We start from the raw sequence: 60,421 nt of genomic DNA, 5'->3' as shown, positions 1-60,421 counted from the left end.
AGGATGCGCATTTCATGTCCAGGAACTCCTGCGCAAAGAAGGGTTTCTCACATTCCAACATGGTGCAAACCTTGTCCCGGCCCCAAAGACCACTTCTCCCTGCTGTTGTTGGGTGAGGTCTGTGTTCTGCAGCTGGATGGTCATATTGCCTCAAACAACACCATCAGGATCATTGGTTATGTCTAGATTTTTAAAATTCTTTATAGGAATCTTGGTTCTGCTACCAGGCTCAGCTCATCGCACCTCTTTTCAAAGACAAAATACTTAGGATTAAATCAGGATTTAAACTGATTACATCAAAGTTACCTTTGCCTTACATCCAAAAGCCCTGCATGAAACTGGCTGTTAAATCTGGAAATAGACCCCACTGTTAGCCTTTAGCATTCTTAACAACAATTTCAAATTAATAAATGGCCCCTTTAAAAGATGAAACATCAAATTGCAGTTGAATCTGGCTATGGCAATGGAAATGCCAGATTCTGGATTATGGGTAAAAAGGGTTGCAGGATCAGGATGTTCAACAAAAGCTACATTACATGTCTCTTTATTTAATTTAAGCTCCAGAATTAAGAGATGCCTGAGATAGAGTGGAAATATAAATTCACCAGACACAATCATACAAAAAATGGTAAATTAAAGACAGATCCAGAGTCTGCAGGCAGGAAATCAGCAAGATTCTCTGAGATGTTTGATAGGAGTACAGGTTAATTTTTAAGTTTTCTTTCTTTTCCTTCTGTCCACAAACAATATCCACAAATCCATAAAAATGCAGGATTATTGTTTAAGATAAATGGTATGTCACATATTTAAATCTAGAGAAAAACAAATGTGCAATGACACAGTCTTCATTTTGTCATCATGCCTTTGTATCACACACCTCTGACAATCCATGCCACCTTGAACCATCTCCCAAAAGACTAGCCCCATTCTTACATATCATTTATTACTTTATTACTTCTTGCAACTTAAAGGAAACTAATAAATTAAAATTTTAGATGCATTCTTGAAATCCTACAGGAAGAAATCAGTTATTCAAAACAATCTGAGAAAAGAATATGAAGGCAATATCTCAATATTGCCTTGAAACAGAAACAAATATATATATATATATATATATATATTCTATTTTTTTCTAAACAATTTACCCAAAGCTGACACTTTTTGGTTTGGTTGGTTTGTTAGGAATGGTTTGCATTTCTAACAATAATTTAATATTTGATGTCAGTGTACCTGAATCCCACTAGTTCTGGTGTAATAGGGATACATGCATTACTGCAAGTCTGAAGTACATATTTATCTTTCCTCTGAGTGTTCATTGTATAAAAACTGGAGTGCTAAATACAGCCAAATGCTGCCCATGCAACTACAAATGAGCCACGTGTCCGCTTCATTGTGAATCCCTGAATTTTCACTGGAAATGAAAAAATAATTCTCAGAGAAAGTAAAAATAACTTTTAGCTGCTAATTTAAAACAAATTATTCTTTTTCATCTGATCATTATTGTCAAGAATGTTAGCCTTCCATTGTAGCAAGGTCAGGATACTTGGAAGAATATTAATAAGCTAGCATTGGGTGCTCACAAGGTTCCCTCATACGTTCCTTCAAGTCACATCATACTTGATTAAAAGAAAAAAGTTTGCCTCTAAGTGCAAAGTGAAAAGAAACCCAGTGCAGCTATTAATATGTACCAATTAGTACAGCTGAGTTCAGACCTATGTGTCTAATATGTCAGTCAGGCCCAGGTGACTTTTTTACCACAGGAAAACCTGGTAAACTTTTTTTCAGTAATTGTTTTTGCAGTTAAGAATTTCTAAGATGGAAGGAGCGGGGTAGGCTCTGTCCTCCATCACCGTCATGGTCTGTCTGTAACTAAAATTAATTAATTTAGAAATCATGGCTTAACTCAGTGCATTAACAACCCCTCCTGATGTACTGTGCTTTGAACCAGGCCCTTTCGGAGCAACAAATAGTCATATGGTCTAAGCAATGATAAGGGAGTACAAAAGCAGTTCTACAGCAGTTTATTAAAAGCAAAACAAACAAAGGTGATTTCAATACCAAAGCAGTTCCATTTTATTCAAACATCCCTATTGTCACAACAAGTTGGAGAGTAAAAAAATGAAGTGTTCCTGCCAGGTGCAACAGGACAGACGAATAAAAATGTAGATGTCAGACAGCTGAAATATATCTCATCCAAAATAGAGAAGTTTCATAGACAAAGGTTTAAGACAAGAGTTTCATTTTTTCTTTGTAGCATTTAAATCTACCACTGTGGATAATGGAGAGGCTATTTCACTCTTTTTCTGGGGGTGGGGGAGAAGCAGCAAAAATTTCCTTGCCATTTTCAGAGAATCCCAGCCTGCAAGTGAAAAACAAAGTGCTGATCTTTCTCATCATTGCTGTGAAAGCCACATATTAGTAAGAATCAGTCATTCAGTCATTAGTAAGAATCTGATCATTCAGTCTGTAAATTGAATGTTAGAGCAAAGGCTTTCAACAACCTCTGCTGACATAAGAGTAATGGACTTGGCATGAGTGATAATTTCCTAACCACTTCTTTTTCTTCTCAGTCCTAGTCTTAAAGGTCAGACAGAGCAGCCACCAACCTCTGCATACCAGAAGAAATTAGAGGATTAATCCAAACAAACAAATGTATTATCAGTACATATTCTCTGGAAAAAAATGCAGTAGTATAGAGAATGCATAAACCAAAAGGATAGGTCCCCAACTGAGAGAAACTGCTGAAGCTACAGTGACAAGGAGATGCTGAAGAAATTAACCTCAGATGTTTTATTACCTGCACAAAAACAGAATAGGTCCCACAGAGCGTTCGTTTCAACTCAGCAGTAACTTTGAGAATACAGATGATCAACTGCAATCCACTGAGGGCTATCAAAATCGAGAGTAAAATGATGTTCCACTCCACTATGTTAGCAGGTTCTGTGCACTTGGACCAGGCAGGGTAATCTGTGAGGTACCTATTAGAGAAACACCAGACTGAAGTAAGAAGAATGTTTCTGACTACTGATTTGATGAACAATTCCTCCCAGAAGAGTTACACCAATGTTTCTTACCCCCCAGCAGTGTCTTTGAAAATATAATTCCATCCACTTGATGAATTGCAGAAAGGGCCTTGAATCAAATGCAGGGTAAAAATGATGCAACTGTATCCCGAGAAAGCTATTCCAAGCAGGGCTAGCACAATAGAAATAAAACTCTAAAGTAAAGAGAGAGAGAGAAATATTACCTTGTGGGGATAGTGTCAACAGCAAATATGATCATTCAGTCTGTCTAGCTACTTCCTTGGGGCTGAATTTCACATTTGATTTACGCAGTCTTCAAAATTCAGAAAGAAAAATAGTAGGTAAAGAATAGTAAGAATACACATACAAAATAAAGATTAAGACAGAGTTTAAGGCAGCTCTACAATTATAATTTATATATTATTTGGGTAGGGCTTTTAAATTCGCATTTTTGTAAAGTTGTTTCAGAAAATACCAGAGGAACACAAGCATGTATTAAATATGTCTGCATCCCAGGTAGCATGTATTGAGTCATTTCTGAAAAGAAAAACACTTCCAAATAATACAAAGGTGAAGCTGTTTAGCTGGTGTGCTTCATTCTACGTTCTTATTTTATTTTGCAAGGATTTGGGGGAAGTGTGTGTCTAATTTTCTTTCATCATGCTTATGCTTCAGAAGAAAGAAGCTACACTTTCTGTGACCTTGCAACCCAATTTAGAATCCTCTGTGAAAGGAAGTGAAAACAGAGCAGTGGAGAGGGCAGCAGGATGTGCTGGAAACAGGAGCAGGAAGGCATTCAAAACAAATGCTAAGGAGATGCACAGAAATAAAATACAGACTCACCCTGTAGGTTTTGTTACAGCTCTCACTCTGGCAGCACTGATGGAACACACTACACTCCAGTATTATTAGAATTACTGCCAAAATAAGGATCTGTAAGAGGACATTGTAAGGTCAGTGAGATGACTGCAGATACTAAGTCAAAGTCTCCTTCACCCTTAGAAGGCAGGGACTGCATCTCTTCTGCTGTCTTGCTATTTTAAAGCTGATCCATAGGACAGCACAATTATTCAAGGCACACATGGGACTGGGGTGGTTTTAGTAGGCTGCTGCTGTACTCGTGTCTTATACTTGAAAGACAAGAGTACAGCATCTCCCACCACAGTGAAGTGCTACGAGCGTAGGCACAGCGACACCAGTGAAGCTGAAACAAATAAACCCAGTTCACAAGCAAAAGAATCAATACCAGTGAAAAGGAGAATATTTTACTGATACAAACACATCAGTTCAACACCTTCTTGCTGACACAGGTATACAAATCAGGGTGTTGCCTTCCTTACCAACACACTTAGGCTAGAAAATGTCAGTAATGCAAACTTTTGATTAAATTCATTTAGACTTTCATTTGTTTGTCAAGTATCTAAGTAATATTTTCAAATTATTGGATTATTTAAGCCTGACCCTAGAATAATTTTGATAAATAGGATCTGGGCTCCAGAATCACAAACTGCCATTCAGAGAGGCATAGGTTTGAAAAGAGATGTATGAGAAGAGAGTATTCCTGAATCACAACACTGTCTTGTCACATGCTGCTGGTTTGTAACAGAATGATACATGCATTTTTAATAAATTGGTAATAGCCTTAAGGCTAAAATGCTTCAAAATATCAGTATCACTGGTATTGCAGTTAACTTTTTCATACATTTGCCATTGTTTTTCTGTTTGAATCTTCTCTCTGGTAGATTTTTGTCTTCTGCTAGAACAGAGTTTTTCTTCTGCTTTAAAACAAATACACGATTTCTAAAGAATGTCTAATGTTTTAATAACAGTTCATCACCTTCATAAAAAAACCTCCCTTATGCAGATAAACCCTTTTTAAGCACTGATTGAGTGCAATGAACTTTGATCACATAACCCCTTTCTGTTCCTGAGGCTACAGCTCTTTATCAACATGGTGAATTGCATGAGCAGTTAGCAACTCTGTGGTAGTTCATTACTGCAGATGAGCATATTGCAAACGTAACAGGGAAAGTCCTACTATGCTCATCACAGTGAGACACTTCTCTGTATTTAGGCTGACAACAGTACTACCTGATGCATTGTGAACTCTATCCAGTCCTCTAAATAGTGGACTGCATACCGCTCTTCAAAACATTGGAACCATTATGAGAAGCTCTTTTTTTTTTCATTTGGGTAAAAGAGCTCTAATTCAACCTTCAGGTTATTAAATCAACATAACGTTTGCTTCCATAATACAAGGAAAAATTACATATAAACAAAAAGACAGCAGAAAAAACACCCCAGCACACCCTGCAAAATCATTTGCACTTAACATACATAACATGTCATTCAGTATACTAACTCTTTTTTCTGTTCTTTTCTGCCTGCAGTGGTTTTTGTTGAAGCATTACAATATGCTTTTTTTTTTAAAAGCAATTACAGAAGAGTTCCTGAAGAGTAATCCAATATTATTTGCAGTAGAATGCAATTCATCAAAAATCCATAGACTGAGCACTTACCATCACACCTGAGAAACAGATCCCTTCAAAATACCACTCATGGTTGGGGAGCTGGTAACTGGCAGCATGCAGAGCTTTCCCATTGGGAAAGTACAGGAGGATGTTCACAACAATACTCCAAAGCGCAAGAGGTACCAGCAGGCAACTCAAACAGTTTCCATATGTCTCCAAAGCCATCTCTCAAGAACTCTGGAAGTTTTTTTCTTCTAAGCTAACAAAAGTTTACAAGTCTTTCAATACAAGAAGTGTTTTGACCTCCTCAGCTTGATTCAGTCATTTCATATTCACAGGAACCAGTGACTGGGGTGTGATTCCAGGGACTGAAGTGCATAACAGTTAGCAGAACAACAGATGAGTATCACTGTGTAAACTCACTGTCCTGTGTTAAGCATGTCTTTAAGCAGCCATTTCCCTTCCAAAAGATCCTCCTTTGTGATCTTCCAAATGAAATATGTCTAGGAGTCAGACTCAGGAAGGAACTTCAAAGCTCTCATTTCCTAGTGACTGCTCAAAAACGTCCTCCTTCCCATGACAGGAACTGCAACACAGTTTGCAGAAGAAAGGTTTTTCAGCCTTACTGCACTGTGGGAAAGGGGGCTGTAAGAAGATAAATATACCCAGTCTCTGTACAGAAGGACACACTTTGCCTCATACTACAGAGATTTATTAAGACAACCTTAAGGGGCTACCAATGTGTTACTGACTTGCAACAGCAGGCTGACTCTGGGCAATCTTGCAGAGTACAGAAGCCCAAATAGCCCTGGTCAGAAACTGCAAGACAGACTTCTTTTCACACTTTTAATCAATTACTCTTTCCCACAGCATTATGTGGCTTTGCAAATGAAATACTGCCATTTCTCCAATTGTTTCATTCTGTGCTTACAGCTGAGCTTGCACAGCTACAGACCTGACCTATGTACATGTGACTTCTTGTGCAGGACAAAAGGTCTGGCTGTGGTTCTGAAATGCCTGCTCTTTGCACTGTGCAAAGTCAAAGTCAGACAGCTTTCCCATTGTTGAATGTCATCATTCCCCAAACCCTGAGCATCTAAACACTATCCCAGTAACACAGAGCCAGGGCAGATTGAACACTTGCAGCACAACCCAAGCCTTCAGTCAATCCATCTGTGAGTCATCAGAAAAGAACTCAAGAATGACCTTAAGCTTTATTCACTAGGAAAGCTGGGTCAGAGGAAAAAAAAAAAAAAAAAGGAAAAAAAAATGAGTCTATCAAAAGCAGGAAGGCTGATTTTAAAAGCAATGACATCACAAAATATTTTCCTTGTGTTTCCTCATGAGCTGTTTCAGGCCCTTCACACATGAGGCTTCTCTCATCCTCTCATAAAAGCTGTTCAGATTGCATGTTGTAACTAATTCCATACTATCACTTAACATGAGATCACACAAGGAAATGGGCATGGTGTTACAAAATTACACCATTTTTCTACCTGTGCTCTGCTGTGACTCTCCTCTTTTTCTAGGAGGTTTCATTTTGAAGTCCTCATTCTTCCCATATTTCCTGTTTTACACTCTCATCACTCTGGACCCTTTTTTTTCAGGTCTCCCTCTAATCAGAAGTAGTAGCAAGCCTATCTTTCCAGACTCATAGGCAGAGACAGAACTCATGTCATCTACACCGTGCCATAGAGAGTAAACAGCTGCATTAAAATCATGCACATCCAATCCCCATGACTGATTTTTTTAGTACAAAACTCAAAGATCATATAATTGGCCAAAATATTTTCTTAAAAGCAAAGGCCAAAATTAGTAGCAAGCATCTTATTTTATAATCAACTTTGATGCTATTTCCATTATAACCTGTTCTGATTAGAAGAAGCTAACTTGAGAAATTATGACTGAAGCAGCATTTGTTCTGCATTGCAGCAGTCTGCTTCATGACTTTGTTTTTAAACTGGGCTCTGCAAATACCAAATCTAAGTGTGGTTATTTTTTTGGCACACAATGCCACTACAACAGGAAACAACTATTTTATACTAAGAATTAAACAAACCTGTAAGCCAGTTTATCAAACATCTTGCCAAATGTTGCAAGCACTACTTTTCCATTGCTGTCATTATTCATGAGCTGATTCCAAGCCTGTTACCGAAAAGTCATGTTTACTCTGTGTGAGTGACTTCTCTGCCAGCTGAAATGAATAAAACTTAAACCAATCACTTCTTCACAATGTAACAGATAAATCTCTCAAAACACTGTCTTATGCACCAGGCAACAAAATAATCCAGCTGGGGATTTTTTACATGACAATACAAATAGTGCGCAGTAATGCTGTGCATTAGGGCTACAAGGATCTATTGGTGCTACATACATTTGTGCTGAAGTTTCAAGTCTAAACCCTAGCCTAATCATTCTGTGTATTGGAATTCATAAAATTGTTCCAGTTCTTTAATTGTGTGTACCAGAAAAACAAGTAATTTTATGCAAGAATAAAGGCAAAAATCTTTAAGTTGCATGGTAGTTATACATTATTCTATTGAGGACTCCCTTCTCCACTTTCTCTCCTGCACCCCATTTAACCTTACAGATATTTTTTTCAAACAGTGGATCTTCACACACAAAGGCACTGGACCACACAGCTGCAAGGAATTTTGTGTGTATACATATGTGCATGCACATATTCTCCTTCCTCCCTTCCATAGCAGGGCAGGACAAGGATAGACACTACCAAGAAATGGCATTAAAATCCTTCAATTACTTCTATGTATTTAGGTGTGAATAAATACTCTTGTGAAATTCAGATATCCTGAGATTCTAGACAAACTCTCATCTGAGAATTCTTTTGCTGATGTAGATATACGTGGACAATTTTGTTTTCACAGTTAACTTTTTTTTTCAGGCATGTATTTGTACAGGGCAGACTTAACTGTGCAGACAGTCTGAGATACACCTGAAATTTCTGGCTATCTTTAAAGACTACACTCCTAGTTACAAATAGCCTAAGGATGTACTGACACCCATGGGAGCTTCTTTTTCTCCCATGAATAGAAACCAACTTGCTTGTTTTCAAGGACAATATGAACAGCTAAATTCCAAAACTGAGCCTCCTTCCTTTGAAATAAAGAGCATGTCCCATTTTGCTTTTCACTTGAAAAATGCCATTGCCAGCAGCAATGTTGCCAAGCTGGCTTTGCCAGCAATGCTGTTGGCAGCACATTATTCAGATGTACTTGTGATGAAACTTTCAGTCTAATGGACAACAAGCTACACTTCAGAGATTCTTACCCAGGACCTTACAGTAATGCCTTCAGGCTGATAACTGGTGAAGTCAGATATTTCAGATTAATCTGTTGTTGCTGACCTGAATTTGGACTGTAATCCTTGAACACTGGGAGGCCTGAGGGTCTGCTGAGTGAGGTAAAAAACAGGAGTCATGCCCACATCTTGTTTTATCTCAGGCCTATAATGGAGCAATCAGGGGATGATCCCTCTTGGGAGGGCAGGAGGGGCTCAGCTGTGCAGGGACCCCCTCAGCTCCCTGGTTGGGAACTGCCAGCCCTGAGCCAGGACTAAGGCTCCACATGTGCTGTTGTATCTGTCCCAAAGCTATTGTTGAACCCTTATTGATGAACTAACACCCGTTTCAGTTAAATGAGCCCAACCAAGAGAGGAAGCAGTTCCCACTCTGGCAGAGCCTGCTGGAAAGGAAAAACAGGTTATAACCTGATTGCATTAAATCCACATTCTTATGACACCACTGCCTTTTACTCCAAGACCAGGCAAGCAGTGGTTCAGCATGGGCAGGGAAGGAGTCACTGACACCTCCTGGGTATTTTTAATACAAATCTTTATTTGTGAAATACAGGGGAAGTTCAGAAAAATCCTGAAAAGCCCTTAATCATCCACATTTTACTATTGCTTTAATTTTGGTCCAGCTGACCAAAACCTTTTATCCAGGCCAGGCTAGATTTGGTTTGTGTTCATTTCAAGATCGGAATGAAAGAGCAACTTTATTGGGAAAGCAGGACAAAGTACAGAGCTGTTATGTCAGTAGAAAGAGAAAAATAAATAACGCCATTTTAGTTACATGTGTTAAAGCAGTTGCCTGTACCAAGATGAAATGAACCAAAGACACTCAGGATACATTTTGCCTTCCGGTTCAGGCAGGTTAGTAGAAAACCTGCATATGACTCCAGCAACAAAGGCCCCAAGTCAGTTAAGTTCATGCCAACATCTCAGTTTGACAACAATGTGAATTTCAGTATGCACAGAATGTTAAAAAAAAAATCCACAGTATATTCATTACAGCACACACATGCATCGATGTCAATGCATTGTCAGGTTCTAGCAAACGTATGCCTGTGGGGGGGACAAAAAGGAAGAAACGTATTAATGGAAAGAATGCTACTATTGTATCCAACTAAAATGCAAAAATTAAGCTGATCACATTTAGAAAACTACAGCATAGCTCTTCTATACTGTAGTTAGAGCAAGGAAGACAGGAAGAAGAAAAGAGTAATAGCTTTGAAAGAGCCCCAACACTCAACTATGTCAATGAAAAATGTGAAACACATGCTTACCTATAGTGTGTGATATAAATTATATGTGGTTCATACTTGAAGCCATGGTGCTATCCAGCTATACGACACTAGCACTCTGAGAGTGATTTTGGAATATGCCCAAACTATTTGACAAAGCTTTAAAGAAAATTGGAGAAAATTTCTTTTCTTCACAAAAAAACAAAAACAAAACAAAAACAAAAAAACAAACAAAAAAATCCACCTTCAAAACCCTTCCAGATCTGTTTGAAGATTTTGTTAGCTAGGTGCAATTTAATTCTCTTATTTCCACTAAGCAAGGCCAGGATGCTGCAGTTTTCATTATATGCAGCATATTGTCAGTAGCTTGTGAGCTGCTGTGGACAAAACACAAGGCTAACACAAAACACTTAGAACAAGCACCACACTATTCAACAGTGGTTTAGGCAAAGACCACAACCGCCAGGAGATCTGTATCTCAGTTATATCAGCTATACAGTGCTGATGATCATGTGTCACTGGACAGATAAAAGCCCTCCAGCTCCTAGTTCTCATGCAGATTAATGTCACGGTGACAGTTAAGGGAGCAGCTGAAAACATGTGATCAAACACTACATGAAAATTTCAATCACAACAGGGCTATAGAAACAGCTGTAGAGGGAACTGTTGCTTAAGAATACTTATAAAGTAACTGCTGAGTAAAACTCCACAGTAGTATAAGTAACAATTTTCATGTTCATCTGAGAAGCATGGGTACATCTGCAAATTACTTACCTCCTCATGACTGCAGCACAACCCACACAGTCCTCCAAGAATGCCATTGATTATCTGTATGAAGCACAGAATGAATTCTATTCCTCCCAAAACAAGGAGGATGGAAAAGAGGGTGACGTTCCACTGCACAATGTTTTGAGGTTCCTGACATTCAGACCACTTGTTATACTCAAACAAGTACCTGTGCACAGCAATTAAAAGTATATTAACGTTGTGTTAGAGTTGAATATTTACCATATACTAGAACCAAATTATATCTAGTCTGTAACTGCACTGAGGATATTAAGACTCTATAGAGTCCTAATAGGCTAGGTTCCCTTAGGAATCTATTCCTAAGGGGATAGAAAAAGCAATTGTTTACTCCATGCAAGGTTTATTTGGTTTAGGGACATGTTGAAATATCAACCACATGTTTTTGCTAAGTCTTAATTTCTTTTTAAAAAATAATCTAAACTATAAAGACAGAATTTCCTGCTGCTGATTAAACTGAGGCACAAACTCAAAAAAGCTGAAAGAGCAAAGGTTTTTCTCAAAATAACCACAGAGCTTTGCAGGACTGGGCCTTTTTTCTAAAGACAGCAGTCACTGATCTGAGGCAAATGGGTTGCTTTCTCTCCTATGTTGCTGTCTTTGGGCCCTCACATGCTTACTTGGATAAGCCAAACACAGAACAAATTTGGTGAGGTACTCCAGTATTTCAGCTGTTACTGCTCACTCACGACTTAAGAACATCAGCACTTGCCTTCAGCAAGGACTCAACCTAGTTCTTCTACACTCAGTCATGGTCAGGGGAATGAAGAAGGAGGAATGATTCCTCTTGGGAGAGATACAAGTGAAATATAAAATTCAAACTCTACTGCAAAGAGCTTTATGTGGCTTCTTAGTACTCCAACTGCCTCTAGTCTGGCATCAGCCATAAGCTGTTGCTAGATACAGCCCTGAGGCTGCTAACCATACAGACACTTTAAAAGCACGCCATGATATCCACATCAGAATTTATGTGCATTAATGGGGAATAGCAGACTGAGGCTTTTTTTTGCAGGAGAACCTTAATTAGGGATAATTAGGGAGGAGCTTCTTGCCCTCTCTGCCTTGCAGTGTACAAAAATTCTTGTAAACCTTCTCAAGTTTCATTTATGAGATTCTATGCCATTGTCACTAATGTGTGCGTTGTGCCACTTTATGCTGGTGCAAAGCAGCTTCAGAAGCAAGCCTAACAAAACAGACTGTTACACAAATGATGAGACAAATATCTTAACAACCTAGTTATTCCTAGTTTGTAAATTCTTCAAAGTCCTAAAACTTTGTACTTTGTTTGAGATGTTCATGGACATGAACCATATATACGATGGATTCAGAAATATATATATTTCTATGCATTTGGGTTTACGCTGTAGCAGCGAGGGTAACTGATGCCATTTGTTAAGTTCTTACTAAGTGGGAAGGATAAAGCTATGAATAGATCTTGGTATATGGTTACTGGACATTGCTGAAAGCCCATGTGTACATTGGGAAGAGATAACATCCTCATGAACAGATAACTTACCCTCCAGAGGAGTCAGTGAAAGGGTAGATCCAGTTTCTCTCTAGGTGGGTAAAACAATACGGTCCTTGAGACAAGCCCAGTGCTGAAATGATTATACAGTATCCAGAGCCAAGGATCCCAACAAAGGCTGCCAGAACTGAGGACAGTATCTGCACAGCAGACATAAACGTGAACTTTCAGCACAGTCATCACCTTGTCTTTGGGATTTCCTGGGACTGGGATGTACAGGCTCACTTACCGCACAGCTCTTCCCACCTCCCTCATGGCCAAAGCATTCACAGCAGTCATCATTGTGAAGCCCAATGAACACTGCTGCTGGAATGAGTACCTGGGTATGGAGCAAATAAACCACACTGTTCCTTTTGGTTGCACAGAGAGGGCAGATAAAATACAGTCTTTAAATTGCATTCATTTATGTTGCTTCTTGGCAGTCAGACTGTACAGGCAATTCAGCTTTACTCTTATTTAACACAGTAGGAATCTAGCTATCATCTCACTGACATCGCCAGCCCTAGGACAGGTATATTTCTATTGCCACTTTGTGGCAATATTGCACTTAAGCACAAAGAGAGACTGTTGGGGTATTGCTACATTTAAAGTATTTCAGCTTTAAAAGTTTCTGTTCACATTACAGGCTGTAATTGTAAACAAAATTCTTGAGGGGGAGGGGAAAACATCAACTTTATTCCAATGAGGACTACAAATAAAGATTTTTGAAAAACAGCTACTGCCAATATACTTGCTACTTAAGAGCAATCATCATTGCCTGTGTGACAAACCAGTGTGACTAGAGTAGAAAGTCTACTGAAATTTTGCACAATTCAAACAAACATTTCATTACAGACATCTATTTTTTTCCAAGATTTCACAACCAGTTTCCAGTAACAGAAATGCAAATAACAAAGCAGAAGCTATCCATGAGAAACAAAGCATCCATACTCCAGGGTTTTTAGCATAAAATCAAGAATGAACAGAGCTGATTAAAAGAGGATCCTCCCACCAGCAAGACTAGCACTTAATGGTGTCCACTTATAAAGACTCTACACCCAAGAGTACTCTGAAAAACCATAAAGAAGGGTAGAGAGTTATTTGCAAATGCCCCAGATTTACTTAACATGAAACTAGAATAAGAATTATCCCGTTGAACAGACGTATGCTTGTCAGCCCTTACTCAAACCTGTTGCTGAGCCCCAGTGCTTCAAGTCCAGAAGAGGTTGCACAAGTGTGCTGCAGGAGAAGTCCCATTGATTTCACTTGTGTTACTCTGTGTGTAAAGACCAGTCTTTGCAAAGCCCACTCCAGGTCCCATTGGGACTGTAACACAGCTGTAAGCACCTCTCACAACACAAAGCACCTTAGCATGCAATTGTTTTCAACCTGTCATTTGCAGACACCTTGAGATCATAGAATCACAGAGTGGTAAGAATCAGAAGGGATCTGTAACCTATTTCTAAGAGAATTTCTAAAAGCAGATGAAAAAGGAAGCCTGGAATTAGGGGTCTTAAATATGCTCCAGTGTGGTCCACAAAACTGAAAAGGTAGAAAATAAGAGCTTCAAATTAATGACATCCTATAATGAACACACTCAGTCCTTGCATTCTGTTATTCAAAAGCAAAGGTTTGACAACTACCACTCAGTTCCTCTGAATAAACAGCTAAGGCAGAGAAATACCTCTCAGCATGTCATATAATAGAAATTAAAGAATTGTATCTAAATGCTCATTTAGGCATTAGGGGCATTTAAAAGGAGAGTGGTTCAATAATATAACAAAAATTTAAGATTTAACCCTTTATGCAAACTCTGACCTGCTGAGAGGCTTGGTTTCACTTTTGCATTTGGATTCTGTGCCTTAGACCCCATGATTTTTTCAGCTTTAAAGTGAGATAATGTTGTAGTTAAGATAATCAATAGTAAGCAATAATAGCTATGGGATAATATAACTCTTTTTTATACAACTCCAGAGACACCTGTTGACAAGATATTTGATGAATAAATTCAGGTAACCAGTAGAGAAAGAGCAGTACCAAGTACCTCCAAAACAAACTTGAAAGAATACACTAGGTTATTACTTACCAGAAAGCCTCCACCTAGAATGCCATGAAGGCACTCCACGTATTTGCTGAGGTGATGCTCTGAAGCATATCTTGTTTCGCCATTGGGAAAATAAAGTAAAGTGTTGGCCACAATGCAGAGGAGGGCAAGGATGAGCAACTTATAACCAACACATCTAACACACCTTCCAAAACACATGTTCTCAGCTTTAAAAATCCTCCTTCACCTTGTCCGATTCAACCTATCTTACACCTGTCTACACCTAAAAGAAGATCAGTGTTTATTCTCACCTCCTTAAATAGCAGGGGTTACCTAATCACCTGGATGACGTTTTCAACCCTTCATAACCATCATTCCCAATTGCAGAGTGAGAGAGCAGGGATGGCAGAATGCCGCCGCCCTTTTTAAATGCAATAATTGTAGATGAACCAAATGCAATGAAGGAAATATTGAATACTAGGTGATTTCACACTAACATATGATGCTTGGAATAATCACTGGTGAACATGATTAGATGTGAACAGGCTTAAACCACAACACAAGTCCTGTTAGGAACTGAAGGAAAAATGTTTTGTTTTCTTTGTTAGAAGCAGCTTTGAATTTTAGGTTTATAGACTGATTCAGAACAACCTGAAGCCAGGGAAAGACTTGGCTGACTTAACAGCACTGAGTCAGTTTTGAGTATAAACACAATAAGTTCTACAGCAATGGCAAGTATGTAGAGCAACCTCTCACTTTGCTGTCCTGTTGATGGAACAACAGAAAACCTCACCGGGAAGTTGGAAAACAAATAAAATTAGCAGGTAGGCTTCTTAGGAGTGTCCTTGTCCTTTTCATTATAAGATGAACTGAATTTAGATTAACAATCAATGTAAATGGTTTGGTAACAGCTAAACCAAGCAAACACTCCTGAAAAGTACTGCTTTAAAAAAAGCTCGATTATAAAAGAGATTCCTTGCACTAAAGTATCATGTGTAGAAACACATAAAAAAGAAAAATGCCAAGAAAGAAGCAGATTGTATCCAAGGTTTCTAAATGGTGTTTCATGTACCAGTAACATTAATTTCCATAGTAAATGGAGACACAGAGGGAGTGTAAAAATTAAGATCTAACCTTTTCTCATGCAAATTTTTCTAAAATAGCCCAGAGCCTTTTTCTTCACACACAGCTCAACACAGAGGTGTGAGCTGCCATGCCCACTGCCATCACATGACAGGAGGTAACTAAAATGCACAGGTCCAGACTAGATCCAGGTGCTGCTGCTGCCATCATCACAGCACAATGTAATTGTCATTGCAAAACCAGAAACTAGACAAATGGACTTTGGGAATGTACAGCATATAAGAAGACTGTAATGAAACTTTTTTAAAAAAATTTCAGATTTCTTTTTTTGAAGGTGGGGTGGGACGTGTTTAAAAGCTAAGTAACAGTAGACACAAGCCCAAGTCAAGACCATGGTATTCTTGCAAGAGATGTGAGCAACACTTATGCTGAGAAATAGTGTGCAAAAATAAAAGATGGGTGGTGAAGCAGAGGAAGAGAGCAGGCTGGTGCAGCTGTGGCTTTGTGATGTAATTTCTCCGGGTATTGTAGCTGCTGACCTTGGAGACTTCCTTCATTATGAGAAATATCCTCCAATTGTACAAACAGAGGCTGGCCATTATTGTGTGCTTCACCTCTAATGACTATAACAACCCTAAACATTATCCTGCAAGTTTCCTCTGTAGAACAAGATGGACACTCAACTGAAAACTTCCTTTATTTTGTTGGGCTAAAAAACCCAAACCACTCCTTCTCCAAAATCCACCACCCAATACCTTTCCCCCCACCTCAACAACCACACCAGCATATAGCCTGTGGGACACAGATTTAAAACCCTAGCCTTAACCATATATTTAGATTTAAAGCCCTAGCCTTAACCATATATTTGAAAACTGTTCCATTTACAACTTAAATAATGGTTTACTAAATACTTAATTGAAAAAAAAAAAACATAATCAAGAACTCCCTATATTTAAAATCAATTCTATATTTAAAATGTCTTCCAATGACCTTGAAAACAGTGTGAAAAAAGAAAGAAACAAAACATTGTATTTGATGCAAATACATTTTTTTTACATTAAAAGACCTGGTCAGGTGTGAATCAAGGGGGCTTCACTAATGCTACTGCCATCTGGAAACCCTAGAGTACAGCTTCTACCAGAATGTCTCAATATAACCTTCCTTTGCAGAATTTCTGGTGGTCCCACCCACCACCAAAAAATGGTTAATGGAGGAAAGTGCCTCCCACAAAAGCACTGGCAGGATGTGTACACCGTACAGCATCTGCAGGTGAGACACAGCATAGGAAACAATGGCATGGGCTTCACTGATTCATTTGCAACACAACGTATGTATTTACACAGGTTATTAAGTCCCAGTTGTTTTTTCTTGTAAGCTGTTCTCATTTGGTCTTTTACTATTGAATAGGTTGATGCTTATGGAGGCCGATGCTAGCCCTGACAATTGTTGGGAACACAGTGGGAATGTGTCATCACCTACTGGCTAAACCAAGGGCAGGCTCTTGGCGAGCTGTGCAGAGCTCCTGGGACCTTAGGACAACTTCCTTTGATCCATCCACACTGCCATCTATTTCTCAATGTCCAAATGATGCATTACCCATGTTTTCCAGTAACCATCCACAAAAACACTGTGAGGCAGCTGAAACTGTTCTCATCATTTCTCAAGTGTACATTGGTTGACAAACTCGACCTGGACAGTCACAAGAGGAAACTGCTCATCATGAAGTCCTTGGTGCCTATGGTTTCCTGGCCACAGACAGAAGAAAGTCTCCAGACTACTTTTATTAATTACATCACAACTCCACAGATGAGCAAATGAGCTACTTATGAGCACAAGCAACTACCTGTTGTCATGAAAGCAATTTCTCCTAACACAGCTGTAACACACATGCATGTGCTTGTTTGTTATCTCTGCCACCCCTTTGAGACAGAAAACTGATCTGAACCATAGAAGTCAGCTTGGAGTAAGCGCTCACACTTCTATGTAACAACACACACTGACACATATAGAGAACATTTCATTTATTAGTAATAATGCTGATCTAAGAAGGAGTCAGCAACAATGCAACAAAAGTAGTTTTGCCATTTAACCAACCAGTTCAGAGACTGAAAAGCTTACAATCAAGGCAGAGCTACCACTAAATGAGTGTATAGAAATTCCTTTCTTTAAAGAAGAACCCATAAACCTTACCTAAGAACAACTATTACTGGTCCTGGACTTGCAATACCACAATCAAATAAACCACTTCAAACACTGTTTTCGGGTGACATACAAAAACAATGCTGTAGCCTGCATTCATTAATTCTTCCAACAATGTTATTATAATAAAAGTAGGACATAGGACAAACAAATTCTATTTCTGAAACAGCCTATGGGTGAAACCTTGCCCCTGCAAAATGGCCAGCAAAAGTTCATTTCCTTTGGATTGTACTATCCACACACCCAGGTTTGCATTTTAGATTTCTAGTCTGTCCCTAAAAGTGTGACATTCTTGCAAAAGTGAAACAAGAGTGAGGCATTATCATCACTGTACTGTGAGCATCCTCTCTTCTACACTGTGTGTGTGTAATGGCTGTATGGATCAGAAAACTGGCATCATCTTAGCATACAACGTCTGCATAGCACAGCACAAGGAACAGATGGCCTCCCGGCTCACGGTGTGTCACTGATGTCTCCCCTCCCCTCCCCTGCAGCAACCACAAAAACCAGACGTTGAAAACATGGAACAAAAATTAGTGTTATGGCTTTGGTCTTGTGGTGCAAAAGTCAGTCAGTAATTAACTTTGTGTTTCTCATAAAGGGATCCTGTTGGTACTGAACTTCTAATCCAGAAAAAAAAAAAAAAGAAAAAAGAAAAAAAAGAGACTAGCTCTATCATACCATGTATTTTAGATCTGTAAGCTCAAAGAAAAAAAAAAAAGAAAGAAAACTGAAAAGCACCAAATTCTTTGCCTGTTTGCCTCCTTAGCATATGCTTCAAACATTACTCATGCTGTCTTGCCTCTGAAATTAGCCATTAGTAAGTTCATGTCAATTAAATATTTTAAATTATACTTGCTGAACAATCTCACAGCTGCTGTTTGGCTGGGAACAGTCTACATATTGATTCCATAGCAGTAGGATGGGAAATGAGTGTTTAAATTTAACACATCTTTCACATTGGCATGATTGATATTGCAGCATGCTGTCTTTACTTGTATGTATTTCAGCATCAGTAGCAGTTGAATCAGATATCACAATCAGAAAAGCAAATCAGACGTTACCACAAGATTCTTGAAAGATGATTTTCTAAACTGTAATCACACCCTTCCACCAATCTTTGTTATCATCATTTAAATTTGAATCCTGAAATCCTTTTTATCAATACACACTCAGTGCGAAGAATCTTTGCTACAAGATGTTCCTTAAAATGGCTGTCAATGATAATGCCAATTATTTCTCAGTGATGTTCCTCCAAGGGGTACATCAAGACCTGAAAAATGCTACACAAAGGTAGCACACATTTTAGTAGGACATAATCTTTAGGAAAACCTCCAAAATACTTTTTTAAAAAATATTTTAAAAAGCAATTTGAAAAAACCAATTAAAAACCATGATTAAAGAATAAATTAGTCTACAGAGGATCTTTTTCCATCTAAGCAACATTTAATGGAGAAAAGCAGAAGAAAATAACATTCAGTGCTGATGTGGTACAAGATACAGAGCTCTACTGAAGCTTCTTTTCACCAGGTTTTCAAACTCACAGATATGGTACCATTCTAATGAGCTGCAATTGACTTGGAGGATGGGGAACTACTGATTTCCTGAACTTGGTCTTGTCTATTCCTTTGTATTATAATTACAACTAAAAGTAGCTGTGCCATTTGTGTACCAAAACATGGAATTTAGTGCTGCAGAAATACAGATGGGTTCACTGCAGAACAGCATTCTGTCACACAGCTATCTCCTTGGACTCCCAGGGGTCAAATCCTGCCCATGGGACCTTCTGCCAGTGCTCAGAAGATGGAGTACCCGAAGAATTCCACCAACTCCCTCTAGTGATAATCAGGCTGCAAACAAACAGGTTCTGCTGGGCCCATTCATGGTCCTCTGTCTCCAGTGACCTCTAGCTTTCAAATCTTCCACAGTAGCTCCTGAAATACCACCTTGAGGTGAGAGGCATCTGCCTTTGGTAGAAAACAACAATGCTCAGTAACAGCTCCTGGTGGCACAGGAGATCACAAGGAGCTCTTACAGGAAGAGGAAATGAACTGAGGCACCATGCCCACCGTGTCAAACCTTGAGGCTTTGACAGGATAGGTGGGATTTGGTTCAGGTGTTAGTTCCAGAAGAGAGCTCTTCCAAGAAAAGACTTATAAATGGTAAGTAGAAAAAGAATATAAACCAACCTTCTTCTTTTAAAGAAAACTAGTCTTGCTCTCTGCTCTCCTTAAGCACGAAGGAAACAAAACAAACTGTAAGTTTCCTCTAAAAGTGAGGAGTAAAAACCCTCAAAGAAATCAAAATACCACAGTCCTTCCCCAGCATCTGCACTGAATCAGATGGAACTTCCCTTCAAAAAGGCAGGCACCGTCTTTGAGGAAACTGCAACCATGTCAACAATAGTACTTGTCTTTTAGGCAAAACATCCTGGGCTTTTACATGTTACACTCTATTGACTCCCAGGATTTTGATAAATTACACTCTAAGATGGAGATATAGGGCTTACTAAAAGAGCACTACTTAGAAACATACAAAGAGCTCAAGGAAAATTAGGATGTGTCCTGTGAAAGCATTGTAATTACAAAGCCATTAGAGTATTCTTCATATGCAGACTTTTAAAGTTAGTTGCTGATTAATCCAGACTATGATTAATGTGCAATGACTAAAAAGATTATCACAACAGAAATTAGTTTCCAGTCAATTTTCATTACAATGTATTATTATTATTTTAATTCTTAAACTCTTCTTATCTCAACCCACCAGTTTTCTCACTATTAACCCTCCAACTGCTTCCCCATCCCATCAAGGGCAGAGTCAGCAAGCAGCTCTGTGGGGCTGAGCTGGGTTAAGCCATGACAAGCGTCTAAACGGTACGTTGCTAAGAATCATTAATAACAAGGTTCTATTAAAGTTTATTGCTAGTAACTCAGTCCTGATAACAGTAGGTATGAATGAATGAACAAATGTTGTCAAGACAGAGTCTGGACTTTGTTTTTCATTATTTAAGATTATAAAACAATAATATGAAAAACATAAGACATTTCTACTTTTCTGTCAAAATAAAGTGAAGATCTAAAATTTACAAACTCATCTTGCAAAGAACTCGGAGATCATCCTTAACATTGTAAATTATACTTACAAAGAGCAAAACCAAAAGTAAACACCATTGGTTAGAGGGTACAGAGTTGTCAGGGCTATATAACTTTGCACTGCAAATGGAGTCACTGCAAAATAAGTCACTTATCTTAATGATAAGGGGTCCCAGTACCTTAGAAGTCATGACAGACATTCCTATCTTTCCTTGCCTTAAAGAAAAAAGACAGCTACGGCCACAGCACTGCAAGAGTACCTTTACCAACACTGCATTTCCACAGTTCTGTGTGGAACTATGGCACAAGGCTGAACTTAGTCTGTGAACTATAGAAAAAAGGCTGACCTGCTGAGGCTAGTGAAGGTGTCTAACACCCTCACCTCCTGGACTTGGCTAACACACATGCAGCAGTCTGTCCTCTCCTGGAATCTCACATCTGCTCTGCAGAATGAGAAAACAGGCAGAAAGGCTGCAACTCCACTCCTGTTCTCCTTTTGCATTAAAAAGGCTTTATGTGAAACAAAAACTAGTTCCTTTAGTCAAGCAGAGCTTAACATGAACAGAAAATACGTATTTTTAAAATTTTGAAAATTAACTATCCTGTCCCATAAAAGTAGTATAGTTTGGACTCTCTGATCATCTTCTCAAATAGTCTTCAGAGACACTAGACCATGTTTTATTTTTAAGTACTTTCTCACTTGTGGTCTAAGTTCTCAGCTATCTGGAACCAGTCGTGTTCCAAAGCCCATGCAGTTGCATTTGAGTAGAGAGCAGGCCTCAGGCCATTACCTCAAGGATCCACCACAGTAAAGTAATTAATCTCAGTTCTAATGGCAATACATTTTCAGAGCTAGATTTCCCACTGCTTGAAATGCAGAAAATAAAACTTAGCACCCATAAAAGTTCTGTCTCAGTTAAAAATGAACTACTATGTACCTATAAGACAAATCTCACCCCCATATTGTGAAGTGTGGGACTGTGTTAGGCTAGATGCCTCACACTAGTACAGCACTGGAGAAATTTAAGGAGAGCAATTCCAAATTGGTAGTATAAGCCATAAGGAAGTGACCTCAAGTTGTGTCAAGGAAGGTTTAGATGAGATACTTAGAAAAAGGTTTGTCCAGCCCTATGGTGGAGTCCCCATTGCCAGAGGGATTTAAAAGCTGTGTAGATGTGGCACTTGGGTACAAGGGTTACAGTGGCCTTGGCAGTGCTGGGGGAATCGTTTGACTCAATGGTCTCAGGGAGCTTTAATACTTATACTTCTATGATAATCTGAAGCAATTGAGACACACCAAGGTTTAGATAAAACTTGGAAATTATAGATGTTATCATATGAAAGACAAAATACTACATGGAACAGAGGTCCTCTAATAGCTATATGGAGCCAAAGTCCTCTAATAGCTATATAATGCCTATATCCATATTTCAACTTTATAACTAATAATTGGTTAGGTTCAAACACAATCCTGTCAATAAATTAAAGTAAACACATATATCTAAAGTACACAAACCCAGACTAACACAGCCTGGTACTTACACACATGGGAATTTCTACTTCTGCATAAGTAATCACTGTGCTCATTGATTTTCTTACGTTCCTTTAATAAAGCTGTCATTATGCAAAGCATTAAGATGGTTTTTAGCTACAAGATCTTACTAAGCATGGACCTTACTGAATTCAACCTGACTGCAAACCCCATCAGCCTCCAATATTTCATTTCTGCCTTTCAAACACACTAATGAAACAAAACCCTTAAATAGAAAGATTGCTGCTGACAGCCAGCTCGTTGGGAAGCAGAATCATGTTGTGGGGGTTTGGAGAGCTTCACTGTAGGGTGCTTCTTCCATGCTCTGCTCCACACACACTGGTGCAGTTCCTGCCATGCTGAGCTCTCAGCTAGGAACAGAAATTCTGGGCCTGGACATTTGCCGTGGAAAGCAGAAGAGCTCTCAGGAGAGCTGCAGTCCTCTTTGTTTGAATACAGTCTTCCTCTTTTCCCCTCCACCCAAGGAAAATGGCTGGGATGCTGCTGGTATTGCACATGTTGCCCCATGTGATGGAGACCAGTTCTGAACAAAACAGCTGCCACAGATACAGAGACTTCATAGCTGCATGTCTGCCATAGCATCCATTTGCTTCTCTGATCATGCTGACTGAGATCTAAGGTTTAAAACAGCTCTCTCTCATTTTTACCATTCTCTGACTGTCCAAGCAAAAATTTTAATGTTACTGTTAGGCAAGAGGAAAATATCATGCAATCATTACACAGTAATTTTTTTAATTGAACACTTTCCAACTTTTTCTTAAAATTAGGTTAATACATCAGTGCACCTCTTCCCTTTCTTTACTTTTAAGCTGATTTAAAACCCACAGATAACTTGTTTCTAATAGGTCTTTACTGCTTTACTACTTTAACAATTGTTATTTTCTTTTTTCTAACTACTTGTAATTTTTTAAGTAGCACATGGACTAACGTTATAAAAACAAACAATTTTTTAGCTAAATTATTTAATGGAGACATACTTCAAATACTTGTGAGGGAAGTCCCACAACCATCAAATGTACAGAAGCAGATTAAAATCTCCAATGACAGAATTCCTTCTCATACTACAGAGTATGCAAGGGAAGAGAAAATACCTCTAAAAGTTAATCAGCTGAGAACACTCCTTGGTATCAGATCTGGGCAGGCTGTTTTTCTAGGTACCCAACCCTTGTCAGATCAGCACAGACTGAGATCACATCAGTGAAGCTGAGTTCCACAGCCTCAGCATCCGAACGCAGCAGCAGAAAATCTACAATTGCATTAGATTTACCACACATTGTAACGTGGTCCATGTTACTGCACAGTACAGAGCAGTAAAAAGCACTGTATATCCAGGCATTATTCACATAACTCATGGTACTAATTTCATCATATTACTCACAGCATTGTGCAGTAGTTAGCAGTGAGAAATTCTGAAAAAGTATAAAGTTGTTTATAAGTACCAGTTAAATCATACTGGAAATTTTCTTCAAAGTTTATTTTGTAGTTTGCAAAATAATGTGTTCAACACAAAATTCAAAATGGTCTCATACTTTCTCCAATAAAATCACACTTCAATTAGTAGCAGAAAAATATTAATTGTACAGTTTACTTGAACTGGAGCTTTGCCTTTCACCTGTATCAAGGAATACTTCTTTTGAACTGTAGGTGGCTGAAAATTTTTAGAGATTCGTTCTTCTGTGTCTGAATCATTCTTTCAGAGTTGATCAGACTTGAAAAACAAACACATGCCTCTCAAATTTCTTACTGGATATGAAAGACATACCTTTAAATTTAGAACTCTCCAAAATGTTTAGAGTCAAAGCTATGATTCTTTCTCTATATGGAGGCATTTCCCAAACATTCACACACACCAGGGAGGAAAAAAATCTTTTTCTTCCTGCTTGAAACAATAAAAAAACATTATTAAAAATTTATATTAAAACCAGCAGAGTGAATGTATTTCTTCATAATACAAACTCCCAAAAGCAAGGTAGTCTTTCCCCACTTCTCTAAAACAATCTTTTAGAATAAGATATAGGCATTATGAATTGGCACAGTGTTCTGCAGTAACAACCCAATTTGCCCAACCCAATGTAAGAGGGGAAATCTTGCTCCTTCACACAGAATAGATTTCACTTGCAGATGAGTTACAGAAGGGTGGTTTTCATAACACACTTGAAATTTGCTTACATGTAACAGTCAAAACAGCTTATGAGAAATATGTAAAATTATGAAGTTATGAAGTTATTTTTCACCTTCAGCACGTGATATCTAAACAACATGTAAAAGAAAAAAGCCTGGAGTGCCAGTCTGCTTGCTCACAAGAGGACATCAGTAGAAGCAAGGTGCCCTGTAAATCCTGCCAAATATACTCACACCTGAACTTTTATTTTGTGGGAAAACTGTTACTCTAGTCCTGAGCTCCAGGACACAGCTCCCTGGGCTGCTGCTCTGCTGTACTGGTGCCTCTCAAAACCTTTTGCTGCTTGAGATGGCACACAGGAAGGCAGCACAGCCCACATGACCTGCCTACTGATAAGGTGTTTGACAAAAAGAAGTGGTTTTGTAAGTTCTCAGCCTGAGGAAGGCCTATGACTTTCCTGATGTTGAGGAGGCGTTTTAATGATCTGTTGTCAGGAACTGGGCACCCCAACTTTCTCTACCTGTGTACTCCAAAAGTAGTGATGTTTGCTCCACTTTCAAAATGTGCCTCTGCACACACTGGCTTGCCCCAGCCTCCAAAACCTACCACTTTTCTTTGACAGGATCAAGGCATGACCCACTCCTCCTGGCCAACAACACACTCAAGCAGCCAGCTAAATCCATCCCAATGGAAGGAATTTCCTTCCCTGCTGCAAAGCTCAGGCACAGGTATCCCCACACCTGCTGGGAATTTGTGATAGTTACGAGGTGCCACTACAAACCATGGCAAGACAGATCAAGCACTTCCATTCCTCTTCCAGCATATATATCATCCTGACCTCAAGCTAACCCAAATTATCTTATTTATATCTTATTATTGTAGCTAAGTCTACAAATATCTTTCAAAGTTTTATGTCTACTTTCAGAGATGCTATGTACCTGCATGTTTTGGGTTTAGTACTGCTCAGCACATGAATGTTCCCTCATTGAAAATAGTCAATTCACTTGCCCAACAGGTAGCCCATTATGTTTAAGAGTCTGTCCTCTGTTGCTCAACTTGGACACAGCTCCCATGGCTGTAATTAAAAAATTTCCTCAAGTAAAGGCTACAAGCACAGGTGTGGATGTAGTCAGGTATTTCAAAATAGTCTCTGTGAGCCATGCTGAGGACTTCTGCTTCTTTCTAAAAATACCTCTTAATAGGCAATGGGTGTGCCGCTGAATGAATGACTAAGAACTTTTTCCTGCGAGCCCTGGATTAGATGGAATGCTTGCCCTTGGTGTTACAGGGTACTGCGTCTAAGAGGTGGGTGTGTAGAGTATGCTGACCTTTCTGAAAATGCAAAAATGTTGAGAAAATGCAACTCGTAACTTCTAATAAAAACCTTCCCTTTTCATACACATTTTGCAACCTATCATTATATAGCCTCACTATAAAACAGAACCACAGAAGTTTTCAGAAGTATGAGGAATATTAGGAAGTAGGCAAAACTGAAATATCTAATCAGAAATAAGTATCTAATAAAAAATTTAAAATGCAACTCTGTTTTCCTAAGTATAGAAATATATGCCTTCTTATGAGGCATACCTAGACATTCAATCTTATCTACATCTTTTGGGTAGATGCATTCCAACTAAAAAATAACTTGGGAACAAAACAAAACTCACTGTGTATCAGATGCCCTAGAATATTATGAAGAACTAAACATGTTGGTCTTAATTTTTTTTTTTAATTTTAAATTTTTTATAATATTCTCACTACATTGTAACACCTGCTACGCATTTAGCAGAAATGCCTGTTATGAGGGATAATGATTATGATAATGACAACAGTCAAGAAAGCAGAGACCACTTTTTAAAAAGCCTTTGTCTTAAAACTCCTGTATTTGTTACTTTTTAAAGACTAACAGAAGTTCTGGAAACATCTGTTTCCACATCATTACAGATACAACCTAAATGCACCACCACTAAGGAAGTATAATTTCTAAGGTCTACCAGCACTATTAAGAAGATCTCTTATTTTCAAGTGGACCAGAGGGAAAAGTAACCACACACCATCAAGTCCAGTGTTAGATTTCTCATAATTTAAATCTAAAAAGCACAGTGCATTCTCAGTGACTGCTTCCAGCATAACGTGGCTGAACAAGCATGGGAATTCGCTGGTGATTTCCGCAGGCTCCACAAGGGAGAAGGCAGAGCAGATGCATCTGCCGTCTGTCAAGTCAAAGCTTCAGATGGAAAGTCACCACCTTGGCTTGTCCCAAAGAGCATCAGGCAAAAAGGACATTGTTTTCAGAGAGGAAACAGAATGCTCCTGTGTGAGCAGCACAGCACAGGGAGTGCACAGAAACAGTGAAGGTACACAGAGCCAAGGCTAAGCACCAAGAAGTTACTAACACCACTAATTACAGAGGAAGATCTCTGCATGAGGGCTACATGTGTATCCTGGAAAAACATACAACTTGTACATTCATGCTGAATTGTTGTTTGTGCTGAAAGCTGGTTGCAGTTTACACACCAAATCCCAAGGGAATTTCAACTAGTGTATTGTGATTTTCAGCATCAAAAATTTAGGTCACTTACTGTGTTACCTAAATATAAATCAGAAGAATCCATGCCCCTCAGTGACTTTCATTTAAAGACAGACAAAAACTAAGAAAAGGATGTTATTAAAAGCCAGGATTTTTTGACAAAATCAAATTGCATATCTGCTGTGTCTGGGAGAAACTGGTTCTACCTGTGAGCATAAACATGGTTCTGAAACAGCTATTCAGCCAGAACTGCTTCTGCACTTCAATGCTAGAGAAATGGCAATTTTATCCCATGCAAAAGAACATATAAAAGGGTTCAGCACATTTCAAACCTGTTGTTAAATTCACAGGATGAGATCCACCTTGCAATTAAAGAGGCTAATAAGTCAGTAAAAGCAGAAAAAAACAAAGAAGCCAGGAATAAAGCCGTCATTGTATTAAGATGACAAGTCATGTAGCAAGACAGGTACTTTTGAGCTAGTATTGATATATATATTTCAAGAGTACACAATAACTTTACTCAAAAAACGCTAGGGTGTGACAACAGCTGAAGTCCTTCCACAAGATCATACTGTAACAACCATCAGAGGAGCCAAGGAGAATCCTGACAGGCCTCTTTAGTGCAGCCTGGAGTGGTACTGTGGCATATACTGGTGATGATCTAAAAGAACCTACTTTGCTACAACCAGGCTGTAAGGTTTATTAAGATTTTGAAACATTTTCAACAATTAAAAAAAGAAAATTTAGTCCCCACTCCAGAAAGTGTTATGTTATTATGCCCAGCTCCTCTAAATGGTGTGAGAATTGGCTACCAACAAATTTACAAACATATAGCAATATTTTACACACTGAACTTGAAAAGAAACACTATTAAAACAGACCCTTAGTACCACATGTGTAAGTTCATTCTGGAGTCCTAAAATCATCCCAGACTGCTAGAAGTCCAAGAGGGGAAACTGAAACAGAGACACACCTCAAAAAGAGTTTAATCGAACTATTTGCACTTAATCTAACCAGGGACTTCTCTTGTCAATAATAGCTGGATGCAATCCAGCTCACAAGAGTGAACTCCCTATGTTCTTCTGAGATCCTGTTCACACTCATTCCCTGATATTGGTCTTAGCATTCCTGTGGTCCTACTTGGACTGGATAAGAGAGCTAAAGAGGATAAAAACTAGCCTAGCGATGGAAACTACAAATCAGTGAACAAACCACTTGTGTTCAGCCAGATCAGTCCATCTGCAAAGGGTACAGCTGCCAAGGAGCCAGCGCCAGGCTCTTCTAGGCACTGCTGGAAGCTCAGGTGGCCACCGGCTGTGCTCCCACCACAGCTGGCCCAGCTCTGCTGCCTGTGCCACTGACAGGAGCCCTACAGGCTGGGGCAGCCAAAAGTGCCTTTTCTGTCCTCTCAGTGAAGTACCAAAAACACAACAAAGGGAGCAGAGGAAGAAATTGGAGAGGCTTAACTAAGTTCCAGAGAGGATGAGTCTGTATATTTTCATGGTATCTTTTCAGATCCCTGTTTCTGCAGCACAGAGGCACCTGCTTACCTGCAGTATTCCCTGCAGTATTCCCTGCATCAGTGTCTCGCTTGCAGAGGTGATGGTGCTGTGCATGGGGACATGGGCATGACCAGGAGATAGCTGAGGAGGCAGAGCCATGGCCACGGGGAAGTGGCAGCAGAAGGCAGTACATCTCAGGGCTGCAACTGATCTCTGGCATTTGTGACAGGGGGAGATGGCAGAAAAGACAGCTTAAGGGACAGACAGGAAAAACAGGAAATGTGAACTCTAAGGTCTGCCACAGTCCCTTGACCTTAGGCCAGCTTCAAAATGCTAAGCATTTTTTTCACAAAGAGATAGAGATAACTAACTAGAATGATCCCTATTTTTTTTTTTTAATCTAATTTATTTCCAATTTTTTGCTAATTTTTTGCTAAGACCTAATTTTAAATTTAAAATTGCTAATTTTTAACAATTTTTTGCTAAGACCAGAATTAGGCTCTTGGAATCTGAATGTTTGCACTGTTAGGATCCATGGCAGCCCTTACATAAAGATAAAGGCAGCAGAAGCTGCACCTCTGAGGTCATACAGCACACTTCATCCCAGATCCCTGGTATAAATGCAGGAGATGCATTATCTGTTGAAACAACATGGGAGTGTTCTAAAAGGAACAGGGTACAGCCTGGTACCGTACCATTAAATATTAACACAAGTGATAACTAATCTACTCAAGGTGAGTCAACTCTGACCACAGTTTTAACCATTTACCAAAAAAAAAGAGTTTAATAAATCAAGACTAAGCACATACATTGTTATAAAACATGCTACGTTATAGGTTTGTGAGAAAACATATGTGAAAAAGATACAAATTTTATTTTGCTGTTTGAAAAAGGAAAAGAAAAAAATTTTATAACCAACCCTGAGCTTGCAGTTCTAAGAGTTTCACAAAACCCAGTGTTTTGCATTCAAACTGGGTTACTTCCATGCCCTTAGGAAATGGAATAAACCACTAACCGGTATATGATGTGTCTCCAAAATAACTGCATTCTTGTAAGTGTTTCACTGGGTTTTCCAGCTGCATGGGGGAAGGGAAGGGAAGGGAAGGGAAGGGAAGGGAAGGGAAGGGAAGGGAAGGGAAGGGAAGGGAAGGGAAGGGAAGGGAAGGGAAGGGAAGGGAAGGGAAGGGAAGGGAAGGGAAGGGAAGGGAAGGGAAGGGAAGGGAAGGGAAGGGAAGGGAAGGGAAGGGAAGGGAAGGGAAGGGAAGGGAAGGGAAGGGAAGGGAAGGGAAGGGAAGGGAAGGGAAGGGAAGGGAAGGGAAGGGAAGGGAAGGGAAGGGAAGGGAAGGGAAGGGAAGGGAAAGGAGGAAGGAAGGAAGGGAGGGGAGGGGAGGGGGAGGGAAGGGGAGGGAGGGGAAGGGAAGGGAAGGGAAGGGAAGGGAAGGGAAGGGAAGGGAAGGGAAGGGAAGGGAAGGTGCGGGAAGGGAAGGGAAGGTGCGGGAAGGGAAGGTGCGGGAAGGGAAGGGAAGGGAAGGGAAGGGAAGGGAAGGGAAGGTGCGGGAAGGGAAGGTGCGGGAAGGGAAGGGAAGGGAAGGTGCGGGAAGGGAAGGTGCGGGAAGGGAAGGTGCGGGAAGGGAAGGGAAGGTGCGGGAAGGGAAGGTGCGGGAAGGTGCGGGAAGGTGCGGGAAGGTGCGGGAAGGTGCGGGAAGGTGCGGGAAGGTGCGGGAAGGTGCGGGAAGGGAAGGTGCGGGAAGGGAAGGTGCGGGAAGGTGAGGGAAGGGAAGGGAAGGGAAGGGAAGGGAAGGGAAGGGAAGGGAAGGGAAGGGAAGGGAAGGGAAGGGAAGGGAAGGGAAGGGAAGGGAAGGGAAGGGAAGGGAAGGGAAGGGAAGGGAAGGGAAGGGAAGGGAAGGGAAGTTGCATTGTGCTTCCTGCAGCTGAGATCCTGTATGAGCTTTTAGCCTGGATGAACCTACATTATCAACAGGCTCACTCTCAATTACCTTTTTATTTTTGCTGACGTTTGGTTCTCAGCAACCTGTAGCATTACATTCCCTACACAACAATCTGTTCATGATATGGAAATTTAATGTAGTTGCCCATTTACGACTGCACAGAAAGGCCTATCCTCCACTCAGTTCAGCCTTACTGACACAAAGTTGTCCGTGAAGCAGAAAGAGTTGCCAGGGAAATGAAACCATTTTAACACAGGCTGCTGAAAGACCCCCATTAATTAACCTATTATGGTAAAACAATTTTTCCTCTCAATAGGTGTAGTTGGTATTACTTCAATGATGCAACAAGAAAAATAAACCTGCTCTTCTCTCTTTGTAGATTTCCTGCTTTAGGGAGAAAGGCATCAGCAGACAGCCTTGAACCACTTTTTTATAGATCATGGTAGAGTTTAAACTGAAGTGATGAGAAGGAATTAATGATTTGTGCCAACTTTGAGAACACAAGTGAAGGTCCAGGTATAAAACCAAATATAACTTGTTCTAGACAAAGCTTTTTTACTTGTTTTGAAACAGAAAGATCTGATTAAAAATACAGGTTTAAAGTTTGTTTTCACTTCTGAAATCAAAACTGTCAAATTCTTTTGGAAACACATATCATGCCTGTGTTCACTATGTTGACAAAATAAAATGGTCTGTGTAAGTCTCAGAAAATAAAAGAAGCTTTAAACTATAGAGTATAATAAAAGATACTTCTGTGAAGTAGTTAACACATTCCAACTCTGTGTATGACACACTACACCTAAAAACCATTGGGCTTTAAATAAGGGAGTAATAGCTAATTTGGTTTTGAGCTGGGACAAGATTTATCTGCAAAGAAAATAGGAAGGTGCAATTAAATGAAGGGAGAGCTAGAATGTTCTTTTGTTTAGTAACAACTCAGCAACAGAACCCTGTCTAAAAAGATACTGCATACTGACAATGACAAGAATTTTGCTGTAAGAAGGGACAGGGCATGCCCAGAGGCAAGATTTCCATTGCTAAGGTTCATTTCAAGCTTAATGTGGATACCATAACCAGCAGTATAGTTCTACTCCTAGCCTAGCAAATTTAATAGCAACCAATCCGTAATCACCAGGCACAAACAGTCAAATACAAAACAGTTGCCTTAGACCATCTGGATGTCTATTTACAGAGCAAGCACTTTGTTGCTGTACCTAATACAGATTTCATGATTGCAAAGGGATGAACTGGAGGGTGAGGGAGCAACATGGAAAATGCACCCCCACTCCTGTGGATTCTCCGGACACAGGAACAGGACAAGCTTCTCAAAGCTGCAACAGCACAGAAAGAACTGAAGGGGCAAAGAGGTTGGGAGAAGGTGTAGAGGTTGTGCCATCTTCCCTCCGAAACTCTAACTAAGAAATACAAGCTTAAAAAAAGTACTAATGGTCTGATAACAGGAATAGCATGTCATGTCCTTGCTCTGTGGGCTTTTCTTTGGATAGTGGGGCTGTCACTAAACAGCATACAATTCACAAAACCCCCAAGTTTTCACACACTTTCAAACATTTCATAAAAAGAACACAAGCTTTCACAAAATTTGTTAGAAATTAGACTTAACATTGCATGATCTGTCTCAGTTTTTTAATTTATTTTTTAACTGAAAAATCAGTTAACTGTTACAATAGTACAAAGGCAAATGCTCAGCCTCAGAGCTCCACTACCACAGTGACTGATGAATAAATCCACTGCAGGCAAGGCCACAAACATGTAATCTCACCTTGCCTTCCACCAGCCTGGGGAGTCTATTGCTGATAATAGGAACACAGGAATTTTAATGTCAAGCCACCTGCAACTTGAGCATATTGGAAAATATAGTAGCACTTAAATTGTGAATGAAGAATGATTTGGGTAAGACAATTCTTCATTTCTTCTACAGCAAGGCTTCCCACAGAAATTTACAGGAGCCATGGATACATACAAGGTATGTAACTAGATTCTTAATGTATTAACTAAAAATTAAATGTTTTATTTCTTTTGGAAAAATAAAGAGAAAGTTGCAGCTGTGAGTTCTAAGCATTCCACAGCTAGAAACCCAACCAGCTGCTTCCTTTAGAATTTCTTGATTCTTGCTGTCAGAGGAGATCAGCATAGAAAAAAATACTAATCAGTCTTGAAAACCTCGTTTCTGCAATAGAATTACAGCATGAGGATAACAAAGTAACCAACTGAAGAGGAAATAAATTGTAAACATGGACTATGACCCCACTCTTAACAAATGTCCGGGTGAAATCAGCACGGGAGGTTGACTAGCCAGCTGGAGGCATGTTTTTAGTTATGAGTAAGATAAAGATGAGGCATTATGCATCCCAGTCTCTCACCAGATGGATTAAAGAGAATGGTGTTTATAGCATTTTTACTGTCAGTCAAAAGCTGTACAGAATTGCATCTAAGTACATGAGACATACAGCTTGGAATGACCCACAGCAATCCTTAAATTTGAACACATTCAACTGTAAGAGCCTTTCAGATTTGACCCAAAATGGAAACAGTTCTACTTTCACAGAAAAGACAGCCCTCCCTCCCTCCCTCCCTCCCTTCCTTCCTTTTCCTTCCTTTTCCTTCCTTTTCCTTCCTTTTCCTTCCTTTTCCTTCCTTTTCCTTCCTTTTCCTTCCTTCCTTCCTTCCTTTTCCTTCCTTCCCTTCCAGAGGCCTTAAGACAGACATATCCCTTACAGAATTCTGGAGAAGCAAGAGAAGCAAAAGAGCCAGTTGGCCACAATCATGTCATTTCCATGGAGCATATGAATAATTCAGCTGGACATCACAAGTGGAGAACATGAAGCAAAGCAGCAGGGATGCAACTGGACAGAAGGTTTGATGGATGTGCAGCTCACATCCTCATTACCACAGGAACCAGCATATGGGGAAAGCTGTTTATCAGCAACACAAGCTGCAGAAAGAAAGAGCTCTCCTCTACTCCCATCTCCTCCGAGTCTAGAAATAAAGATGAGAGGTAAGTATTCTCTTCCTGGGTTAAGGCAAAGCAACTCCATGTAAGTTTGCAGCATTATTCCTGTTTTACATTTGGGGTCACATAAGGTTCCTACCTATGGTGAGTTAATGAATTCTAAAAAGGATTCTCATCTCAATTACACTGGTATCTAGCAAGGGGTAGGAATGCACAGGCTGTATCTCTGGCACTTACCCTCCCTTAAGGCTACATATTCCCTTAAGGTGCACTTGATGTTTGCACCCCAGAAAAGACAGAAACAATGTCCACCTGCACCAGCACTGATGGTTTGGAGACAGGGAGGGCAGCAACCACAGCCACAGCAGCACTCCTGGCATTTGCACCAGAGAGACTGGGAAAACCCTGGGCTGTCTGTAGGACCCCTTGAAAGGGAAGTGGGAGAGAAAAACAACCAGGTGAATGGCCCTGTCACACACTATAAGAATCTGAGTGCTTATAAAAGCAAAGAAGGAAATTCCAGGTGCAGGCATGTGATGTGAAAACTTAAAGATGTTTGTTGTTGCAAAATACACAGAGATAGGTTAATTTCAAAATACAGACATAAAAAAACCTGTCAAAACCAACAATACAAGGATTAAAATCTGCCCTCACTGAACATGATGGGAACTATGTATTTCAAGTTGTAGCCAAGATTTCACTCAAGCAGGAGTAATTTGAATTTCTCATATTTTCAAAGATTTAGAGTCCTTGTACAAATATTAGTTACAATTGAAATCTTCTAGTGAAACATCATGTCTGCTGACTGCTAGAAGATGAAACTAGAAGCAGACCAAAGCACGAAAAGCACCGGGTTTTTGTGAGGATAATAGACATGGAGACACACTGTATATTGCTTCAGAAACACACTGAATCGGGAGGAACGCTGGGCTCTGAAGACATGTAAGTCAGTGACAAGCAGTCACTTTGAGAAAGAAATTACAGAAAACCAAGCCCAGTGATAGCATCTTGTGACACTTCCCTGCAAAGCAGGGAAGAATAAACACATCTGGTAAAAACAGGAGGCAGATTCATCTGTTTCTAAAATTTGAAGCAGCTGGCATCATTTCCCAGGCATCTCCTGCTTGTTTGCCTGCTTTTGTAAAGTCAAGAGGAAGAAGAAAAACTAAATTATACCAGCAAGAAGATGATTGTACCAAATGGACACTTGTGCATTTCAGCATGCATAGTGATGGGAAGAATATGTAACTGCAAATGCTGTATAACCACTGTAAATAATAATTTGTGTGACTTGGGAAAAACTCATAACAAGACAATAAGGAGCACACAGAAAAATAAATAACAGGTAACCCTAAAGGAAACAATTCCTTTGTTCTCTCATTTTTGAAAATACCTTAGGTGGAATTTTAATCCTCATTATTAAAAGTACTTCAGTGGTACTTATATAGTCCACAGCGATTCTGAAGTTCCTTTGTTTTCTCCTACACACATTGTGGATTACAAAACAGGCAATTTCATTAATACATAACAACACACCTTTTGTAAAAATGAAAAAAAAATCACAAAACTTAAGAAATGTAACAGTAGAAAAAAAAAGAGGTACTACATACACATAGCTATGTAATTTAAATTTGTAATTTAAATTACCTAGCTATGTAATATAAATTAGAGAAGTATCAGAGATTACTTAGAGCCCACATGCCCATTTGCTACTGGTTGACAGTTACTTTTGGACTCATGTTCACAGTATGCCTTGAGAAGAATAAAGGAATGGAATTTTGTTGAAACCCCTACAGAAGATGTTCCATGTCGAAAGGGGCACTTGTGGGAAAGCTGGCAAATGGGCAGTGGGGGCGTGTAAAACACAGACATGTAAAACAGAACATTGACTACAGAACTACAGAACAGCAAAGGAGTATAAAGCTGAGTTACAGTACAGTGCAATACAGTAGTTCTAATGGGCCTTCCAGCCCACTTCTCCTAGACACTCATCAGCAGCATACTTGGCTTTTTTGTATTCGCGATGATGTGATGTCCATGTGTCACTGAGGACACCACCCAGTCCTACATTTGTCATCAACCAAGCTACATTTGTCATAAGTTCTTATCTGAGCTTTGACAAAGGTCAAAAAGATATGAAGGGGATGCATCAACAGTCTGTCCTCAGAGCTTGGGAAAGCCCAGAGCTGAGGCTGGGACAGGAAAACCTGTCATTAGGAAGCTCATGACACCTAGCTTTTCCTAAGGCAACTCCCCCTCTCTGCTCTCAGGTGCCTCACACACAGCCAGCCCCCAGGTCTAACAGAGGAGTTTGGGAATAGGAAAGGGAATTAATTTCTCCCGTGCTAAAGCTGTGCATAGGGTGCAATGATGGCTTTTACTTCTGCACATGCCTAGCCCCACTCTTCAGCCTTTCACTGACATGCATTGCATATCCATGCATTTCACAGGGGAGGAGTGCCTGAATCTCCAGCAAGAGGAGCAGGGTCTGTCTCCTCAGTACATCCCGCTGCATGCACCCTTTTACTTCACAGCTGTCAGAGCTGGAGGGCTTTTTGGAATACTCCAAAGGACAGCTTGTGCTAATGTGATCCTTCATTGAAATAAAAATTTGAGTCACATGAAGTGAGACATTTTGCATCTCATTCTGCATTGCACTCTCTTCAAAGAAAATAACTTGGTGCACAGTTTACCAGCCTCTCTCCAGCCCTCAATGGAACTGTGCAACACCAAGCAACTACCACATCATGTTATGTGTGTTAAGAGCAATCTTATGCAGGAACATTCTTCAGTATGTCTTGCTTGACATCAGTGTGTCACCATATATATTTTATAAATTATAACACATATATATAAATATATATACACATATATAAAGGCACACACACAAGCTTATAGCACCAGCAGAGGCTTGGAAAAACCTATTTTTAACTAGGCTACTGTAAATCCCATCCTACTTAAAAATTTTTACCATTCCCCTCCCTCCTGGCTCAATTTAAGGAAGGGTCAGTACTTGTCACAAGCTTATCAAGCTCCAGATATCCAAACTACATTTAGAATATGGAAGCAGCTACACAAATCACAAGAGCAAGGATTCATGACCTCAGGTCATAATTTTCTAATGAGTTCAGTAATTGACACAAAAAACTGATCAAGACAAACCTATCTACATTTCCAAATTACTAGATACATCAAAATACAAAATTTGGACGGTATCAGCACTGCTTATAGCCTTCTGAAACTACCAAAACTAAGTATTGATATTCCTATAATTTTCCACAGTAAAATATGCCATTTCACCTTTTGGCACAGCATGGCTTTTTATGACTCAGGAAATGAGGAGTGAAGGAAACACCCTCCCAAAGCACACCAGAAAGGAGTGCCTTCCATTATGATACCACAGCTCCTAGAAACATGCTGTTCAAGAGGACAGCATGACACAACGTTAGAAGACTGGCTCCACCCCAATAACCAGCACTCAGAGTCTCCAAGATGAAGCATTTATTCCAGGACAAGAATTGTGGCTAATGTTTGATAATGGGTCACTCCTCCCAGACAGATGTCCAGAGCTGGAAAACATGGGTGTGCAAGCCACCCAGCTTTTCCCTGGGGAAAATTCTTGATTCATTCTGAGTGCTGCTTTCCAGCTCAGGTTGTATGGCACTTCCCTGCTGAAAACAAGATGTAGCTTAAGCCCTCACATAAAAGCTGGCAATAGTTTAAAAACTCCATGTATAAATGAGTATAGTTGAACAGAGGGGTCTGGCAAGACTTCTGTGGCACTGGCAGTGTTTGAGCAGAGGAAGGGAAAGTACAGGAGTGCTGTGAACACCTGGCAACAACCTGGTGGAAGCATCTGCCTTTGAAGCACTTGCTGTGAATCAGGACGGCAGGGTGCTGGATGCAATACAACTTAAAACTTTCCCTCTTTACTGCAAGCCAGGATACACAATTTCAAAAAAAGACACATTCTAGTCACAAAGAGAATGGGAAGAAAGTCAGCTTAGACTTATATTCCAGCTACAGCAAACATTTTCCCTGTGCCTGTTACTGAGCCACTGTAAGTGGGAGCCAAATTACAGATGCTCTACCAAACGGGAATGTCGTGAAAGCCTGTTTGATGTATCAGATGATGCACGGAGAATTTTCAGGTTCTGAATCTTTGCCACAGAATCAATAACTGGCTGTTGAAAGCCATGAAAACTGCTTACACTGGCCCAGCTCACAACCTCCTGAATACCACACGTAGGCTGTGCTCTCAGGATTTTTTTCTCTGCCTTTTCTTCGATTGCATAATAGCTGTCCTTCTTGAGATAAAAGTTAAATTTATGAGCATGTGCCTTTCAAAATGCTATCCTCAGGGGCCATATGTATGTTGCTGTTACACAGACGGACCCAGAGGCTCCTCTGTCCTTCAGGGATAAGCAACAAAGCAGTGGAAACACCTCGGGCATTGTTTATTCTGAGCAAAGGCCAGACACAACAACGTCTGGACTTGGCTGGCAGCACCCTGGCAGCTCCCAGCCCTTGCACACGCAGCTGCTCTGGCTGAGCAGTGGAGGATGCAAAGAGCCATGCTTTCCAAACTATATCAAACTGAACGTGCTGTTCACGGCCCTTACTACCTCTAGCAAAAACACTAAGAGGGGAATCATGATGACACTTGAAAAACAAAAACCTCACAACTTTCAGAAACTGGTAAATCGTCAGCTGAAGGTTCCTGTGCATAGAATGCACTGTGATTCATGAGGATCTTTCAGTCCACCAGGAACAACCACCTTCACTGTCTAGGCTGTTCTGATAGATCTGCGCTTCATACCAAGAACCTGTTGACTTAATTTGTGTTGCATTATATGCCAACTTGAGAAGCTGCTCAAAAATTCATCTCAATAAATATCTGAATAAAACCTTTTACAAAGTAAACTAGTGTCATTTCCTCAGAAATCATGAGTCTGCTCAGCACTACAGACACTGGAATTCTTAGGACTGGTCCTCAAAAAAACTATCCTGTGGTCTTCCTAATATATTACAGAATGCATATGATTGGCAGCAGTGACAATCATTTCTTGCCATCCTTTATTGAATAAGCTTAGGTATATGTGATATGAAATATTTTCCTATGAAAGGAAAAAAATGTGTGAGTTATCCTAAAACATGGCATATGACATAATTTCAAAAAACAATTTATGGAAAACACTGTCAAGTTTTGATTCATCTTCATAATATAACTTAATGTTTGATGAGGAGGGCGATTAAATATTAAAGCATTTCTAATTTAATCTTTCTTGTAAACAGTCTTCCATCATGTAGCATGACATCACAAAATAAATATAAAATAAACCTTTTAATCCCAAAAAAGAAGATGAAACACATGCCCTGAGGCACAGTCAAACTGCCTAACACCAATAAATAAACATTCCTTAGTCTGCTGCAACACAAGAACTTTCTTGGGTTTGTGGATGTGTATCTTCATTGGTCTGTAATGGCTTATCTTTGTAGTAGTTTCTCTACTATTTCTTCTTTTTCTTTTTTATCTATTATACTTTTCTTAGTAGTTTCTCTACTATTTCAATTACAGAACTGTCTCATAACATGTAAAAACTTGGATTTTTATCCAAGTTTAATGTGTTAATATGTTACACATGTTATTCATATCAGCTGACTCATTATGCCTTTTTATGTCAGTCCTTTCAAGAGAAATGTTTTCTAGTATGAAGGAAGATCATATACAGCAGAAATGATGATCCAGAACTAAGACACATATCTACCCATGTCCTGAGCCCAGACTATGAAGTGTCAGCCACCTTGGTAAAATATTAACAGAGTTTGTGGGTTGTCATAGTTAAATGAAAGGCTGCCCTGAACGTAATTTCATTTACAGACATTCAGAAAATTGACATCACGGCTGCAAGGACATAAAAACCAGCACAGTGCATTTTGGATTGACTGCAGGAACACTGACAGGAGCATTCTACAGGCTGAGCTCCTCTAACGGCACAACAGAAACTAGATTTTGCAAAGTACACCGTGAAGCTACTTTTTATAAATCAGTTCTGAGAACATCTGAGAGATTTTGTCTTCAATTGTGCTTTCAATTCCTTTAAAGAAGCATGTGCACGGGAGGCTGTGCCAAGTGCCTGGGAGGTAGTCTCATCCCCCTGGCCGTGCTCGCCACCCTTGCTAACATTTTGTTGTTTTTCCCTGGAGGAAAAGTGGCTGAAGACAGTGCACACATTACAGATGAAGTTTGGTACTTCGGAGGGATCTTGGGATCTGGTGTATTGGTAAGTATCAAAATTCAGACATTCCTGCTTTCCCCCCACCTGCAGCCATGACTTGAAAGTCCTGGGCTTTCTCAGGACTGCAAATTCTTCTTTGATAAACAAATAAGCTATAAGTCATCCAAAGGTTTGGCAATAAGTAACTTAACCTAATGATAAGAAAAAAAACCCCATAGAATGATTATATTTACAAGAAGAAGTAACTCGAATTAATCCCAATTCAAACTGTATTTCTATTATTTGTAGATGATCTTCCCTGCCTTGGTATTTTTGGGCCTTCAGAATAATGATTGCTGTGGATGCTGTGGTAATCGAAGCTGCGGAAAGAGGTTTGCGGTAAGTGAAAGGAAACATGGCAGAAAAAGGAAAAGCTAAATTGTTACTGATATATGTATCTTCCTCTCACAGTCATTGTGAGTCTAGACAGAGGCTGTCTTGAGTGTGGGACACACAGCCCTGACATTTGTTTGAGTGCTGGGAAGTGGAAAAAACAGGCTGTAAAAATTGTGTTATGCCTCTGATGTTTTACCACCGGTACCACAACAGTACGGCCTCTTTGGTTTTTGCCAGATACTTTTAGTTACTATCACACTTAAAATTTATTGTTGAAAGATCTACACTGTTTTGCAGAGTACAACAGTTCTCTCCTTAGCCACTTTGTTGGTAGCTTTTAAAATTACCTGGGCAGTCAGACATTACATTCCCAACTCACTGAAGGCCAACAAAATAAGCTGTATCTCATCAGATTCACAGGAAATTTCAGGAAGGAATAGACCTTGGGAGGTCACCTAATCCAACCTCCTACTTTAAGCACTGTGAAGGAGACTCCACTTTGAATTTATAGCTTCCTTTCACACTAGGAAAGTTTCCAAATGATACTTTCAGACACTAATAAACCTCTCAAGCATTTTAGTTTAAATTTAAAATATTTCTAGTAGGAAAATATGTCCTTTCAAAATAAATTCTTTGGATCTAGTAAATCATTACAGTTTATAAATAAAGGAACAGATTTTGAACTAAAAAAAAAAAAAAAGAGAGAGAGAAAAACAATCAGGAAAAGATTTGCACCTATGAAGTTGACCAAAGAGCTTTCCCTGAATTCTGTCTTTGATCCTGTCTTCATGCAATATCACTAAGACAGACTGAACTTTGAGAAGGAGGAAATGGAGCCATCTGTTTCTATTTACAACACTGCATGATCAATTTTCTGCAAGCAGTGAAGAGAAGCTAGCTGAGTTTTGCAGAGAACTCCACAAGTAGCCAAGCACTGCAGCTTTGCTGCTGCTCAGCAGGTGGTGACCAGGGGCATGGTCACACACAGTGACCACTGTCACACACAGTGACCAGGGGCATGGTCACACACAGTGACCACTGTCACACACAGTGACCAGGGGCATGGTCACACACAGTGACCACTGTCACACACAGTGACCAGGGGCATGGTCACACACAGTGACCACTGTCACACACAGTGACCAGGGGCATGGTCACACACAGTGACCACTGTCACACACAGTGACCAGGGGACACACACAGTGACCAGGGGACACACACAGTGACCAGGGGCATGGCCACACACAGTGACCACTGTCACACACAGTGACCAGGGGCATGGTCACACACAGTGACCAGGGGACACACACAGTGACCAGGGGACACACACAGTGACCAGGGGCATGGCCACACACAGTGACCACTGTCACACACAGTGACCATGGCAAGCCCTGGCTGGTGGGAGCCAACCTGCACGTGCATGGTGCTGCCTGCAAGGTAACCTGCCTTCTTTGCTGACAGGCATGCTGGAGTGCAGCTGACTGGGAATATTAATACAGTCAAGACTACCAAGTACACTGCACTACAAGAGTCCTATGGCCTTATCACCATCAGCATGACTGAGAACCAAATTTAATCTTGTATATTCCAGTTAGCTGAAATCCATTATTATGATGTCTACTGTGAAAGCATAATTTTTAAGTTTTCCCTGTCAGATTTATCAACATAAAAATGCATGCCAGGACTCAAGACAAGTCTTGTGATGAGGTCTGAACAAAAACTCACATTTGACTTGATGGTATTAGAGGTTGTTTCAAACCCAAATGATTCCATGACCTGGAAATTTTCTTTTTTCTTCACCTGTATTACTTTATTCCAATTAAGGACACTACCTCTACCTACAAACTGTAATGGCTACAGAATTTTTTCAGAATTCAAGCAGAACATTAGTTCTTGCATGATTTACTTACATATAGTATATATGGAAAATTCTGTAATAAAAAGCCAGAAAAATAAAGACATACTTTGCCATTCATTCCAATTACACTACCAGAGCTTACACTGCTAAGTACCTGGGAGGAGATAAAGTATACTAATATGAAACCTAAAGAGAGAGCTGGGAAGGAAAACTATAATTATTTGGTCCAAATATAACCAAGATATGAAAGCTAACTTGTAAAGGATAGTGTCAACTTTTTAAAAATGCCTTGAGTGGTCAAAGACTTCAGTCTTACTTGCAGTTTCTTGAGGAAAACCTCTGCTGCAGGGGAACAGGAGGCCCCAGAGGGGAGCAGTGCCATCTGCTGCCAGCCTCTGCCTTCTCCTCCCCAGGCACACAGGGCTAACGATGGCCAAGCTTTAAAATACCACTACAAGTATGCATTACACATTTACTATGCAATGAAAACTAATTGGCTTCAGCTGTTCAGGTGTTGGTTATTTGACTATTAACACCTGCATTTATGGTACGTTCACTGACATTAAGGGTGCACTTAATTGATTGAATGAGAACCAAAACAACCTTATTTTCTCTTCATCAGATGTTTTCTTCTATAATATTTGCCGCCGTTGGAGTTCTGGGAGCTGGATACTGCCTTATTTTGTCAGCAGTAGCCCTAAACAAAGGCCCTAAATGTAACACTGGAGAAAAGTGGACCTACCCTTTCCAGGATGGGTAAGACAAGGCAATCAGAAAAAAAATGATACACGTTTTAAGTTTGTGAGATGATTCAAATTCAAAATCCATTGTATAAAAATGGGAATGATATCACTTGTCTAAATTATAGAAGCTCTTTAAAGTGCCTGTAGCACACAGCAACACTTCATAAGGTTCAAGAGCAGGGATGTAAAGAATAGCAAAACTACTGCGTTTCAGAGAGGCCAATAAAGAGAAATGCACAGCCTCTTCCTAGGTTATTCTTGGGATGATAAGCAACATATGGGGATAAACGCCACTTAGATGAATAGCAATCTGAGACACCTCTCAGAGTCCTGAAGGATTTGGCTGATGTAATTACCAAGCCACTCTCCATATTTGCCAAGTCCTGGCAGTCAGGTGGAGCCCCAGGCGGCTGGAAGAGGAAAACACGCTTCTTTAAAACTTCCTTAAAAAGAGCAGGAAGGAGGACCCTGGGAACCATCGACGTGTCAGCCTCACCTCTGTGCCTGGGAAGATCATGGAATAGCTCCTCATAGAAGGTCTGATGATGCACATGGAGGACAGGGAAGTGATTTGGGACTATCAGCATGGCTTCATCAAGGGCAAGCCCCGCCCGACCAACCCAGTGGCCTTCTACGATGGGGTGACTCCATCAGTGCATAATGGAAGGACTACAGAAGTCACTTACCTGGACACAATCCCCCACAATATCCTGCTCTCTAAATTGGGGAGAGATGGATTTGATGGATGAACGGTTAGATGGTGAAGAAAGTGGTTGGATGGCCGCATCCAGAGGGTGGTGGTCAGTGCCCCAGGATCCTTATGGACATCAGTGACAAGCGGTGTCCCTAAGGGATCCCTACTAGGACTGGTGTTATTTCATATCTTCATCACTGACACAGATGGAAGAGGCTACCAAGATGATCATAGGGATGGAACACCTCTTCTGTGAGGAAAGGCTGCAAGAATTGAGATTATTCAGCCTGGAGAAGAGAAGCTTCAGGGTGACCTGACTGTGGCTTTCCAGCACCTGATGGGAGCTTACAAGAAAGATGAAGAGGGACTTTTTATAAAAAGAGGATGTAGTGACAGGAGAAGACAATGGCTTTAAACAAAGAGTGGGTTTAGATCAAATATTAGGAAAAAATTCATCCCTGTGAAGGTGGTGAGGCACTGGCACAGGCTGCCCAGAGAAGCTGTGGATGCCCCATCCCTGGAAGTGCTTGAGGCTGGGTTGGACAGGCCGTGGAGCAACCTGGGAGAGCAGAAGGGGTCCCTGACCATGGCAAGGGCATTGGAATGAGATGATCTTTCAGGCCCCTTCCAACCCAAACCATTCTGTGATTCTATGATTTTCCTGAAATTTAATGGTATGCAAATAATTACTACTCATAATATAATATCTATAATATTAATAAATATAAATAATGTATAATTTTATTTTGGCTATGGCATTTGGAAGCTGCTTGTTCCTCATGCTCTGCAACTCAAACATGTTAGGTGTCATGTATATTTCTCACTTAACCCCAGCAGTCCCACTGCTCAGGCTGAAGTCAAGACAGGTTAAGATAACAACAGGGCACAATGTACTACTGAGGAGAGCAGGTGTGATCACAACAGAATGGCAAGGGCTGCAGTAAACTCCTCATTGCCTCAGAACCTTTAATGCAGTCTGCCTCAGTCAAGAGTAACCTGGCAGCATTTCTTACATAATATACAAAAAGATTTTATTTTGGGTTGAAAAAAAAAAAAAAGAAGAAAGAAAACAAGAAGTACACAGGTGAAGGATTATTTGTTAATGGGCCAGTGAGGGCTGGAAACTAACTCCCTTGGTGTGAGAGTTGATTCTCAGACTGATCTCATCCTGAGAGTCTTTGGAAATATGCTCTGGTTCACACAGTTTTGGTTGCAGTCCAGAAATCAATTGACAAGAACACAAACAAGTCAGCAGTAAGAATATGCACATGAAATATAGCAGTTTACAATTAAATCAAAATGTGACTGTAAAAATTATTGAAGTTATTACCTTCACTTTAGATGTGGCATCTAGAACAACAAAAGCTGTTATTTTCAACTCAGTGGGCAAGAGGTGACTTGCATAATTTCATGATTTATTTTGATAATTCAGTTGTTTTGATTACAATGCACTTCCTTGTTCCCAACTGTACTTTGACACATTGGATTACATGCCCTGATGACAGTCCCTCACACCTCCCCCCCCCGCCCCCGCTAAAATGCTGTAATCAAGTAAAAGCAGCAAAAATGCCCCTGACAAAACACTGGAACAGATAAAAACCATTTGGCATACTCAGCTTAGCTAATATCTTTTCTTCACAAAACACTAAAAATGGTTCAATTGTAACAAACATGTACTTGTCTCAACTTGTTCCCTTCTGATGTCTGTTTTTTTTCAAATCACTTGCTTCAACTTACCTAGAAACTAAACTGAAGTCAATTTCTAGGTAAGTAGCAGCAGTGTGTCAATGGAGTCTTACCCAAGTGAACAGAACCTCAGCCACGCCACAGCAGTAACAACCTCTCAGAGGGGAGAGACCTCCTTTGCGACTTAATTGTCCTCTTGCTAACTATTTTGTTCTCCTGTAGGAATTACCTTGCTGACCATGCATTGTGGAACCTGTGTAAGTCACCGGACAATATTGTCCCATGGCACCTGACTCTCTTCTCCTTGCTGCTGGTCATGAGCGGGATCCAGGGACTGCTCTGTGGAATTCAGATGGTGAATGGCCTGTTTGGAACCCTCTGTGGGGACTGCAAATGCTGTGGCTGTTGTGGGGTGAGCAACTGATGATTCTCCTTTGTTATCTTGTGTACTGATGAGTTACATACGCACCTCTAGCTGACAGACAGAAAAACCTGCCTTCCTTCAGCTCTATGATCATGTTTTCTAACATACTGCCAAAACCCTACACTGCTGCCATTAGGAGTAATACAATCCTTAGAAAGTCACAGCAATATTAGTCAGGAAATTACCTCCATGTTTTCGTTCTTCCAGGGAGATGGAACCGTCTGATGAACAGGAATATTGCAGACAACTCTCCCCTCCCTGGGAGGATCCCTTCTGCAGCCGCTCCACAAAGCAGCCCTCAGATGCACTGCCTCTGGCTAAGAAGATGAGGATGAAGGGCTCTTCCTCCCACCAGTGTTATGAAGCCCTGACTCCCTTTCCAGCCTTCCTGAAATCCCTCATCATGGAATAAAATAAGTGAAATACAAGTCTCACATTCATATTTATTTTTGTAAAACAGCTTCCATTTAAAAAGAGGGTATTCTCAGGCAAAATACAATTTTTATTCTGGTCAGTTAGGTAGCTTGTAACTCCTCAAAGCTTCCAATCTATATATAAGAGGAAATGCTGTTTATCAAACTTTTTGCAAAAAGTAGCTGTGTTTGACACAGAGCTATGGAAGAGATAGGAAAGACAATAGAGAGCTAGCTCAAAGGCAAAAATACCTTTTAGAAAGAACTTCTAAAACTTAAAAAGAACAAGCTACCTCCCAAAGGAGTAAAGGAGAAAACAAGAGGGATTGGAGACATTTGAGGGTGTCAACTATCAACTAAATATGCTTCTTTAAAAAAAATTCCGAAACAAATTTTCACAAGCCAGCTTACCAGGCTGGATGTCCCAACGCTTCTCGATATTGGGTGTGTCTGTTTCCTAAAATTTTCCACCTGAAATAATGATTCTGTGGCCTGTGCTTCCAGAAAATGTATTTCATGTACTGCGTATTTACACTAGGAGATATCTGAAGAATCTAGAAGTACTTAAAAGCACTGAAAGCTCCTGAGCAATATGCAGAAATGTTAAACAGTTTGATATAGGTACTGAGAATTATGTTGTACAAGATGGTAAATTGTAAAGAAAAAACTCTTCAGGAACAGCTGTCTGTCCCACCTGTTCTGCTGCATAGCCCAGGAATTTGAAAGTACCCTTTATTTCCACACACACTGTGCTGTAGTCTCACATCTATTCTTTCATCTCTGGTGAGCAGCTGTCCAGCACCTCATCTTGCATTTGTCTTGTTTGATTTACATGAAGCCTTTGGGAAAAAGGAATGTTTCTCATCAGCATTCAACAAAGGGATGGGTAGCTGCATAGCATACAACTTTGATGTATCAATAAACAGAGTACATAAATCTTTGTGGGAGATGGGATAAGAAAAAAAAGGCAACAAGCTATGATACCTAAAACCAAAACCAATGAGCTGCTGCTCCTAAGAGATACTCAGCTACACAATGGCTTTCTAACACGAGCTAATATATAGCAGATACTCACACAAGGTGCACACATTTCATCTTGTGAGCCAGACTGCATTCTCACCTTGCCCTTCAGGTTTATTGAAAAAGGGTAAATAAGCCAGAACCAGCAGTCCAGCTGAACTCACACTTTGACGTGCCAGCAATGGTGTTTCCAAATCTATTCAATTAAACCTAACATCTGAGGCTTTTTCAAGCGAATCACACATCTGCAGTGTCAACTCTGCAGTAACTGGAGATTGTTCTGTGTTTTTAGTCAGCAAAGCATCCAGTAAAGGAAAAGAAGGCAGAGATAAAGAGAGTGCAATGCTAGGAAGGGACCGAAAGATGATGGTAAGAAAGAAGCCACAAACAGGGATAAGTGAAAGTGTTAACAGACCTCAGGAACCCTGACCAACTTAAAGACTACACTAGAAATACCATAGAAATAATGTAGAAATATCAACATACACTAATACAGAAGTAAAAATAATAGCAGTCAAAAGAAAGAATATTAGTATTATTCATAAAATCTCAGAAATACCCCACGCTGGCAACTTCGATATTGCATGGCACTGTTTTAGCTGAGAGATATCATTGGTAAAGTACATTGTTATTTAAAGTATATTGTAAAGTACATTGGTTATTTAAACAGCTCAGATTACAACATGTGGAGTGTGTGCATGTGATTTTGAGTCCATGCACTTCAGCAGGACAAAACTGGTTCAGCCCCTGCACAAGTGAATTATATACACTTAGTTCTCTTTTTTGATTGTCTTCAGTAAACAGTCTGCTGAAAAATGATTCATTAACCACAGGAAAATGTCACCTTCCAGGGAGTGATGCATTAACTGGAGACTCTTTGCAAAAGGTTCATCTCTAAAAGAGGAACTAACATACAAAATGCTGAAAAAAAATTTGCTCAGCCCAGAACAAGGGATGTTTTTTCACATCATTCCAGTCTGGAATGTTCAACACCTGTCTCCAGTTCAACTTTAGCTCCCTCTTCATGGATTGTACATTACTCATAGTGTAACTGCAAGGCAAACAATGTCAAAACCCTGGAGCCATTCCAGCTGTCAGAGGGTGGGAAGGCTGACTTCTTCCATTACACTGATATGGGTGAGGTCTTTGCCCCCATATTTTAATTCAAATGTATATTGAATTGAATATACATATATGAATAACTGAATATACAATATACAATATGAAATTGATATTTAGAAATGAAATAGAAATTTATTAGAAATGTATGCCTTTTTCACAGAATAGTATTATAATAATAGCACACCTTTATTCCAAGCAGCGTTTTACAGCTCCCTAGGAAGCCCATACTAAAACCCTCAAACCCACCCCCTCCCCTAGAGAAATTATTTTAGAAAAACAATATGCATCCAAAATCTTTCAAGTTCATTTGTATTTTTTCATGTAAAAAATCAAAGAAATAATTAAAAAAACCCAAAATAGAATCAAACCCAGGATACAACAGGTTGATCTGATTGCCTCTAATACAATATATTGCAAGGTACTAAAAATTAAAAACAAATGCTCACACAAGTCTTATAAAAAAATGAAAAAAAGGAAATAGTTAAAGAACTAGCATGTACATAGATGTATGCATTAGGAAACAAGTTTATTTGGACAACCCACATTTTTCTGTAATTAAAATATAGATTTAAATCCTTCCCTTCCCCTAAACAACATTTGTTAACAAAAAGTCAAACCCAATACCTCCCCAAGTTACATTCTAACAGTATTACCAGAATACAAACTGTAATTAACCATGTCCCATTACTTCTGTATCATCAAGGCTTACATATGCCTCCTCAGGGATGGCCACAGCAAAACTGTCCAGCTGGCACATGGGTTGTATTTATACTACAAGTAGACAGTGTACAGTTTAGTACATAAATGCTCAAAACCTGAAATAGTACAGTGAAATACTGTCAACAATAAATTGATTTTCATATTCCATATGCTTTGAATACTGAAAAGTTCTGTCATAAGCCTGTTTAAAGCCAGAAACTTTTTTAAAAAGGTAACTTTGAAAAATAGGTTTTATTGTCATTGCGCTTCATCGGATACATCATCTCCGTTACAAAAGTTAAAAGCTGTCAGTGTAAAGAATCACTTTAAATTTAACCAGGATTTGTTTCATGACTGAGTAAAGATCTAACCCAAGATTCTGGCAGCTGTTCCAACCTGAAGTGTTGCTCCACACAGCAAAAGATCTGTTTTACATCTGCTGCTGGCTTACTATGGAAGTAACACAGAAACACAGTTTATGATTGCTTTACCCTTTTAAGGTCTTTGCACCAAGCCACTCAACCACGAGAAACACAAATGAAAAACAAACCAAGCTTGCAGCTTCACAATTCTGATAAATACCTGATGTGATTTCACTATAAAGTTGCACTCACTCTCCCTGTATGAAGAACAGCCTTTGGCTGACAACAATGCACGTGGTGGGCAGGAACCAGCACCAGCTAACTCCCAGCAGCTGCGAGCCTGACCTGCTCAGAGCATCTTCTGTTATGACAAATTTACATGTTCAGTGGTGCAGTTACTAGCAAATGAACAAACTGCATTCTCTGAACATAACCTGTCATGGGCACTGTCACCTGGATCACACCAGCTCTCAGATCCACAGCTGCTGTGGGTCATTCCAGCACCACTGGCTGCCAGCTCCTTACCCCAACTGAGCAGTGCTGGTGACGTGGCCTTGAAAGTTGGCCAGAAAATCTCCAATTCATTACCAACAGCAGTCATGGTACTAAAGAACAAAGCCTTAGGACCATCTGCTCTTCATTTAGGCTGACAATCTGAAGAAATCCTTGAAAGAGAGAGATTAAAACTAATTACAGTAATACTGGTCAGCCCTACCCAGTCCCCTGTTTATTCAAAAGAAATTTATGCTATCTCATCAGTTAGCAAAACTAGCAAGAATAAAAAAAAAACAAACAACTAATAACCCCTCAAAAGAATAAAAGAAACACAATGCCCATTCAGTGATAAAATTCTGTGCAGACACAACTCTGCTGTTCCATCTCTTTTTCTATTAAAAAAAAAAACCAAAACAAAAGCATTTTTTAAAAGCTACCTTTTACTATGTAATAAAACTTCATAACTGGAGGTCTTTGCCTGACATCTCCTTTTTCAGAATTTCAATGTGTGCACTTTTTATTTTCCATCCTGTGACACCATGTACCCTTAGCAGTTCATTTACTGTATCGAGTGCTTCTGTTATGTTTTTCACTGAATACCAGAGATTCATTTGCTATGTACTCTGTCTGCAGCCATCCTTCCCAGCAAGGATCTACATTTATTACCTCATCATTTGTCTTCCAAATCTGTTCTGTATTCCCACCACTTCACCACTGACCTTTTCACCTACCTTCACCCAACCAGATGTGAAAACATATTTAGGGGTCAATATTCTGACACATCATTAAGATCTTGTTAAGTGTTATCAGACCTGGCACACACATTTACACTTAGTGCTACATCTCTTCTTCTCTTTACATAGCCTGGATTAAACTTAGAGAAAAGTTATAATGCCTTTCATAAAATTACCTATTTTGCAATACAAAATGCTTAAATCCATTAAATATAAACAAGATAATTTCAAAACATTTAACAATATTCAGGACTTAATTTGCATTTCAGGAGAATTGCAGGCTTAATGTTCTTGATGTCTTCTCAGTCCCAAACCTCTGATAAGGAAGTTTTGTAGGATACACAACAGGTAAAAACACACAGCACATGCCTCATGTCCTGTGCACCAATTATGGTAAGTGAAAGACATAAAAACTAAGCAGCTTTACCAGGTGAGTCCCTGCTCAGGTGAGTCCCTGGTGAATTCTGCTTTAGCAGTGCCCTGATAAAGTTCCTGGGTTTTTTCATGTATACAACTACATGTATTTTGACATTGTCAGTTAAAAACATCACTGAAAACAGTATGAGGAAGGTTTTTCTCCCCCTATGTTTTTCTCCCCACTATGTATGACATTAACAAGTTGTGCCACATTTTCCAGAACTGATTTTTAGAACTGGTTTTAAAAGAATATTTTTGCACTTAAGATACTTGCCACAAATTTTATAGATATAAAAAATTGTTTATTCATGTGTTAAATTACAAAGCTGTAGTGCTTAATATAATAAACTAAAAAAATCTAATATTTTTTTTAAATGCTTGTTTATAATACAATTCTTTACTTTTAAAAGGCAACAGTCAGTACCAGCCTGGTTTATTTTGTAACAATATTGTAGTGTAAAAATGTTGCTAAAAATTTTTGGTACTTTAAGATTGGAAGTAATTATTTTCTGAAAACTATACAGTAATTTACTGGAAAAAAAAGAAAAAAGAAACTGCTATAGTATTATTTGTGCCTTCACAAATATATAATGGAAATTATGCTTGATATGGATCAGATTTGAACTGTATTCCACACAGAACAGTTAGTTACTACGAACTAAAAAATATTTTTAAGGCTTAAGTAAGTTGATTTTTAAAAAGCTTCTGATACTATTGTTATAAAGATAATAATAAAACTTCTCTCATGTCCTGATGCTTTGCACTGTTTTTGAACCAAGTGACCTAGGAAGGGTCTGTAATGTCAACCAGTACCCAGGAGATCAGTCAGGGATGTGCACAAACATCAGTCACTTTCTATCCTAAAAATGAAGTGTTTCTGCCTGGTTTGAAAAGGTAAAAAAGTACACAGCTGTGTAAAGTTGTGTGGGTTTTTTTAATGAATTACATAGCTATGTATGTATTTTATATATATATATAAAAAATGCATTTTATACTTAAATTAGTATCAATCAAATCCAGACAGATATTAAACTGACCATAAAGATGATGTAACAAAACTCAATAAGGTGGTATTGTTGTATCTCTTGAGGATATTCAGATTTTCTATGCCTACCTCAAGAGGAAAAAGAAACCTGAATTGCACCAGGTAAGCATTGCTTGGTTACAGCCAGGTAAGGAAAGGCTCATTTTTGTTAAGCACTGACTCCACGTCGTTGAGAATAGGGATCAAGTCTTCTGACTCTAGAGTCCCAAGATCAACATTTGTTCCTGGAAGACAGTCGAGGAAATCAGGGAAACGTGTTTGTTGTGGATTTATGTTCAATGTTGTCTGTGCTATAGTTTCTCCTAGGAAAAATAAAGAAGAACTTTTGAAATACCATACTCTTATTGTGGGTAATTTAAAACAACAGAATTGACATAAAAATTGATTCCCCTTTTCCCACAAGCACTTGTGAGCACTCTATTCACCACAAATGTTATCTCAAAACTGTATTTAGGTGCAGAGTACATATTCTTAGAATACATTTCATATCCTTGCTTTGATCTTGAAAGCACAAAAGGTCCTTTCCAGCAGTGCTCAAAGATCCAGCTCTGGCCTTCCACCTGGGAGGCAGGACAGTTTCAAGCTTGTTTCCTGGTCTGCCCAGGGAGCATCAAAGGATGCTCATGCACACCTCCATCCTGATCTCTGCACCAGGGGCAATGCTGTCCATAGGTAATAACTGAAAAAAGTGCTTTACAGCAATTTAGTTCTGTAATGTTACTTTTTTTTTTCTTTTTTTCTTTTTTTTTTAATAAATTAGTAAGAACAAGCATGAAAATCTTTAATAGATAAAACTTTCATTCTCTGCATAAAACTGAATTTCTGATGACTTCAAAAGGAACTTTAGGTTAGGAAGTGCTGAGAATTTCACTCTCTGAAAAAAACCTTGATTTCCTCGTAAATTATTTCAGTATTTTAAACACCATGAGGATACTAACATAAAATAAATATGTATCAAAATGTAAGCTAGCTAAATACATTCTGTTTGAAGACAAATCCAACTCTGCCAATGTAAGAGACTTACAAGCAAGACTGATTTCCCAGAGATGGAAAATGTATTGATTTGTACATGTAACCCAAAACTTTTTACTCCCCCTACCATGGACAATGGTATGAAAATAGGAATTAAGGCTTGCATTTTCCAGGTTTTATTTACTCTGTTTAATATCAGTCTGAGGTAAAAGGGTAGAATCTGGATCTAAGTTAAAGCTGAGAACCTTCTGGGCACTAAGCACCATCTTGGCATTTTATCCCAGTCTCAGTCTATTCTCTTGGATAGGAAAGCCAGAGATTATTGCTCAGTTATGCAATTATAAAACATTACTAGTTATAATACAAAGTTATAAACTGAACTATACTTAAAGCCAAATCTGAGTATTCTACCTGTATCCATCTCATCTACGTTGCTGAGGAAATCTTCAGGTGTCGTTGGTATACTGTAGCATCCTAAGCCCAAGCCACTGTCTGTACTCTGTTCCCTGGAGTGGTATGGCCCACTACAAATTGAAAGATGAAAAGGACTCAGTAAACATGCTCTGACAGACACAGCTCCTAAGCACAGCGTTGGAAGAGAACACAGTAAGTTACATATCAGAAGCAGACACTGAGTCATTAAGCCTCATCCTCAGCTGTTGGCCACTGATCAGCCAACATCATATTTGGGTCACATCAGCCCAAACAACAAAGTAATTGAAGCGAGGCCACTCTTAAATTTTGAAATACTCACATGCATATATAACTCTAGCAGAAATCAGTTCTGACAGCCTAAAAAGTTGTGTGTATTTATACTTAGGTAACATATCTGTTCTACCTAGTCTTCTACATACACTAACAACCAGTTTATTTAATTTTTCAGAATTAAAACCACCTGTTACAATTTATTGCTTTTGCTAAGATTCCTTCTTGAAGCATGAATTAAAAGATCACATTAAAAGGTCAGCCACTCAGCCATACAGTAAGTAAAGAAAAGAAGATGATACAGGGACTATTTCAGAGAGACAGCTGTGACAGTTTAGTGAAAGCAACAGAAGCAATTGCCTAATGAAGAAGAATTAACTTGCCTGTTCAAGAAAGGATCAGATCCATTATTTGTAATAGGCCTCATGTCCTGTGTCACAGCTGTGTGAACTGAGACCATGTTTTCTGAGTCCATAGGAAGTTGTCTGCATAGAGCAGCTTCCTGAAAAGACACAAATAAATACATGGGAAGGGTTATTCCAACAGCTCAGAAATACTGTAGTCTTGTAACAAGTGAACACGTAACACAGACACCAAAGAAAATGAATTCTGAGTGATGTCACTGATGAATATTTGTTTACACTGATATGAAGAAAATCATGATGTAGACAGACAGTCTCTCATACCCACCTGTGCTGGCTTAAAGCACCACGGACTCTAGCTGTCAGTTACCATGTCTGGAAGCCAGACTATAATTCAGCAATCATAAAGTACTCTACATGTTAGAAGAAAACCACTGGAACCAAGACTGTGATTCAGTAAGGTTTAGAAGGAACACTGCCTAATAATAAGCATTTGCCTAATGACCTGTCTCATGTCTGCTATCTGCAGGATGACAAAGAAGCAATCAGAGCCAAAGGAAACTCATTTCACAACTCTTCCTGAAAGATAAATTCTTCCATCATTATCTCTGCGAAACACCCATGACATCTAGTGGTACAGGGTTCCACATAGAGTTTGTCTGACTCCAATGGGATGTTCCCAACAAAAATCCCAAGACCTTAAAATAATAAAGCTCTATCTTCTTTTACCATAATTTACTCAACTTATTTTTTCTAATGAAACAAGCAAAGTAAATATTTCATTTAAATCCTAGTAGAAAACTTCTTTCCTCTGAATCAGTTATTCAGTCTCCCCAGTATAGAAAGGATTAACAGGTTTTCAAGGCTAGAATATGATGCTTTACTATGTTTTAATTTTTTTTTTTCATTGAGGAGGAGTGGTCTGGTCTCTTCGTGAATAATGTAATACATACTGGTGCCCATTATTGAAATATTTCCTTTATAACAAAATTATCAATATATTCATAGATAAATTATAATTTACATTGAATAGTGTCAGTATTTAGCAAGTGTTAAGACCAAACATTCTTAAGATTCTTAATAGCTTATGTATGATAGGTTATGTTTATGATTAAGTTTTTCAAGTGACAATTTCAATGGTGACATTTCTATTTAGAATTTAATCAGCAGGAGTCTGAAAATGTATGAACCTCAGAGAAGGGGAAAGTGTGTTTTTTAGCTGTCTACATGCAGATATTTTTAGTACTTTTTTAAAATATAAGAAAGACATCTACAGCCACACGAGATTTAGACAGGCCTTCCAAAGCAAAACATTTGTAAGCTGAAAAGCCTGCAGCACCCTAAAGAAATACTCCCACTATCAGTTAACCTAATCTAACTTCCTCTCTTCTTTGTTGCAAGAAACACCATATTTATTACAGAGTTACTTGATCTACTGTCCCTTGGGGAATGGCTCACCCCTCATGTCTTTATTTCAACATATTGCATGTTGCTTGTAATATTAACTCTATGTTTACTTTTAAAATGTGGAACAACAGACTCTTGCACACTGGAGACAGATTAGGCTGGGGAAGCAGACAGGGCACTGGCTCCACCATATGTGACATATGTTCTTCTGCTGCAGGTCACTTGTTCCGAAGTCACATTGCAATTTTAGGACTGCTACAGGTGTCAGATTCCTTTGCTCCTTTGAGATGATTACAGCAATGGTCAGCAGTAATGGATCAACTACACAATGCCCAAAGCCCTCTTATGTCCTGTTCTCTATTCTAAACATGACTACAAGGTTTTTAAGAAGAATATTTGTAAATCTCCTACCCAACGATAAAAGTCTGGCTGCAGAGAGGTCCTGCAGCCCTGTGAGCAGCAATGTTACAGCCTCAGCCTTTGAATGCAGGAGGGCCCCTCCACTTTCACCAGCACGAACCATCTCTGGCATTCAGCTAAGAAAGGACCAAATGCACTTAATGATCTGCTCAGCACTATGACATGCATAAATCCAAAGAAGACTTTCAAAATAAGTAACAAAATAAACTAAAAAATCCCAAAGTATTCTGATATCACAAAGACATGTCAAAAACTCCATGAGTGGGAATTTTCAAAACAACTTAAAAGTTTCTCAGCATTACAGTGAATTGAATGATCCACTGCCTCAGAACACAGTTCTGATGTAAAACCTTTTTTAGCTGTATGCTATTTATAAATATATTTATATGCTATATAAATTTCTTGTCACATTTCCTCGATCTCTCCTTGGCAGAACTGACCTGAGCTCCATCCTTAGCTGCCAAGCCCTCATTTCCAGCTGGGGTAGATGAATGAGAGCATTTTTATAGTGGGTTTACAATGCTGGTAGATGCAATTCCTCTTCTGCCAGTCCTCCTACTTAGGGTGGAAAGCAAGAGAAGTAGACATTGCCTGTGCCACCAGTAAATCACACCCTTGGCCAGTCTGTGCAGTGGAAGGAGCACAACGGGGCATTTTTCTCTTCAGGTTGTAGCAGGCCAATAAAGGCCTACTCTGCAAGGACAAAACAGTTGATAAATGTTCCTCTGCATATTCCTCCATTGCTTCTTCAGCCTCTTCTGAGTCTCTGTGACCTTCTGTGGACAATTTATGCAATAGGAGCCCCCAGACCAGAAAGAAGCCTCTGAGAAGTGTTGCCTTTTTGGGACTGCTTGTACCCTTGCAAAAACACTGCATAATGGCCCTGGTACACACAGAGAAGTGCTGGAGCACCTTCTCTGCCGGACCTTTCAGTGATTTCTGACTAATATTACCTCTACCAACTTCCATTTCCAAGAGGCTCTTAAGCAGCAACCAGATTCTCTCTTTTCCTTTGGAAAGCTGGCAAAACCAAATTAGCATAAAAGAACATTAACTCCTTATAAAATGACAAAACTGAGTAAGGAAACCTTTAAATAGATGCTATCATGCTGCTTTTCTGAAATGCTGCCCTTCTTGCATGTACTCCATCTAGAGTTCTAGGGTTTTAGCAACTACGTAAAGAGGAGGACAAAGACAGAAAGGAATTCTCTAAGGCAAGAGCTTCCAGAGCTATGACCTCTTCTTGCTGGGCATGCTGCTCCACCCCAGCAGCTGCTGCCAGGAATGGCTGTGGGGAGCCAGCAGCTGCTACTGGGCTGAAAGGTTTGTGACCCTCCAAAGAATCCTTCCCCTCACTCAAACGCTCTGCACCTCCCCACAGCTGCTAGAAGCAGCGTACACCCTTACTCAGCATTTCCCATAGACAGGTTAAGGTAGAAGAGCAAAAGCAGCAAGCGAGGGTCAGGACAGGAGTAACTGTACTTGGACACTGATGACGGGGTTCACTGCACCCTCAGCTGCCAAGGTTCAGGATACTGAGGTTACTGGAAGGAAGTTCACAACATTCTGTTAGGAAGATGAGATTTTGCATCTTGCTTTCCTCCCTAAGAGTTACACCACTTCTAAAAACTTTAGTAGTGCAAAGTGATGCTGTACTGCCTCATGCAATGTGGAACTTCAACAAACACCACAGGGCCAGGGTGCTACTGGGCACAGTACATGGAAGTCTTGACTGAGTACAGCACAGCTGCAGAGTGCTCTGAATGTATCAGGTTCAGCAAAGCAGAAAAACCCTCCCTTGTGTTAATGGCACAACTGTTTTGAAGCCTAATTTGCTCTTGTCTTGAATCAAGAATAGAGCCAGAGAGTAAAAACAGCTAAACTAGTTAGCATGATGACAGTCATGACTAAGCTTGTACCAGATATCCTCACTCTCTTCTCACACCCATCTCTATCATGAGCTCCTGATGGGAAAGGAGAAGCTACACAAAAGATGAGACCACTACCCATGTCAGAGACCACCACCTTAATCTTGTGAAAGTTGCCATTTCTAAAGGTACTTAGAACTGTTAACTACAGCATTTGCAATAACAAATAATGATGTTTCTTGATAAAGTGTACTTTTTTCATGCTATTTCTGAAAGAAACAGGTTATTTTTTTTTTTCCACAAAGGAATCTGATTAATATGCCAGGCAAACACAACACCACTAGTGGACTTGTCTGTAACAGATGAAACACGATTCTTAAAGCTTTATTTTCTTAAGGCAGTATAAAGGAAGTTACATACCTATTTTGTTCAGTATGAGTCATTATACAGAGCTGAAGCTTAAGAAATAGCACAATAAGCAAAACATCCACAAATAACCAACTCTGGAAAGACTTCAGATCAGAGGTATTAATCTAAGATGTGAATGTGATTTTATTTTAACTAAAAGGCAAAGGGTGCAAATTAAGAGAGTGGGAATTGGAGTCCAGAACAATTCCATATTTTCTGCCTTTATCTTCAGTGAAGTATGAACATGGTCTCCCATGCAAACCAAGTTAAACTGCACATGAATCAGTGTTAGTTGCTTAAGAACAGACACAGAACAGAATTTGGATCTTACATCACTATTAAAAAAGACTGGTAAGAAAGACACCAGGTCTGTGACTTCTGACAATGGCCATTCTGTGTTCTGTTCAGTGCTAGTTTTGAGGGAAAAAAAAAAATGAAATTATCTGTTTATATTAGCTTTTTGGTAACCCTTCTATAAAACCATAGTTAGTCTTGACATAAAGTAACAGAGCTACCAACTGTACTTGTTAAAAATTTAGATGCATTGAACTAAATCTCTTGAACAAAGTAAGAGTATCTTTGGTGTTACCTGTCGTAGTAACTCCTCCTGACGCATCCGAATTCGCTCCCTCTCCATCTGGATTCTCTGGAGCCTGAGCTTGTGCTGCTGCTGCTGCGAGGTGAGCGCGCCGGGCAGGGTGAGCAGCGCGGGGCGGCTCTGCTGCGGCACGGCCGTGCTGGGGGGCAGCTGCGGCTGGGCACTCATCACTGCGGCAAAGAAAACAACTCATGGCACCTTGGGCAGAGCTGCATTTGCAGGTAGCAGAGGGCTCAGGACACGTGCTGCTCAGTTACAGGGATGCATTAGATCTGCACTAGCAATTGCTTAATAAATGACTTTCAATGTTCTGAGTGTATCAAACAGGAATACTTACAACACAACAAGTATTTATATTTATCCCAGTATGTTCAAATATTCACCTAATGAACTAGTAAATAATACGGAAGTATTTTAATTGAGAATTTCTAAAAATGTGTGCCTATAATAGGCAGTAAGCTAGTAAAAATATTTCAACTTAACATTTCCTTTATTGACAGATTTATATCAATTATTATTATTATTACCAGAAGTAATTTCCAATTAACAACTGAAACCTTCTCTGTTAGGATATGACCCATCAATCCCCCACCTTTGGTAGGATATTCACAAGGCTGACAGGGGAAGAACATCATAGATGGCAGGGTTACTAAGCACACCTGAGTTACACCCAGGTAAAACAGGTACACTCCTTCACTTGCTGACAGAAGGCTGTTGCTGAGCAAGTTAATGCTGCTTAGATTGTTAATGTTTCTTAAATCAGCATCATCTTTTCTGATCAAATTCAGAAACTATAAATCAGAGCAGAATTCTCTGTGAGATGGACATTTTTATTCATAGAACTGCAGTGAAAGAAACTCCAAGTCTGTGTAGCTTTCTGTGTGTCACTCTGGTGCCAACATGTCACAAAGCTAACAGAATGCCTTGTCACCTCAGACAGCAGGTATCACTCCTGACTTACCAAGACAAATATCTTCCCATTTATGGTGCTAAGAACAGCATACAGCACTGGTATCCTCCAGACAAGCCAGGAGTGAAACACAGTGAATTTTCAACATTTTAACTCAATGGTTTGTTTAGGACCCAGGTTAGATTTATTACTGATGGGGATCAGGCCTAGCATGATGCATGGATCAGGTGTGAATTAGTCCTAGGCCATCTCCAGGGCCAGTCTGGATCTAAGGGCAGCTTTAATGCCTGTAGGTGGTGCAAAGCCCACACTAATAAATCCTTCTGGACCTTGTGGAAAGCATGCAGGCAGATCCAAACCATCTTTGAAACTTGCTTCCACAACCAGGTGTTCTGGAGAGTACTGCACAGATGGATGCCAGTGTGTCATCCCACAGGAAACACATTTAGATTGGAAATTAGGAAAAATCTCTTTGCCGAAACGTTCATCCAGCCCTGGCACAGGCTTCTCAGGGCAATGGTAGGGTCCCCATCCTTTGAGGGATTTAAAAGCTGTGTGGTTGTAGCACTTGAGGACATAGGTCAGTGGTGGCCTTGGCAGTGCTGGGTTAATGCTTAGACTCAATGATCTTTAAGGGCTTTTCCAACCCAAATGATTTGATGATTCTCATTCTATCAGACCTAGGCTAGATCTTCCCACAATTTCCACAATGCTGCAGGTAACATCAGGTAGGTTTTGTCCTGCAACCCTACCAACTTGTGCAAACCCCAGCACCCTGGCAGAACACTAGTCTCTTCAAAAGAAGTGTGCCGAAGTCTGATGATACAGTTGTTACAGAGCTAAGACTTCTTACTGCTTTACCAATTTTCAGTGTGTCAGTTTTTCAAGCAACAAGAAAAAAAATGGAATAAACTCAGTTGGTCTTCTTAAGGATAGAGTTACAATGATATGCATAGGGAAAACAGAAAAATATTGTATCTGGAATACTTTTAAGCATGCTTGATAGGTCTGATATTGTCTAGACTTCAAATGAATAGTGACTCTTTAAATACACTGGT

General features: G+C 39.6%; 4 protein-coding genes across 6 annotated transcripts in view; 1 reads left to right on the top strand and 3 right to left on the bottom strand.

Annotated features, from left to right (window-relative positions):
* Nucleotides 1-2,049: 2,049 nt before the first annotated feature.
* Nucleotides 2,050-7,892, bottom strand: TM4SF18 (transmembrane 4 L six family member 18). Its single transcript, XM_005525160.3, has 5 exons — nucleotides 5,543-7,892; nucleotides 3,867-3,956; nucleotides 3,075-3,217; nucleotides 2,798-2,978; nucleotides 2,050-2,359 (listed from the first exon to the last, which is right to left on the bottom strand). Exons 1-5 carry the CDS (start codon nucleotides 5,717-5,719, stop codon nucleotides 2,345-2,347), a joined length of 606 nt encoding a protein of 201 aa, XP_005525217.1. The 5' UTR covers nucleotides 5,720-7,892; the 3' UTR covers nucleotides 2,050-2,344.
* Nucleotides 7,893-9,327: 1,435 nt separating this feature from the next.
* On the bottom strand, nucleotides 9,328-42,262 carry TM4SF1 (transmembrane 4 L six family member 1). Of its 3 annotated transcripts, none has more exons than XM_088061010.1 (5): nucleotides 42,176-42,262; nucleotides 12,594-12,683; nucleotides 12,356-12,504; nucleotides 10,810-10,990; nucleotides 9,328-9,856 (listed from the first exon to the last, which is right to left on the bottom strand). In XM_088061010.1, exons 1-5 carry the CDS (start codon nucleotides 42,239-42,241, stop codon nucleotides 9,842-9,844), a joined length of 501 nt encoding a protein of 166 aa, XP_087917136.1. In that variant the 5' UTR covers nucleotides 42,242-42,262; the 3' UTR covers nucleotides 9,328-9,841. The 3 variants fall into 3 exon arrangements, with proteins under 3 accessions (XP_087917136.1, XP_087917135.1, XP_005525277.1); XM_088061009.1 differs by lacking the exon at nucleotides 42,176-42,262 and adding an exon at nucleotides 28,516-28,626; XM_005525220.3 differs by lacking the exon at nucleotides 42,176-42,262 and adding an exon at nucleotides 14,430-14,606.
* On the top strand, nucleotides 39,282-45,834 carry TM4SF4 (transmembrane 4 L six family member 4). The gene is made up of 5 exons (XM_005525159.3): nucleotides 39,282-39,671; nucleotides 39,915-40,004; nucleotides 42,482-42,615; nucleotides 45,205-45,394; nucleotides 45,614-45,834. Exons 1-5 carry the CDS (start codon nucleotides 39,498-39,500, stop codon nucleotides 45,629-45,631), a joined length of 606 nt encoding a protein of 201 aa, XP_005525216.1. The 5' UTR covers nucleotides 39,282-39,497; the 3' UTR covers nucleotides 45,632-45,834.
* Nucleotides 45,835-48,256: 2,422 nt separating this feature from the next.
* Nucleotides 48,257-60,421, bottom strand: part of WWTR1 (WW domain containing transcription regulator 1) — a 46,509-nt gene continuing 34,344 nt past the window's right edge. The window contains exons 3-6 of the mRNA XM_014254415.2: nucleotides 58,445-58,623; nucleotides 53,774-53,892; nucleotides 53,097-53,209; nucleotides 48,257-52,015 (exon numbers count right to left, since the gene is read on the bottom strand). Of these exons, the coding sequence (XP_014109890.1) occupies nucleotides 51,831-52,015; nucleotides 53,097-53,209; nucleotides 53,774-53,892; nucleotides 58,445-58,623 (596 nt within the window). The 3' untranslated portion in view covers nucleotides 48,257-51,830. The remainder of the gene's footprint in view (nucleotides 52,016-53,096; nucleotides 53,210-53,773; nucleotides 53,893-58,444; nucleotides 58,624-60,421) is intronic.

Source organism: Pseudopodoces humilis, chromosome 11 (genome assembly GCF_049639895.1).
Source record: "Pseudopodoces humilis isolate 2021_Gansu_Grassland_sample_001 chromosome 11, ASM4963989v1, whole genome shotgun sequence".
NCBI lineage: Eukaryota > Metazoa > Chordata > Aves > Passeriformes > Paridae > Pseudopodoces > Pseudopodoces humilis.
The sequence above is the reverse complement of the archived record's forward strand: the minus strand, read 5'-3'. Positions and strand labels throughout refer to the sequence as shown.

Coding starts and splice junctions, on each gene's coding strand:
- TM4SF4 (XM_005525159.3), top strand. CDS start 39,498: ATGTGCACGGGAGGCTGTGCCAAGTGCCTGGGAGGTAGTCTCATCCCC. Junction 40,005..42,481: donor GCTGCGGAAAGAGGTTTGCG/GTAAGTGAAAGG, acceptor TCTCTTCATCAG/ATGTTTTCTTCTATAATATT. Junction 42,616..45,204: donor ACCTACCCTTTCCAGGATGG/GTAAGACAAGGC, acceptor GTTCTCCTGTAG/GAATTACCTTGCTGACCATG.
- TM4SF18 (XM_005525160.3), bottom strand. CDS start 5,719: ATGGCTTTGGAGACATATGGAAACTGTTTGAGTTGCCTGCTGGTACCT. Junction 3,218..3,866: donor GCTGTAACAAAACCTACAGG/GTGAGTCTGTAT, acceptor TCTTTACTTTAG/AGTTTTATTTCTATTGTGCT. Junction 2,979..3,074: donor TTCAAAGACACTGCTGGGGG/GTAAGAAACATT, acceptor TTTCTCTAATAG/GTACCTCACAGATTACCCTG.
- TM4SF1 (XM_005525220.3), bottom strand. CDS start 14,606: ATGTGTTTTGGAAGGTGTGTTAGATGTGTTGGTTATAAGTTGCTCATC. Junction 12,505..12,593: donor GAGGTGGGAAGAGCTGTGCG/GTAAGTGAGCCT, acceptor TCTGCTGTGCAG/ATACTGTCCTCAGTTCTGGC. Junction 10,991..12,355: donor TTCACTGACTCCTCTGGAGG/GTAAGTTATCTG, acceptor TGCTGTGCACAG/GTACTTGTTTGAGTATAACA.